Raw genomic sequence first — 71,711 nt, forward strand, 5'->3', positions numbered from 1 at the left:
GATAAAAATGATACCTCACTTGTGTGGGTAGGCTTAGCGCCCGCGACAGGAAACGCCCCAAAGCGCAAAGTGGACACATCCAAATTTTTTATAGAAAACAGGGGTGTTTTTTTGTGAAGGGCCTACCTGTAGATTTTGACCTCTAGCTCAGCCGGCACCTAGGGAAACCTACCAAACCTGTGCATTTCTGAAAACTAGAGACCTAGGGGAATCCAAGATGGGGTGACTTGCGGGGCTCGGACCAGGTTCTGTTACCCATAATCCTTTGCAAACCTCAAAATATGGCTAAAAAAACACATGTTCCTCACATTTCTGTGGCAGAAAGTTCTGGAATCTGAGAGGAGCCACAAATTTCCTTCCACCCAGTGTTCCCCAAGTCTCCCGATAAAAATGATACCACACTTGTGTGGGTAGGCCTAGTGCCCGCGACAGGAAACGCCCCAAAGCGCAACATGGACACATCCAAATTTTTGAAAGAAAACAGAGATGTTTTTTGCGAAGTGCCTACCTGTAGATTTTGGCCTCTAGCTCAGCCGCCACCTAGGGAAACCTACCAAACCTGTGCATTTCTGAAAACTAGAGACCTATGGGAATCCAAGGAGGGGTGACTTGCGGGGTTCGGACCAGGTTCTGTTACCCCGAATCCTTTGCAAACCTCAAAATTTGGCTAAAAAAACACATGTTCCTCAAATTTCTGTGGCAGAAAGTTCTGGAATCTGAGAGGAGCCACAGATTTTCTTCCACCCAGCGTTCCCACAAGTCTCCCGATAAAAACGATACCTCACTTGTGTGGGTAGGCCTAGCGCCCGCGACAGGAAACGCCCCAAAGCGCAACGTGGACACATCCAAATTTTTTAAAGAAAACAGAGGTGTTTTTTGCGAAGTGCCTACCTGTAGATTTTGGGCTCTAGCTCAGCCGGCACCTAGGGAAGCCTACCAAACCTGTGCATTTCTGAAAACTAGAGACCTAGGGGAATCCAAGGAGGGGTGACTTGCGGGGCTCGGACCAGGTTCTGTTACCCAGAATCCTTTGCAAACCTCAAAATTTGGCTAAAAAAACACATGTTCCTCACATTTCTGTGGCAGAAAGTTCTGGAATCTGAGAGGAGCCACAAATTTCCTTCCACCCAGCGTTCCCCCAAGTCTCCTGATAAAAATGATACCTCACTTGTGTGGGTAGGCCTAGCGCCCGCGACAGGAAACGCCCCAAAGCGCAAAGTGGACACATCCAAATTTTTTATAGAAAACAGGGGTGTTTTTTTGTGAAGGGCCTACCTGTAGATTTTGACCTCTAGCTCAGCCGGCACCTAGGGAAACCTACCAAACCTGTGCATTTCTGAAAACTAGAGACCTAGGGGAATCCAAGATGGGGTGACTTGCGGGGCTCGGACCAGGTTCTGTTACCCAGAATCCTTTGCAAACCTCAAAATATGGCTAAAAAAACACATGTTCCTCACATTTCTGTGGCAGAAAGTTCTGGAATCTGAGAGGAGCCACAAATTTCCTTCCACCCAGTGTTCCCCAAGTCTCCCGATAAAAATGATACCACACTTGTGTGGGTAGGCCTAGCGCCCGCGACAGGAAACGCCCCAAAGCGCAACATGGACACATCCAAATTTTTGAAAGAAAACAGAGATGTTTTTTGCGAAGTGCCTACCTGTAGATTTTGGCCTCTAGCTCAGCCGCCACCTAGGGAAACCTACCAAACCTGTGCATTTCTGAAAACTAGAGACCTATGGGAATCCAAGGAGGGGTGACTTGCGGGGTTCGGACCAGGTTCTGTTACCCCGAATCCTTTGCAAACCTCAAAATTTGGCTAAAAAAACACATGTTCCTCAAATTTCTGTGGCAGAAAGTTCTGGAATCTGAGAGGAGCCACAGATTTTCTTCCACCCAGCGTTTCCCCAAGTCTCCCGATAAAAACGTTACATCACTTGTGTGGGTAGGCCTAGCGCCCGCGACAGGAAACGCCCCAAAACGCAACGTGGACACATCCACATTTTTGAAAGAAAACAGAGGTGTTTTTTGCGTAGTGCCTACCTGTAGATTTTGGCCTCTAGCTCAGCCGGAACCTAGGGAAACCTTCCAAACCTGTGCATTTTTTAAAACTAGAGACCTAGGGGAATCCAAGGAGGGGTGACGTGCGGAGCTCGGACCATGTTCTGTTACCCAGAATCCTTTGCAAACCTCAAAATTTGGCTAAAAAAACACATGTTCCTCACATTTCTGTGGCAGAAAGTTCTGGAATCTGAGAGGAGCCACAAATTTCCTTCCACCCAGCGTTCCCCCAAGTCTCCTGATAAAAATGATACCTCACTTGTGTGGGTAGGCCTAGCGCCCGCGACAGGAAACGCCCCAAAGCGCAAAGTGGACACATCCAAATTTTTTATAGAAAACAGGGGTGTTTTTTTGTGAAGGGCCTACCTGTAGATTTTGACCTCTAGCTCAGCCGGCACCTAGGGAAACCTACCAAACCTGTGCATTTCTGAAAACTAGAGACCTAGGGGAATCCAAGATGGGGTGACTTGCGGGGCTCGGACCAGGTTCTGTTACCCATAATCCTTTGCAAACCTCAAAATATGGCTAAAAAAACACATGTTCCTCACATTTCTGTGGCAGAAAGTTCTGGAATCTGAGAGGAGCCACAAATTTCCTTCCACCCAGTGTTCCCCAAGTCTCCCGATAAAAATGATACCTCACTTGTATGGGTAGGCCTAGCGCCCGCGACAGGAAACGCCCCAAAGCGCAACGTGGACACATCCAACTTTGTGAAAGAAAACAGAGGTGTTTTTTGCGAAGTGCCTACCTGTAGATTTTGGGCTCTAGCTCAGCCGGCACCTAGGGAAGCCTACCAAACCTGTGCATTTCTGAAAACTAGAGACCTAGGGGAATCCAAGGAGGGGTGACTTGCGGGGCTCGGACCAGGTTCTGTTACCCAGAATCCTTTGCAAACCTTAAAAGTTGGCTAAAAAACACATGTTCCTCACATTTCTGTGGCAGAAAGTTCTGGAATCTGAGAGGAGCCAAAAATGTCCTTCCACCCAGCGTTCCCCCAAGTCTTCTGATAAAAATGATACCTCACTTGTGAGGGTAGGCCTAGCGCCCGCGACAGGAAACGCCCCAAAGCGCAACGTGGACACATCCAAATTTTTGAAAGAAAACAGAGGTGTTTTTTGCGAAGTGCCTACCTGTAGATTTTGGCCTCTAGCTCAGCCGGCACCTAGGGAAACCTACCAAACCTGTGCATTTCTGAAAACTAGAGACCTAGGGGAATCCAAGGAGGGGTGACTTGCGGGGCTCGGGCCAGGTTCTGTTACCCAGAATCTTTTGCAAACCTCAAAAGTTGGCTAAAAAAACACATGTTCCTCAAATTTCTGTGGCAGAAAGTTCTGGAATCTGAGAGGAGCCACAGATTTTCTTCCACCCAGCGTTCCCCCAAGTCTCCCGATAAAAACGATACCTCACTTGTGTGGGTAGGCCTAGCGCCCGCGACAGGAAACGCCCCAAAGCGCAAAGTGGACACATCCAAATTTTTGAAAGAAAACAGAGGAGTTTTTTTGTGAAGTGCCTACCTGTAGATTTTGGCCTCTAGCTCAGCCGGCACCTAGGGAAACCTACCAAACCTGTGCATTTCTGAAAACTAGAGACCTAGGGGAATCCAAGATGGGGTGACTTGCGGGGCTCGGACCAGGTTCTATTACCCAGAATCCTTTGCAAACCTCAAAATAGGGCTAAAAAAACACATGTTCCTCACATTTCTGTGGCAGAAAGTTCTGGAATCTGAGAGGAGCCACAAATTTCCTTCCACCCAGTGTTCCCCAAGTCTCCCGATAAAAATGATACCTCACTTGTATGGGTAGGCCTAGCGCCCGCGACAGGAAACGCCCCAAAGCGCAACGTGGACACATCCAACTTTGTGAAAGAAAACAGAGGTGTTTTTTGCGAAATGCCTACCTGTAGATTTTGGGCTCTAGCTCAGCCGGCACCTAGGGAAGCCTACCAAACCTGTGCATTTCTGAAAACTAGAGACCTAGGGGAATCCAAGGAGGGTCGACTTGCGGGGCTCGGACCAGGTTCTGTTACCCAGAATCCTTTGCAAACCTTAAAAGTTGGCTAAAAAAACACATGTTCCTCACATTTCTGTGGCAGAAAGTTCTGGAATCTGAGAGGAGCCAAAAATGTCCTTCCACCCAGCGTTCCCCCAAGTCTTCTGATAAAAATGATACCTCACTTGTGAGGGTAGGCCTAGCGCCCGCGACAGGAAACGCCCCAAAGCGCAACGTGGACACATCCAAATTTTTGAAAGAAAACAGAGGTGTTTTTTGCGAAGTGCCTACCTGTAGATTTTGGCCTCTAGCTCAGCCGGCACCTAGGGAAACCTACCAAACCTGTGCATTTATTAAAACTAGAGACCTAGGGGAATCCAAGGAGGGGTGACTTGCGGGGCTCGGGCCAGGTTCTGTTACCCAGAATCTTTTGCAAACCTCAAAAGTTGGCTAAAAAAACACATGTTCCTCAAATTTCTGTGGCAGAAAGTTCTGGAATCTGAGAGGAGCCACAGATTTTCTTCCACCCAGCGTTCCCCCAAGTCTCCCGATAAAAACGATACCTCACTTGTGTGGGTAGGCCTAGCGCCCGCGACAGGAAACGCCCCAAAGCGCAAAGTGGACACATCCAAATTTTTGAAAGAAAACAGAGGAGTTTTTTTGTGAAGTGCCTACCTGTAGATTTTGGCCTCTAGCTCAGCCGGCACCTAGGGAAACCTACCAAACCTGTGCATTTCTGAAAACTAGAGACCCAGGGGAATCCAAGGAGGGGTGACTTGCGGGGCTCGGACCAGGTTCTGTTACCCAGAATCCTTTGCAAACCTTAAAATTTGGCTATAAAAACACAAGTTCCTCACATTTCTGTGGCAGAAAGTTCTGGAATCTGAGAGGAGCCACAAATTTCCTTCCACCCAGCGTTCCCCCAAGTCTCCCGATAAAAATGATACCTCACTTGTGTGGGTAGGCCTAGCGCCCGCGACAGGAAACGCCCCAAAGCGCAACGTGGACACATCCACATTTTTTAAAGAAAACAGAGGTGTTTTTTGCGAAGTGCCTACCTGTAGATTTTGGCCTCTAGCTCAGCCGGCACCTAGGGAAACCTACCAAACCTGTGCTTTTCTGAAAACTAGAGACCTAGGGGAATCCAAGATGGGGTGACTTGCGGGGCTCGGACCAGGTTCTGTTACCCAGAATCCTTTGCAAACCTCAAAATATGGCTAAAAAAAACACATGTTCCTCACATTTCTGTGGCAGAAAGTTCTGGAATCTGAGAGGAGCCACAAATTTTCTTCCACCCAGCGTTCCCCCAAGTCTCCCGATAAAAACGATACCTCACTTGTGTGGGTAGGCCTAGCGCCCGCGACAGGAAACGCCCCAAAGCGCAACGTGGACACATCCACATTTTTGAAAGAAAACAGAGGTGTTTTTTGCAAAGTGCCTACCTGTAGATTTTGGCCTGTAGCTCAGCCGCCACCTAGGGAAACCTACCAAACCTGTGCATTTCTGAAAACTAGAGACCTAGGGGAATCCAAGGAGGGGTGACTTGCGGGGCTTGGACCAGGTCCTGTTACCCAGAATCCTTTGCAAATCTCAAAATTTGGCTAAAAAAACACATGTTCCTCAAATTTCTGTGGCAGAAAGTTCTGGAATCTGAGAGGAGACAAAAATGTCCTTCCACCCAGCGTTCCCCCAAGTCTCCTGATAAAAATGATACCTCACTTGTGTGGGTAGGCCTAGCGCCCGCGACAGGAAACGCCCCAAAGCGCAACGTGGACTCATCCAAATTTTTGAAAGAAAACAGAGGTGTTTTACGCGAAGTGCCTACCTGTAGATTTTGGCCTCTAGCTCAGCCGGAACCTAGGGAAACCTACCAAACCTGTGCATTTTTGAAAACTAGAGACCTAGGGGAATCCAAGGAGGGGTGACGTGCGGAGCTCGGACCAGGTTCTGTTACCCAGAATCCTTTGCAAACCTCAAAATTTGGCTAAAAAAACACATGTTCCTCACATTTCTGTGGCAGAAAGTTCTGGAATCTGAGAGGAGCCACAAATTTCCTTACACCCAGCGTTCCCCTAAGTCTCCCGATAAAAATGATACCTCACTTGTATGGGTAGGCCTAGCGCCCGCGACAGGAAACGCCCCAAAGAGCAACGTGGACACATCCAAATTTTAAAAAGAAAACAGAGGTATTTTTTGCGAAGTGCCTACCTGTAGATTTTGGGCTCTAGCTCAGCCGGCACCTAGGGAAACCTACCAAACCTGTGCCTTTCTGAAAACTAGAGACCTAGGGGAATCCAAGGAGGGGTGACTTGCGGGGCTCGGACCAGGTTCTGTTACCCAGAATCCTTTGCAAACCTCAAAATTTGGCTAAAAAAACACATGTTCCTCACATTTCTGTAACAGAAAGTTCTGGAATCTGAGAGGAGCCACAAATTTCCTTCCACCCAGCGTTCCCCTAAGTCTCCCGATAAAAATGATCCCTCACTTGTGTGGGTAGGCCTAGCGCCCGCGACAGGAAACGCCCCAAAGCGCAACATGGACACCTCCAAATTTTTGAAAGAAAACAGAGGTGTTTTTTGCGAAATGCCTACCTGTAGATTTTGGCCTCTAGCTCAGCCGGCACCTAGGGAAACCTACCAAACCTTTGCATTTCTGAAAACTAGAGACCTAGGGGAATCCAAGATGGGGTGACTTGCGGGGTTCGGACCAGGTTCTGTTACCCAGAATGCTTTGCAAACCTCAAAATAGGGCTAAAAAAACACATGTTCCTCACATTTCTGTGGCAGAAAGTTCTGGAATCTGAGAGGAGCCACAAATTTCCTTCCACCCAGTGTTCCCCAAGTCTCCCGATAAAAATGATACCTCACTTGTATGGGTAGGCCTAGCGCCCGCGACAGGAAACGCCCCAAAGCGCAACGTGGACACATCCAACTTTGTGAAAGAAAACAGAGGTGTTTTTTGCGAAGTGCCTACCTGTAGATTTTGGGCTCTAGCTCAGCCGGCACCTAGGGAAGCCTACCAAACCTGTGCATTTCTGAAAACTAGAGACCTAGGGGAATCCAAGGAGGGGTGACTTGCGGGGCTCGGACCAGGTTCTGTTACCCAGAATCCTTTGCAAACCTTAAAAGTTGGCTAAAAAACACATGTTCCTCACATTTCTGTGGCAGAAAGTTCTGGAATCTGAGAGGAGCCAAAAATGTCCTTCCACCCAGCGTTCCCCCAAGTCTTCTGATAAAAATGATACCTCACTTGTGAGGGTAGGCCTAGCGCCCGCGACAGGAAACGCCCCAAAGCGCAACGTGGACACATCCAAATTTTTGAAAGAAAACAGAGGTGTTTTTTGCGAAGTGCCTACCTGTAGATTTTGGCCTCTAGCTCAGCCGGCACCTAGGGAAACCTACCAAACCTGTGCATTTCTGAAAACTAGAGACCTAGGGGAATCCAAGGAGGGGTGACTTGCGGGGCTCGGGCCAGGTTCTGTTACCCAGAATCTTTTGCAAACCTCAAAAGTTGGCTAAAAAAACACATGTTCCTCAAATTCCTGTGGCAGAAAGTTCTGGAATCTGAGAGGAGCCACAGATTTTCTTCCACCCAGCGTTCCCCCAAGTCTCCCGATAAAAACGATACCTCACTTGTGTGGGTAGGCCTAGCGCCCGCGACAGGAAACGCCCCAAAGCGCAAAGTGGACACATCCAAATTTTTGAAAGAAAACAGAGGAGTTTTTTTGTGAAGTGCCTACCTGTAGATTTTGGCCTCTAGCTCAGCCGGCACCTAGGGAAACCTACCAAACCTGTGCATTTCTGAAAACTAGAGACCTAGGGGAATCCAAGATGGGGTGACTTGCGGGGCTCGGACCAGGTTCTATTACCCAGAATCCTTTGCAAACCTCAAAATAGGGCTAAAAAAACACATGTTCCTCACATTTCTGTGGCAGAAAGTTCTGGAATCTGAGAGGAGCCACAAATTTCCTTCCACCCAGTGTTCCCCAAGTCTCCCGATAAAAATGATACCTCACTTGTATGGGTAGGCCTAGCGCCCGCGACAGGAAACGCCCCAAAGCGCAACGTGGACACATCCAACTTTGTGAAAGAAAACAGAGGTGTTTTTTGCGAAATGCCTACCTGTAGATTTTGGGCTCTAGCTCAGCCGGCACCTAGGGAAGCCTACCAAACCTGTGCATTTCTGAAAACTAGAGACCTAGGGGAATCCAAGGAGGGTCGACTTGCGGGGCTCGGACCAGGTTCTGTTACCCAGAATCCTTTGCAAACCTTAAAAGTTGGCTAAAAAAACACATGTTCCTCACATTTCTGTGGCAGAAAGTTCTGGAATCTGAGAGGAGCCAAAAATGTCCTTCCACCCAGCGTTCCCCCAAGTCTTCTGATAAAAATGATACCTCACTTGTGAGGGTAGGCCTAGCGCCCGCGACAGGAAACGCCCCAAAGCGCAACGTGGACACATCCAAATTTTTGAAAGAAAACAGAGGTGTTTTTTGCGAAGTGCCTACCTGTAGATTTTGGCCTCTAGCTCAGCCGGCACCTAGGGAAACCTACCAAACCTGTGCATTTATTAAAACTAGAGACCTAGGGGAATCCAAGGAGGGGTGACTTGCGGGGCTCGGGCCAGGTTCTGTTACCCAGAATCTTTTGCAAACCTCAAAAGTTGGCTAAAAAAACACATGTTCCTCAAATTTCTGTGGCAGAAAGTTCTGGAATCTGAGAGGAGCCACAGATTTTCTTCCACCCAGCGTTCCCCCAAGTCTCCCGATAAAAACGATACCTCACTTGTGTGGGTAGGCCTAGCGCCCGCGACAGGAAACGCCCCAAAGCGCAAAGTGGACACATCCAAATTTTTGAAAGAAAACAGAGGAGTTTTTTTGTGAAGTGCCTACCTGTAGATTTTGGCCTCTAGCTCAGCCGGCACCTAGGGAAACCTACCAAACCTGTGCATTTCTGAAAACTAGAGACCCAGGGGAATCCAAGGAGGGGTGACTTGCGGGGCTCGGACCAGGTTCTGTTACCCAGAATCCTTTGCAAACCTTAAAATTTGGCTATAAAAACACAAGTTCCTCACATTTCTGTGGCAGAAAGTTCTGGAATCTGAGAGGAGCCACAAATTTCCTTCCACCCAGCGTTCCCCCAAGTCTCCCGATAAAAATGATACCTCACTTGTGTGGGTAGGCCTAGCGCCCGCGACAGGAAACGCCCCAAAGCGCAACGTGGACACATCCACATTTTTTAAAGAAAACAGAGGTGTTTTTTGCGAAGTGCCTACCTGTAGATTTTGGCCTCTAGCTCAGCCGGCACCTAGGGAAACCTACCAAACCTGTGCTTTTCTGAAAACTAGAGACCTAGGGGAATCCAAGATGGGGTGACTTGCGGGGCTCGGACCAGGTTCTGTTACCCAGAATCCTTTGCAAACCTCAAAATATGGCTAAAAAAAACACATGTTCCTCACATTTCTGTGGCAGAAAGTTCTGGAATCTGAGAGGAGCCACAAATTTTCTTCCACCCAGCGTTCCCCCAAGTCTCCCGATAAAAACGATACCTCACTTGTGTGGGTAGGCCTAGCGCCCGCGACAGGAAACGCCCCAAAGCGCAACGTGGACACATCCACATTTTTGAAAGAAAACAGAGGTGTTTTTTGCAAAGTGCCTACCTGTAGATTTTGGCCTGTAGCTCAGCCGCCACCTAGGGAAACCTACCAAACCTGTGCATTTCTGAAAACTAGAGACCTAGGGGAATCCAAGGAGGGGTGACTTGCGGGGCTTGGACCAGGTCCTGTTACCCAGAATCCTTTGCAAATCTCAAAATTTGGCTAAAAAAACACATGTTCCTCAAATTTCTGTGGCAGAAAGTTCTGGAATCTGAGAGGAGACAAAAATGTCCTTCCACCCAGCGTTCCCCCAAGTCTCCTGATAAAAATGATACCTCACTTGTGTGGGTAGGCCTAGCGCCCGCGACAGGAAACGCCCCAAAGCGCAACGTGGACTCATCCAAATTTTTGAAAGAAAACAGAGGTGTTTTACGCGAAGTGCCTACCTGTAGATTTTGGCCTCTAGCTCAGCCGGAACCTAGGGAAACCTACCAAACCTGTGCATTTTTGAAAACTAGAGACCTAGGGGAATCCAAGGAGGGGTGACGTGCGGAGCTCGGACCAGGTTCTGTTACCCAGAATCCTTTGCAAACCTCAAAATTTGGCTAAAAAAACACATGTTCCTCACATTTCTGTGGCAGAAAGTTCTGGAATCTGAGAGGAGCCACAAATTTCCTTCCACCCAGCGTTCCCCTAAGTCTCCCGATAAAAATGATACCTCACTTGTATGGGTAGGCCTAGCGCCCGCGACAGGAAACGCCCCAAAGAGCAACGTGGACACATCCAAATTTTAAAAAGAAAACAGAGGTATTTTTTGCGAAGTGCCTACCTGTAGATTTTGGGCTCTAGCTCAGCCGGCACCTAGGGAAACCTACCAAACCTGTGCCTTTCTGAAAACTAGAGACCTAGGGGAATCCAAGGAGGGGTGACTTGCGGGGCTCGGACCAGGTTCTGTTACCCAGAATCCTTTGCAAACCTCAAAATTTGGCTAAAAAAACACATGTTCCTCACATTTCTGTAACAGAAAGTTCTGGAATCTGAGAGGAGCCACAAATTTCCTTCCACCCAGCGTTCCCCTAAGTCTCCCGATAAAAATGATCCCTCACTTGTGTGGGTAGGCCTAGCGCCCGCGACAGGAAACGCCCCAAAGCGCAACATGGACACCTCCAAATTTTTGAAAGAAAACAGAGGTGTTTTTTGCGAAATGCCTACCTGTAGATTTTGGCCTCTAGCTCAGCCGGCACCTAGGGAAACCTACCAAACCTTTGCATTTCTGAAAACTAGAGACCTAGGGGAATCCAAGATGGGGTGACTTGCGGGGTTCGGACCAGGTTCTGTTACCCAGAATGCTTTGCAAACCTCAAAATAGGGCTAAAAAAACACATGTTCCTCACATTTCTGTGGCAGAAAGTTCTGGAATCTGAGAGGAGCCACAAATTTCCTTCCACCCAGTGTTCCCCAAGTCTCCCGATAAAAATGATACCTCACTTGTATGGGTAGGCCTAGCGCCCGCGACAGGAAACGCCCCAAAGCGCAACGTGGACACATCCAACTTTGTGAAAGAAAACAGAGGTGTTTTTTGCGAAATGCCTACCTGTAGATTTTGGGCTCTAGCTCAGCCGGCACCTAGGGAAGCCTACCAAACCTGTGCATTTCTGAAAACTAGAGACCTAGGGGAATCCAAGGAGGGTCGACTTGCGGGGCTCGGACCAGGTTCTGTTACCCAGAATCCTTTGCAAACCTTAAAAGTTGGCTAAAAAAACACATGTTCCTCACATTTCTGTGGCAGAAAGTTCTGGAATCTGAGAGGAGCCAAAAATGTCCTTCCACCCAGCGTTCCCCCAAGTCTTCTGATAAAAATGATACCTCACTTGTGAGGGTAGGCCTAGCGCCCGCGACAGGAAACGCCCCAAAGCGCAACGTGGACACATCCAAATTTTTGAAAGAAAACAGAGGTGTTTTTTGCGAAGTGCCTACCTGTAGATTTTGGCCTCTAGCTCAGCCGGCACCTAGGGAAACCTACCAAACCTGTGCATTTATTAAAACTAGAGACCTAGGGGAATCCAAGGAGGGGTGACTTGCGGGGCTCGGGCCAGGTTCTGTTACCCAGAATCTTTTGCAAACCTCAAAAGTTGGCTAAAAAAACACATGTTCCTCAAATTTCTGTGGCAGAAAGTTCTGGAATCTGAGAGGAGCCACAGATTTTCTTCCACCCAGCGTTCCCCCAAGTCTCCCGATAAAAACGATACCTCACTTGTGTGGGTAGGCCTAGCGCCCGCGACAGGAAACGCCCCAAAGCGCAAAGTGGACACATCCAAATTTTTGAAAGAAAACAGAGGAGTTTTTTTGTGAAGTGCCTACCTGTAGATTTTGGCCTCTAGCTCAGCCGGCACCTAGGGAAACCTACCAAACCTGTGCATTTCTGAAAACTAGAGACCCAGGGGAATCCAAGGAGGGGTGACTTGCGGGGCTCGGACCAGGTTCTGTTACCCAGAATCCTTTGCAAACCTTAAAATTTGGCTATAAAAACACAAGTTCCTCACATTTCTGTGGCAGAAAGTTCTGGAATCTGAGAGGAGCCACAAATTTCCTTCCACCCAGCGTTCCCCCAAGTCTCCCGATAAAAATGATACCTCACTTGTGTGGGTAGGCCTAGCGCCCGCGACAGGAAACGCCCCAAAGCGCAACGTGGACACATCCACATTTTTTAAAGAAAACAGAGGTGTTTTTTGCGAAGTGCCTACCTGTAGATTTTGGCCTCTAGCTCAGCCGGCACCTAGGGAAACCTACCAAACCTGTGCTTTTCTGAAAACTAGAGACCTAGGGGAATCCAAGATGGGGTGACTTGCGGGGCTCGGACCAGGTTCTGTTACCCAGAATCCTTTGCAAACCTCAAAATATGGCTAAAAAAAACACATGTTCCTCACATTTCTGTGGCAGAAAGTTCTGGAATCTGAGAGGAGCCACAAATTTTCTTCCACCCAGCGTTCCCCCAAGTCTCCCGATAAAAACGATACCTCACTTGTGTGGGTAGGCCTAGCGCCCGCGACAGGAAACGCCCCAAAGCGCAACGTGGACACATCCACATTTTTGAAAGAAAACAGAGGTGTTTTTTGCAAAGTGCCTACCTGTAGATTTTGGCCTGTAGCTCAGCCGCCACCTAGGGAAACCTACCAAACCTGTGCATTTCTGAAAACTAGAGACCTAGGGGAATCCAAGGAGGGGTGACTTGCGGGGCTTGGACCAGGTCCTGTTACCCAGAATCCTTTGCAAATCTCAAAATTTGGCTAAAAAAACACATGTTCCTCAAATTTCTGTGGCAGAAAGTTCTGGAATCTGAGAGGAGACAAAAATGTCCTTCCACCCAGCGTACCCCCAAGTCTCCTGATAAAAATGATACCTCACTTGTGTGGGTAGGCCTAGCGCCCGCGACAGGAAACGCCCCAAAGCGCAACGTGGACTCATCCAAATTTTTGAAAGAAAACAGAGGTGTTTTACGCGAAGTGCCTACCTGTAGATTTTGGCCTCTAGCTCAGCCGGAACCTAGGGAAACCTACCAAACCTGTGCATTTTTGAAAACTAGAGACCTAGGGGAATCCAAGGAGGGGTGACGTGCGGAGCTCGGACCAGGTTCTGTTACCCAGAATCCTTTGCAAACCTCAAAATTTGGCTAAAAAAACACATGTTCCTCACATTTCTGTGGCAGAAAGTTCTGGAATCTGAGAGGAGCCACAAATTTCCTTCCACCCAGCGTTCCCCTAAGTCTCCCGATAAAAATGATACCTCACTTGTATGGGTAGGCCTAGCGCCCGCGACAGGAAACGCCCCAAAGAGCAACGTGGACACATCCAAATTTTAAAAAGAAAACAGAGGTATTTTTTGCGAAGTGCCTACCTGTAGATTTTGGGCTCTAGCTCAGCCGGCACCTAGGGAAACCTACCAAACCTGTGCCTTTCTGAAAACTAGAGACCTAGGGGAATCCAAGGAGGGGTGACTTGCGGGGCTCGGACCAGGTTCTGTTACCCAGAATCCTTTGCAAACCTCAAAATTTGGCTAAAAAAACACATGTTCCTCACATTTCTGTAACAGAAAGTTCTGGAATCTGAGAGGAGCCACAAATTTCCTTCCACCCAGCGTTCCCCTAAGTCTCCCGATAAAAATGATCCCTCACTTGTGTGGGTAGGCCTAGCGCCCGCGACAGGAAACGCCCCAAAGCGCAACATGGACACCTCCAAATTTTTGAAAGAAAACAGAGGTGTTTTTTGCGAAATGCCTACCTGTAGATTTTGGCCTCTAGCTCAGCCGGCACCTAGGGAAACCTACCAAACCTTTGCATTTCTGAAAACTAGAGACCTAGGGGAATCCAAGATGGGGTGACTTGCGGGGTTCGGACCAGGTTCTGTTACCCAGAATGCTTTGCAAACCTCAAAATATGGCTAAAAAAACACATGTTCCTCACATTTCTGTGGCAGAAAGTTCTGGAATCTGAGAGGAGCCACAAATTTCCTTCCACCCAGTGTTGCCCAAGTCTCCCGATAAAAATGATACCTCACTTGTATGGGTAGGCCTAGCGCCCGCGACAGGAAACGCCCCAAAGCGCAACGTGGACACATCCAACTTTGTGAAAGAAAACAGAGGTGTTTTTTGCGAAGTGCCTACCTGTAGATTTTGGGCTCTAGCTCAGCCGGCACCTAGGGAAACCTACCAAACCTGTGCATTTCTGAAAACTAGAGACCCAGGGGAATCCTAGGAGGGGTGACTTGCGGGGCTCGGACCAGGTTCTGTTACCCAGAATCCTTTGCAAACCTTAAAATTTGGCTATAAAAACACAAGTTCCTCACATTTCTGTGGCAGAAAGTTCTGGAATCTGAGAGGAGCCACAAATTTCCTTCCACCCAGCGTTCCCCCAAGTCTCCCGATAAAAATGATACCTCACTTGTGTGGGTAGGCCTAGCGCCCGCGACAGGAAACGCCCCAAAGCGCAACGTGGACACATCCACATTTTTTAAAGAAAACAGAGGTGTTTTTTGCGAAGTGCCTACCTGTAGATTTTGGCCTCTAGCTCATCCGGCACCTAGGGAAACCTACCAAACCTGTGCATTTCTGAAAACTAGAGACCTAATGGAATCCAAGGAGGGGTGACTTGCGGGGCTCGGGCCAGGTTCTGTTACCCAGAATCTTTTGCAAACCTCAAAAGTTGGCTAAAAAAACACATGTTCCTCAAATACCTCACTTGTATGGGTAGGCCTAGCGCCCGCGACAGGAAACGCCCCAAAGCGCAACGTGGACACATCCAACTTTGTGAAAGAAAACAGAGGTGTTTTTTGCGAAATGCCTACCTGTAGATTTTGGGCTCTAGCTCAGCCGGCACCTAGGGAAGCCTACCAAACCTGTGCATTTCTGAAAACTAGAGACCTAGGGGAATCCAAGGAGGGTCGACTTGCGGGGCTCGGACCAGGTTCTGTTACCCAGAATCCTTTGCAAACCTTAAAAGTTGGCTAAAAAAACACATGTTCCTCACATTTCTGTGGCAGAAAGTTCTGGAATCTGAGAGGAGCCAAAAATGTCCTTCCACCCAGCGTTCCCCCAAGTCTTCTGATAAAAATGATACCTCACTTGTGAGGGTAGGCCTAGCGCCCGCGACAGGAAACGCCCCAAAGCGCAACGTGGACACATCCAAATTTTTGAAAGAAAACAGAGGTGTTTTTTGCGAAGTGCCTACCTGTAGATTTTGGCCTCTAGCTCAGCCGGCACCTAGGGAAACCTACCAAACCTGTGCATTTCTGAAAACTAGAGACCTAATGGAATCCAAGGAGGGGTGACTTGCGGGGCTCGGGCCAGGTTCTGTTACCCAGAATCTTTTGCAAACCTCAAAAGTTGGCTAAAAAAACACATGTTCCTCAAATTTCTGTGGCAGAAAGTTCTGGAATCTGAGAGGAGCCACAGATTTTCTTCCACCCAGCGTTCCCCCAAGTCTCCCGATAAAAACGATACCTCACTTGTGTGGGTAGGCCTAGCGCCCGCGACAGGAAACGCCCCAAAACGCAACGTGGACACATCCACATTTTTGAAAGAAAACAGAGGTGTTTTTTGCGAAGTGCCTACCTGTAGATTTTGGCCTCTAGCTCAGCCGGCACCTACGGAAACCTACCAAACTTGTGCATTTCTGAAAACTAGAGACCTAGGGGAATCCAAGGAGGGGTGACTTGCGGGGCTCGGACCAGGATCTGTTACCCAGAATCCTTTGCAAACCTCAAAATTTGGCTAAAAAAACACATGTTCCTCACATTTCTGTGGCAGAAAGTTCTGGAATCTGAGAGGAGCCACAAATTTCCTTCCACCCAGCGTTCCCCCAAGTCTCCCGATAAAAATGATACCACACTTGTGTGGGTAGGCCTAGCGCCCGCGACAGGAAACGCCCCAAAGCGCAACATGGACACATCCAAATTTTTGAAAGAAAACAGAGATGTTTTTTGCGAAATGCCTACCTGTAGATTTTGGCCTCTAGCTCAGCCGCCACCTAGGGAAACCTACCAAACCTGTGCATTTCTGAAAACTAGAGACCTATGGGAATCCAAGGAGGGGTGACTTGCGGGGTTCGGACCAGGTTCTGTTACCCCGAATCCTTTGCAAACCTCAAAATTTGGCTAAAAAAACACATGTTCCTCAAATTTCTGTGGCAGAAAGTTCTGGAATCTGAGAGGAGCCACAGATTTTCTTCCACCCAGCGTTCCCACAAGACTCCCGATAAAAACGATACCTCACTTGTGTGGGTAAGCCTAGCGCCCGCGACAGGAAACGCCCCAAAGCGCAACGTGGACACATCCACATTTTTTAAAGAAAACAGAGGTGTTTTTTGCGAAGTGCCTACCTGTAGATTTTGGCCTCTAGCTCAGCCGGCACCTAGGGAAACCTACCAAACCTGTGCATTTCTGAAAACTAGAGACCTAGGGGAATCCAAGGAGGGGTGACTTGCGGGGCTCGGGCCAGGTTCTGTTACCCAGAATCCTTTGCAAACCACAAAAGTTGGCTAAAAAAATACATGTTCCTCAAATTTCTGTGGCAGAAAGTTCTGGAATCTGAGAGGAGCCACAGATTTTCTTCCACCCATCGTTTCCCCAAGTCTCCCGATAAAAACGTTACCTCACTTGTGTGGGTAGGCCTAGCGCCCGTGACAGGAAACGCCCCAAAACGCAACGTGGACACATCCACATTTTTTAAAGAAAACAGAGGTGTTTTTTGCGAAGTGCCTACCTGTAGATTTTGGCCTCTAGCTCAGCCGGAACCTAGGGAAACCTTCCAAACCTGTGCATTTTTGAAAACTAGAGACCTAGGGGAATCCAAGGAGGGGTGACGTGCGGAGCTCGGACCAGGTTCTGTTACCCAGAATCCTTTGCAAACCTCAAAATTTGGCTAAAAAAACACATGTTCCTCACATTTCTGTGGCAGAAAGTTCTGGAATCAGAGAGGAGCCACAAATTTCCTTCCACCCAGCATTCCCCCAAGTCTCCCGATAAAAATGATACCTCACTTGTGTGGGTAGGCCTAGCGCCCGCGACAGGAAACGCCCCAAAGTGCAAAGTGGACACATCCAAATTTTTTATAGAAAACAGGGGTGTTTTTTTGTGAAGTGCCTACCTGTAGATTTTGACCTCTAGCTCAGCCGGCACCTAGGGAAACCTACCAAACCTGTGCATTTCTGAAAACTAGAGACCTAGGGGAATCCAAGATGGGGTGACTTGCGGGGCTCGGACCAGGTTCTGTTACCCAGAATCCTTTGCAAACCTCAAAATTTGGCTAAAAAAACACATGTTCCTCACATTTCTGTGGCAGAAAGTTCTGGAATCTGAGAGGAGCCACAAATTTCCTTCCACCCAGTGTTCCAACAAGTCTCCCGATAAAAATTATACCTCACTTGTGTGGGTAGGCCTAGCGCCCGCGACAGGAAACGCCCCAAAGCGCAACGTGGACACATCCAACTTTGTGAAAGAAAACAGAGGTGTTTTTTGCGAAGTGCCTACCTGTAGATTTTGGGCTCTAGCTCAGCCGGCACCTAGGGAAGCCTACCAAACCTGTGCATTTCTGAAAACTAGAGACCTAGGGGAATCCAAGGAGGGGTGACTTGCGGGGCTCGGACCAGGTTCTGTTACCCAGAATCCTTTGCAAACCTTAAAAGTTGGCTAAAAAAACACATGTTCCTCACATTTCTGTGGCAGAAAGTTCTGGAATCTGAGAGGAGCCAAAAATGTCCTTCCACCCAGCGTTCCCCCAAGTCTTCTGATAAAAATGATACCTCACTTGTGAGGGAAGGCCTAGCGCCCGCGACAGGAAATGCCCCAAAGCGCAACGTGGACACATCCAAATTTTTGAAAGAAAACAGAGGTGTTTTTTGCGAAGTGCCTACCTGTAGATTTTGGCCTCTAGCTCAGCCGGCACCTAGGGAAACCTACCAAACCTGTGCATTTCTGAAAACTAGAGACCTAATGGAATCCAAGGAGGGGTGACTTGCGGGGCTCGGGCCAGGTTCTGTTACCCAGAATCATTTGCAAACCTCAAAAGTTGGCTAAAAAAACACATGTTCCTCAAATTTCTGTGGCAGAAAGTTCTGGAATCTGAGAGGAGCCACAGATTTTCTTCCACCCAGCGTTCCCCCAAGTCTCCCGATAAAAACGATACCTCACTTGTGTGGGTAGGCCTAGCGCCCGCGACAGGAAACGCCCCAAAATGCAACGTGGACACATCCACATTTTTGAAAGAAAACAGAGGTGTTTTTTGCGAAGTCCCTACCTGTAGATTTTGGCCTCTAGCTCAGCCGGCACCTATGGAAACCTACCAAACTTGTGCATTTCTGAAAACTAGAGACCTAGGGGAATCCAAGGAGGGGTGACTTGCGGGGCTCGGACCAGGATCTGTTACCCAGAATCCTTTGCAAACCTCAAAATTTGGCTAAAAAAACACATGTTCCTCAGATTTCTGTGGCAGAAAGTTCTGGAATCTGAGAGGAGCCACAAATTTCCTTCCACCCAGCGTTCCCCCAAGTCTCCTGATAAAAATGATACCTCACTTGTGTGGGTAGGCCTAGCGCCCGTGACAGGAAAAGCCCCAAAGCGCAACGTGGACACATCCAAATTTTTTAAAGAAAACAGAGGTGTTTTACGCGAAGTGCCTACCTGTAGATTTTGGCCTCTAGCTCAGCCGGAACCTAGGGAAACCTTCCAAACCTGTGCATTTTAAAAAACTAGAGACCTAGGGGAATCCAAGGAGGGGTGACGTGCGGAGCTCGGACCAGGTTCTGTTACCCAGAATCCTTTGCAAACCTCACAATTTGGCTAAAAAAACACATGTTCCTCACATTTCTGTGGCAGAAAGTTCTGGAATCTGAGAGGAGCCACAAATTTCCTTCCACCCATGGTTCCCCCAAGTCTCCTGATAAAAATGATACCTCACTTGTGTGGGTAGGCCTAGGGCCCGCGACAGGAAACGCCCCAAAGCGCAAAGTGGACACATCCAAATTTTTGAAAGAAAACAGAGGAGTTTTTTTGTGAAGTGCCTACCTGTAGATTTTGGCCTCTAGCTCAGCCGGCACCTAGGGAAACCTACCAAACCTGTGCATTTCTGAAAACTAGAGACCTAGGGGAATCCAAGATGGGGTGACTTGCGGGGCTCGGACCAGGTTCTGTTACCCAGAATCCTTTGCAAACCTCAAAATATGGCTAAAAAAACACAGGTTCCTCACATTTCTGTGGCAGAAAGTTCTGGAATCTGAGAGGAGCCACAAATTTCCTTCCACCCAGTGTTCCCCAATTCTCCCGATAAAAATGATACCTCACTTGTATGGGTAGGCCTAGCGCCCGCGACAGGAAACGCCCCAAAGCGCAACATGGACACATCCAACTTTTTGAAAGAAAACAGATGTGTTTTTTGCGAAGTGCCTACCTGTAGATTTTGGCCTCTAGCTCAGCTGGCACCTAGGGAAACCTACCAAACCTGTGCATTTCTGAAAACTAGAGACCTAGAGGAATCCAAGGAGGTGTGACTTGCGGGGCTCGGACCAGGTTCTGTTACCCAGAATCCTTTGTAAACCTTAAAATTTGGCTAAAAAAACACATGTTCCTCACATTTCTGTGGCAGAAAGTTCTGGAATCTGAGAGGAGCCAAAAATTTCGTTCCACCCAGCGTTCCCCCAAGTCTCCTGATAAAAATGATACCTCACTTGTCTGGGTAGGCCTAGCGCCCGCGACAGGAAACGCCCCAAAGCGCAACGTGGACACATCCAAATTTTTGAAAGAAAACAGAGGTGTTTTTTGCGAAGTGCCTACCTGTAGATTTTGGCCTCTAGCTCAGCCGGCACCTAGGGAAACCTACCAAACCTGTGCATTTCTGAAAACTAGAGACCTAGGGGATTCCAAGGAGGGGTGACTTGTGGGGCTTGGACCAGGTCCTGTTACCCAGAATCCTTTGCAAACCTCAAAATATGGCTAAAAAAAACACATGTTCCTCACATTTCTGTGGCAGAAAGTTCTGGAATCTGAGAGGAGCCACAAATTTTCTTCCACCCAGCGTTCCCCCAAGTCTCCCGATAAAAACGATACCTCACTTGTGTGGGTAGGCCTAGCGCCCGCGACAGGAAACGCCCCAAAGCGCAACGTGGACACATCCACATTTTTGAAACAAAACAGAGGTGTTTTTTGCGAAGTGCCTACCTGTAGATTTTGGCCTCTAGCTCAGCCGGCACCTAGGGAAACCTACCAAACCTGTGCATTTCTGAAAACTAGAGACCTAGGGGAATCCAAGGAGGGGTGACTTGCGGGGCTTGGACCAGGTCCTGTTACCCAGAATCCTTTGCAAATCTCAAAATTTGGCTAAAAAAACACATGTTCCTCAAATTTCTGTGGCAGAAAGTTCTGGAATCTGAGAGGAGACAAAAATTTCCTTCCACCCTGCGTTCCCCCAAGTCTCCTGATAAAAATGATACCTCACTTGTGTGGGTAAGCCTAGCGCCCGCGACAGGAAACGCCCCAAAGCGCAACGTGGACACATCCAAATTTTTGAAAGAAAACAGAGGTGTTTTACGCGAAGTGCCTACCTGTAGATTTTGGCCTCTAGCTCAGCCGGAACCTAGGGAAACCTACCAAACCTGTGCATTTTTGAAAACTAGAGACCTAGGGGAATCCAAGGAGGGGTGACGTGCGGAGCTCGGACCAGGTTCTGTTACCCAGAATCCTTTGCAAACCTCAAAATTTGGCTAAAAAAACACATGTTCCTTACATTTCTGTGGCAGAAAGTTCTGGAATCTGAGAGGAGCCACAAATAACCTTCCACCCAGCGTTCCCCCAAGTCTCCTGATAAAAATGATACCTCACTTGTGTGGGTAGGCCTAGCGCCCGCGACAGGAAACGCCCCAAACCGCAAAGTGGACACATCCAAATTTTTGAAAGAAAACAGAGGTGTTTTTTTGTGAAGTGCCTACCTGTAGATTTTGGGCTCTAGCTCAGCCGGCACCTAGGGAAACCTACCAAACCTGTGCATTTCTGAAAACTAGAGACCTAGGGAAATCCAAGGAGGGGTGACTTGCGGAGCTCGGACCAGGTTCTCTTACCCAGAATCCTTTGCAAACCTCAAAATTTGGCTAAAAAAACACATGTTCCTCACATTTCTGTGGCAGAAAGTTCTGGAATCTGAGAGGAGCCACAAATTTCCTTCCACCCAGCGTTCCTCAAAGTCTCCGAATAAAAATGATACCTCACTTGTGTGAGTAGGCCTAGCGCCCGCGACAGGAAACGCCCCAAAGCGCAACGTGGACTCCTCCAAATTTTTGAAAGAAAACAGGAGGTGTTTTTTGGGAAGTGCCTACCTGTAGATTTTGGCCTCTAGCTCAGCCGGCACCTAGGGAAACCTACCAAACCTGTGCATTTCTGAAAACTAGAGACCTAGGGGAATCCAAGGAGGGGTGACTTGCGGGGCTCGGACCAGGTTCTCTTACCCAGAATCCTTTGCAAACCTCAAAATTTGGCTAAAAAAACACATGTTCCTCACATTTCTGTGGCAGAAAGTTCTGGAATCTGAGAGGAGCCACAAATTTCCTTCCACCCAGTGTTCCCCCAAGTCTCCCGATAAAAACGATACCTCACTTGTGTGGGTAGGCCTAGCGCCCGCGACAGGAAACGCCCCAAAGCGCAACGTGGACACATCCACATTTTTGAAAGAAAACAGAGGTGTTTTTTGCGAAGTGCCTACCTGTAGATTTTGGCCTCTAGCTCAGCCGGCACCTAGGGAAACCTACCAAACCTGTGCATTTCTGAAAACTAGAGACCTAGGGGAATCCAAGGAGGGGTGACTTGCGGGGCTTGGACCAGGTCCTGTTACCCAGAATCCTTTGCAAATCTCAAAATTTGGCTAAAAAAACACATGTTCCTCAAATTTCTGTGGCAGAAAGTTCTGGAATCTGAGAGGAGACAAAAATTTCCTTCCACCCTGCGTTCCCCCAAGTCTCCTGATAAAAATGATACCTCACTTGTGTGGGTAAGCCTAGCGCCCGCAACAGGAAACGCCCCAAAGCGCAACGTGGACACATCCAAATTTTTGAAAGAAAACAGAGGTGTTTTACGCGAAGTGCCTACCTGTAGATTTTGGCCTCTAGCTCAGCCGGAACCTAGGGAAACCTACCAAACCTGTGCATTTTTGAAAACTAGAGACCTAGGGGAATCCAAGGAGGGGTGACGTGCGGAGCTCGGACCAGGTTCTGTTACCCAGAATCCTTTGCAAACCTCAAAATTTGGCTAAAAAAACACATGTTCCTTACATTTCTGTGGCAGAAAGTTCTGGAATCTGAGAGGAGCCACAAATAACCTTCCACCCAGCGTTCCCCCAAGTCTCCTGATAAAAATGATACCTCACTTGTGTGGGTAGGCCTAGCGCCCGCGACAGGAAACGCCCCAAACCGCAAAGTGGACACCTCCAAATTTTTGAAAGAAAACAGAGGTGTTTTTTTGTGAAGTGCCTACCTGTAGATTTTGGCCTCTAGCTCAGCCGGCACCTAGGGAAACCTACCAAACCTGTGCATTTCTGAAAACTAGAGACCTAGGGGAATCCAAGATGGGGTGACTTGCGGGGCTCGGACCAGGTTCTGTTACCCAGAATCCTTTGCAAACCTCAAAATATGGCTAAAAAAACAAATGTTCCTCACATTTCTGTGGCAGAAAGTTCTGGAATCTGAGAGGAGCCACAAATTTCCTTCCACCCAGTGTTCCCCAAGTCTCCCGATAAAAATGATACCTCACTTGTGTGGGTAGGCCTAGCACCCGCGACAGGAAACGCCCCAAAGCGCAACGTGGACACATCCACCTTTTTGAAAGAAAACAGAGGTGTTTTTTGCGAAGTGCCTACCTGTAGATTTTGGGCTCTAGCTCAGCCGGCACCTAGGGAAACCTACCAAACCTGTGCATTTCTGAAAACTAGAGACCTAGGGAAATCCAAGGAGGGGTGACTTGCGGAGCTCGGACCAGGTTCTCTTACCCAGAATCCTTTGCAAACCTCAAAATTTGGCTAAAAAAACACATGTTCCTCACATTTCTGTGGCAGAAAGTTCTGGAATCTGAGAGGAGCCACAAATTTCCTTCCACCCAGCGTTCCTCAAAGTCTCCGAATAAAAATGATACCTCACTTGTGTGAGTAGGCCTAGCGCCCGCGACAGGAAACGCCCCAAAGCGCAACGTGGACACCTCCAAATTTTTGAAAGAAAACAGGAGGTGTTTTTTGGGAAGTGCCTACCTGTAGATTTTGGCCTCTAGCTCAGCCGGCACCTAGGGAAACCTACCAAACCTGTGCATTTCTGAAAACTAGAGACCTAGGGGAATCCAAGGAGGGGTGACTTGCGGGGCTCGGACCAGGTTCTCTTACCCAGAATCCTTTGCAAACCTCAAAATTTGGCTAAAAAAACACATGTTCCTCACATTTCTGTGGCAGAAAGTTCTGGAATCTGAGAGGAGCCACAAATTTCCTTCCACCCAGTGTTCCCCCAAGTCTCCCGATAAAAATGATACCACACTTGTGTGGGTAGGCCTAGCGCCTGCGACAGGAAACGCCCCAAAGCGCAACATGGACACATCCAAATTTTTGAAAGAAAACAGAGATGTTTTTTGCGAAGTGCCTACCTGTAGATTTTGGCCTCTAGCTCAGCCGCCACCTAGGGAAACCTACCAAACCTGTGCATTTCTGAAATCTAGAGACCTATGGGAATCGAAGGAGGGGTGACTTGCGGGGTTCGGGCCAGGTTCTGTTACCCAGAATCCTTTGCAAACCTCAAAAGTTGGCTAAAAAAATACATGTTCCTCAAATTTCTGTGGCAGAAAGTTCTGGAATCTGAGAGGAGCCACAGATTTTCTTCCACCCAGCGTTTCCCCAAGTCTCCCGATAAAAACGTTACCTCACTTGTGTGGGTAGGCCTAGCGCCCGCGACAGAAAACGCCCCAAAACGCAACGTGGACACATCCACATTTTTGAAAGAAAACAGAGGTGTTTTTTGCGAAGTGCCTACCTGTAGATTTTGGCCTCTAGCTCAGCCGGAACCTAGGGAAACCTTCCAAACCTGTGCATTTTTGAAAACTAGAGACCTAGGGGAATCCAAGGAGGGGTGACGTGCGGAGCTTGGACCAGGTTCTGTTACCCAGAATCCTTTGCAAACCTCAAAATTTGGCTAAAAAAACACATGTTCCTCACATTTCTGTGGCAGAAAGTTCTGGAATCTGAGAGGAGCCACAAATTTCCTTCCACCCAGCGTTCCCCCAAGTCTCCTGATAAAAATGATACCTCACTTGTGTGGGTAAGCATAGCGCCCGCGACAGGAAACGCCCCAAAGCGCAAAGTGGACACATCCAAATTTTTTATAGAAAACAGGGGTGTTTTTTTGTGAAGTGCCTACCTGTAGATTTTGACCTCTAGCTCAGCCGGCACCTAGGGAAACCTACCAAACCTGTGCATTTCTGAAAACTAGAGACCTAGGGGAATCCAAGATGGGGTGACTTGCGGGGCTCGGACCAGGTTCTGTTACCCAGAATCCTTTGCAAACCTCAAAATATGGCTAAAAAAACACATGTTCCTCACATTTCTGTGGCAGAAAGTTCTGGAATCTGAGAAGAGCCACAAATTTCCTTCCACCCAGTGTTCCCCAAGTCTCCCGATAAAAATGATACCTCACTTGTATGGGTAGGCCTAGCGCCCGCGACAGGAAACGCCCCAAAGCGCAACGTGGACACATCCAACTTTGTGAAAGAAAACAGAGGTGTTTTTTGCGAAGTGCCTACCTGTAGATTTTGGGCTCTAGCTCAGCCGGCACCTAGGGAAGCCTACCAAAACTGTGCATTTCTGAAAACTAGAGACCTAGGGGAATCCAAGGAGGGGTGACTTGCGGGGCTCGGGCCAGGTTCTGTTACCCAGAATCTTTTGCAAACCTCAAAAGTTGGCTAAAAAAACACATGTTCCTCAAATTTCTGTGGCAGAAAGTTCTGGAATCTGAGAGGAGCCAAAAATGTCCTTCCACCCAGCGTTCCCCCAAGTCTTCTGATAAAAATGATACCTCACTTGTGAGGGTAGGCCTAGCGCCCGCGACAGGAAACGCCCCAAAGCGCAACGTGGACACATCCACATTTTTGAAAGAAAACAGAGGTGTTTTTTGCAAAGTGCCTACCTGTAGATTTTGGCCTCTAGCTCAGCCGGCACCTAGGGAAACCTACCAAACCTGTGCATTTCTGAAAACTAGAGACCTAGGGGAATCCAAGGAGGGGTGACTTGCGGGGCTCGGGCCAGGTTCTGTTACCCAGAATCTTTTGCAAACCTCAAAAGTTGGCTAAAAAAACACATGTTCCTCAAATTTCTGTGGCAGAAAGTTCTGGAATCTGAGAGGAGCCACAGATTTTCTTCCACCCAGCGTTCCCCCAAGTCTCCCGATAAAAACGATACCTCACTTGTGTGGGTAGGCCTAGCGCCCGCGACAGGAAACGCCCCAAAACGCAACGTGGACACATCCACATTTTTGAAAGAAAACAGAGGTGTTTTTTGCGACGTGCCTACCTGTAGATTTTGGCCTCTAGCTCAGCCGGTACCTATGGAAACCTACCAAACTTGTGCATTTCTGAAAACTAGAGACCTAGGGGAATCCAAGGAGGGGTGACTTGCGGGGCTCGGACCAGGATCTGTTACCCAGAATCCTTTGCAAACCTCAAAATTTGGCTAAAAAAACACATGTTCCTCAGATTTCTGTGGCAGAAAGTTCTGGAATCTGAGAGGAGCCACAAATTTCCTACCACCCAGCGTTCCCCCAAGTCTCCTGATAAAAATGATACCTCACTTGTGTGGGTAGGACTAGCGCCCGTGACAGGAAAAGCCCCAAAGCGCAAGGTGGACATATCCAAATTTTTTAAAGAAAACAGAGTTGTTTTACGCGAAGTGCCTACCTGTAGATTTTGGCCTCTAGCTCAGCCGGAACCTAGGGAAACCTTCCAAACCTGTGCATTTTTAAAAACTAGAGACCTAGGGGAATCCAAGGAGGGGTGACGTGCGGAGCTCGGACCAGGTTCTGTTACCCAGAATCTTTTGCAAACCTCAAAAGTTGGCTAAAAAAACACATGTTCCTCAAATTTCTGTGGCAGAAAGTTCTGGAATCTGAGAGGAGCCACAGATTTTCTTCCACCCAGCGTTCCCCCAAGTCTCCCGATAAAAACGATACCTCACTTGTGTGGGTAGGCCTAGCGCCCGCGACAGGAAACGCCCCAAAACGCAACGTGGACACATCCACATTTTTGAAAGAAAACAGAGGTGTTTTTTGCGAAGTGCCTACCTGTAGATTTTGGCCTCTAGCTCAGCCGGCACCTATGGAAACCTACCAAACTTGTGCATTTCTGAAAACTAGAGACCTAGGGGAATCCAAGGAGGGGTGACTTGCGGGGCTCGGACCAGGATCTGTTACCCAGAATCCTTTGCAAACCTCAAAAGTTGGCTAAAAAAACACATGTTCCTCAGATTTCTGTGGCAGAAAGTTCTGGAATCTGAGAGGAGCCACATATTTCCTTCCTCCCAGCGTTCCCCCAAGTCTCCTGATAAAAATGATACCTCACTTGTGTGGGTAGGACTAGCGCCCGTGACAGGAAAAGCCCCAAAGCGCAAGGTGGACATATCCAAATTTTTTAAAGAAAACAGAGTTGTTTTACGCGAAGTGCCTACCTGTAGATTTTGGCCTCTAGCTCAGCCGGAACCTAGGGAAACCTTCCAAACCTGTGCATTTTTAAAAACTAGAGACCTAGGGGAATCCAAGGAGGGGTGACGTGCGGAGCTCGGACCAGGTTCTGTTACCCAGAATCTTTTGCAAACCTCAAAAGTTGGCTAAAAAAGCACATGTTCCTCAAATTTCTGTGGCAGAAAGTTCTGGAATCTGAGAGGAGCCACAGATTTTCTTCCACCCAGCGTTCCCCCAAGTCTCCCGATAAAAACGATACCTCACTTGTGTGGGTAGGCCTAGCGCCCGCGACAGGAAACGCCCCAAAACGCAACGTGGACACATCCACATTTTTGAAAGAAAACAGAGGTGTTTTTTGCGAAGTGCCTACCTGTAGATTTTGGCCTCTAGCTCAGCCGGCACCTATGGAAACCTACCAAACTTGTGCATTTCTGAAAACTAGAGACCTAGGGGAATCCAAGGAGGGGTGACTTGCGGGGCTCGGACCAGGATCTGTTACCCAGAATCCTTTGCAAACCTCAAAAGTTGGCTAAAAAAACACATGTTCCTCAGATTTCTGTGGCAGAAAGTTCTGGAATCTGAGAGGAGCCACAAATTTCCTTCCACCCAGCGTTCCCCCAAGTCTCCTGATAAAAATGATACCTCACTTGTGTGGGTAGGACTAGCGCCCGTGACAGGAAAAGCCCCAAAGCGCAAGGTGGACATATCCAAATTTTTTAAAGAAAACAGAGTTGTTTTTTGCGAAGTGCCTACCTGTAGATTTTGGGCTCTAGCTCAGCCGGAACCTAGGGAAACCTACCAAACCTGTGCATTTTTAAAAACTAAAGACCTAGGGGAATCCAAGGAGGGGTGACGTGCGGAGCTCGGACCAGGTTCTGTTACCCAGAATCCTTTGCAAACCTCAAAATTTGGCTAAAAAAACACATGTTCCTCACATTTCTGTGGCAGAAAGTTCTGGAATCTGAGAGGAGCCACAAATATCCTTCCACTCAGCGTTCCCCCAAGTCTCCTGATAAAAATGATACCTCACTTGTGTGGGTAGGCCTAGCGCCCGCGACAGGAAACGCCCCAAAGCGCAACGTGGACACATCCAAATTTTTGAAAGAAAACAGAGGTGTTTTTTGCGAAGTGCCTACCTGTAGATTTTGGCCTCTAGCTCAGCCGGCACCTAGGGAAACCTACCAAACCTGTGCATTTCTGAAAACTAGAGACCTAGGGGAATCCAAGGAGGGGTGACTTGTGGGGCTTGGACCAGGTCCTGTTACCCAGAATCCTTTGCAAACCTCAAAATATGGCTAAAAAAAACACATGCTCCTCACATTTCTGTGGCAGAAAGTTCTGGAATCTGAGAGGAGCCACAAATTTTCTTCCACCCAGCGTTCCCCCAAGTCTCCCGATAAAAACGATACCTCACTTGTGTGGGTAGGCCTAGCGCCCGCGACAGGAAACGCCCCAAAGCGCAACGTGGACACATCCACATTTTTGAAAGAAAACAGAGGTGTTTTTTGCGAAGTGCCTACCTGTAGATTTTGGCCTATAACTCAGCCGGCACCTAGGGAAACCTACCAAACCTGTGCATTTCTGAAAACTAGAGACCTAGGGGAATCCAAGGAGGGGTGACGTGCGGAGCTTGGACCAGGTTCTGTTACCCAGAATCCTTTGCAAACCTCAAAATTTGGCTAAAAAAACACATGTTCCTCACATTTCTGTGGCAGAAAGTTCTGGAATCTGAGAGGAGCCACAAATTTCCTTCCACCCAGCGTTCCCCCAAGTCTCCTGATAAAAATTATACCTCACTTGTGTGGGTAGGCCTAGCGCCCGCGACAGGAAACGCCCCAAAGCGCAAAGTGGACACATCCAAATTTTTTATAGAAAACAGGGGTGTTTTTTTGTGAAGTGCCTACCTGTAGATTTTGACCTCTAGCTCAGCCGGCACCTAGGGAAACCTACCAAACCTGTGCATTTCTGAAAACTAGAGACCTAGGGGAATCCAAGATGGGGTGACTTGCGGGGCTCGGACCAGGTTCTGTTACCCAGAATCCTTTGCAAACCTCAAAATATGGCTAAAAAAACACATGTTCCTCACATTTCTGTGGCAGAAAGTTCTGGAATCTGAGAGGAGACACAAATTTCCTTCCACCCAGTGTTCCCCAAGTCTCCCGATAAAAATGATACCTCACTTGTATGGGTAGGCCTAGCGCCCGCGACAGGAAACGCCCCAAAGCGCAACGTGGACACATCCAACTTTGTGAAAGAAAACAGAGGTGTTTTTTGCGAAGTGCCTACCTGTAGATTTTGGGCTCTAGCTCAGCCGGCACCTAGGGAAGCCTACCAAACCTGTGCATTTCTGAAAACTAGAGACCTAGGGGAATCCAAGGAGGGGTGACTTGCGGGGCTCGGACCAGGTTCTGTTACCCAGAATCCTTTGCAAACCTTAAAAGTTGGCTAAAAAAACACATGTTCCTCACATTTCTGTGGCAGAAAGTTCTGGAATCTGAGAGGAGCCAAAAATGTCCTTCCACCCAGCGTTCCCCCAAGTCTTCTGATAAAAATGATACCTCACTTGTGAGGGTAGGCCTAGCGCCGGCGACAGGAAACGCCCCAAAACGCAACATGGACACATCCACATTTTTGAAAGAAAACAGAGGTGTTTTTTGCGAAGTGCCTACCTGTAGATTTTGGCCTCTAGCGCAGCCGGCACCTATGGAAACCTACCAAACTTGTGCATTTCTGAAAACTAGAGACCTAGGGGAATCCAAGGAGGGGTGACTTGCGGGGCTCGGACCAGGATCTGTTACCCAGAATCCTTTGCAAACCTCAAAAGTTGGCTAAAAAAACACATGTTCCTCAGATTTCTGTGGCAGAAAGTTCTGGAATCTGAGAGGAGCCACAAATTTCCTTCCACCCAGCGTTCCCCCAAGTCTCCTGATAAAAATGATACCTCACTTGTGTGGGTAGGACTAGCGCCCGTGACAGGAAAATCCCCAAAGCGCAAGGTGGACATATCCAAATTTTTTAAAGAAAACAGAGTTGTTTTTTGCGAAGTGCCTACCTGTAGATTTTGGGCTCTAGCTCAGCCGGAACCTAGGGAAACCTACCAAACCTGTGCATTTTTAAAAACTAGAGACCTAGGGGAATCCAAGGAGGGGTGACGTGCGGAGCTCGGACCAGGTTCTGTTACCCAGAATCCTTTGCAAACCTCAAAATTTGGCTAAAAAAACACATGTTCCTCACATTTCTGTGGCAGAAAGTTCTGGAATCTGAGAGGAGCCACAAATATCCTTCCACTCAGCGTTCCCCCAAGTCTCCTGATAAAAATGATACCTCACTTGTGTGGGTAGGCCTAGCGCCCGCGACAGGAAACGCCCCAAAGCGCAACGTGGACACATCCAAATTTTTGAAAGAAAACAGAGGTGTTTTTTGCGAAGTGCCTACCTGTAGATTTTGGCCTCTAGCTCAGCCGGCACCTAGGGAAACCTACCAAACCTGTGCATTTCTGAAAACTAGAGACCTAGGGGAATCCAAGGAGGGGTGACTTGTGGGGCTTGGACCAGGTCCTGTTACCCAGAATCCTTTGCAAACCTCAAAATATGGCTAAAAAAAACACATGCTCCTCACATTTCTGTGGCAGAAAGTTCTGGAATCTGAGAGGAGCCACAAATTTTCTTCCACCCAGCGTTCCCCCAAGTCTCCCGATAAAAACGATACCTCACTTGTGTGGGTAGGCCTAGCGCCCGCGACAGGAAACGCCCCAAAGCGCAACGTGGACACATCCACATTTTTGAAAGAAAACAGAGGTGTTTTTTGCGAAGTGCCTACCTGTAGATTTTGGCCTCTAGCTCAGCCGGCACCTAGGGAAACCTACCAAACCTGTGCATTTCTGAAAACTAGAGACCTAGGGGAATCCAAGGAGGGGTGACGTGCGGAGCTTGGACCAGGTTCTGTTACCCAGAATCCTTTGCAAACCTCAAAATTTGGCTAAAAAAACACATGTTCCTCACATTTCTGTGGCAGAAAGTTCTGGAATCTGAGAGGAGCCACAAATTTCCTTACACCCAGCGTTCCCCCAAGTCTCCTGATAAAAATTATACCTCACTTGTGTGGGTAGGCCTAGCGCCCGCGACAGGAAACGCCCCAAAGCGCAAAGTGGACACATCCAACTTTGTGAAAGAAAACAGAGGTGTTTTTTGCGAAGTGCCTACCTGTAGATTTTGGGCTCTAGCTCAGCCGGCACCTAGGGAAGCCTACCAAACCTGTGCATTTCTGAAAACTAGAGACCTAGGGGAATCCAAGGAGGGGTGACTTGCGGGGCTCGGACCAGGTTCTGTTACCCAGAATCCTTTGCAAACCTTAAAAGTTGGCTAAAAAAACACATGTTCCTCACATTTCTGTGGCAGAAAGTTCTGGAATCTGAGAGGAGCCAAAAATGTCCTTCCACCCAGCGTTCCCCCAAGTCTTCTGATAAAAATGATACCTCATTTGTGAGGGTAGGCCTAGCGCCGGCGACAGGAAACGCCCCAAAACGCAACATGGACACATCCACATTTTTGAAAGAAAACAGAGGTGTTTTTTGCGAAGTGCCTACCTGTAGATTTTGGCCTCTAGCGCAGCCGGCACCTATGGAAACCTACCAAACTTGTGCATTTCTGAAAACTAGAGACCTAGGGGAATCCAAGGAGGGGTGACTTGCGGGGCTCGGACCAGGATCTGTTACCCAGAATCCTTTGCAAACCTCAAAAGTTGGCTAAAAAAACACATGTTCCTCAGATTTCTGTGGCAGAAAGTTCTGGAATCTGAGAGGAGCCACAAATTTCCTTCCACCCAGCGTTCCCCCAAGTCTCCTGATAAAAATGATACCTCACTTGTGTGGGTAGGACTAGCGCCCGTGACAGGAAAAGCCCCAAAGCGCAAGGTGGACATATCCAAATTTTTTAAAGAAAACAGAGTTGTTTTTTGCGAAGTGCCTACCTGTAGATTTTGGGCTCTAGCTCAGCCGGAACCTAGGGAAACCTACCAAACCTGTGCATTTTTAAAAACTAGAGACCTAGGGGAATCCAAGGAGGGGTGACGTGCGGAGCTCGGACCAGGTTCTGTTACCCAGAATCCTTTGCAAACCTCAAAATTTGGCTAAAAAAACACATGTTCCTCACATTTCTGTGGCAGAAAGTTCTGGAATCTGAGAGGAGCCACAAATATCCTTCCACTCAGCGTTCCCCCAAGTCTCCTGATAAAAATGATACCTCACTTGTGTGGGTAGGCCTAGCGCCCGCGACAGGAAACGCCCCAAAGCGCAACGTGGACACATCCAAATTTTTGAAAGAAAACAGAGGTGTTTTTTGCGAAGTGCCTACCTGAAGATTTTGGCCTCTAGCTCAGCCGGCACCTAGGGAAACCTACCAAACCTGTGCATTTCTGAAAACTAGAGACCTAGGGGAATCCAAGGAGGGGTGACTTGTGGGGCTTGGACCAGGTCCTGTTACCCAGAATCCTTTGCAAACCTCAAAATATGGCTAAAAAAAACACATGCTCCTCACATTTCTGTGGCAGAAAGTTCTGGAATCTGAGAGGAGCCACAAATTTTCTTCCACCCAGCGTTCCCCCAAGTCTCCCGATAAAAACGATACCTCACTTGTGTGGGTAGGCCTAGCGCCCGCGACAGGAAACGCCCCAAAGCGCAACGTGGACACATCCACATTTTTGAAAGAAAACAGAGGTGTTTTTTGCGAAGTGCCTACCTGTAGATTTTGGCCTCTAGCTCAGCCGGCACCTAGGGAAACCTACCAAACCTGTGCATTTCTGAAAACTAGAGACCTAGGGGAATCCAAGGAGGGGTGACGTGCGGAGCTTGGACCAGGTTCTGTTACCCAGAATCCTTTGCAAACCTCAAAATTTGGCTAAAAAAACACATGTTCCTCACATTTCTGTGGCAGAAAGTTCTGGAATCTGAGAGGAGCCACAAATTTCCTTCCACCCAGCGTTCCCCCAAGTCTCCTGATAAAAATTATACCTCACTTATGTGGGTAGGCCTAGCGCCCGCGACAGGAAACGCCCCAAAGCGCAAAGTGGACACATCCAAATTTTTTATAGAAAACAGGGGTGTTTTTTTGTGAAGTGCCTACCTGTAGATTTTGACCTCTAGCTCAGCCGGCACCTAGGGAAACCTACCAAACCTGTGCATTTCTGAAAACTAGAGACCTAGGGGAATCCAAGATGGGGTGACTTGCGGGGCTCGGACCAGGTTCTGTTACCCAGAATCCTTTGCAAACCTCAAAATATGGCTAAAAAAACACATGTTCCTCACATTTCTGTGGCAGAAAGTTCTGGAATCTGAGAGGAGCCACAAATTTCCTTCCACCCAGTGTTCCCCAAGTCTCCCGATAAAAATGATACCTCACTTGTATGGGTAGGCCTAGCGCCCGCGACAGGAAACGCCCCAAAGTGCAACGTGGACACATCCAACTTTGTGAAAGAAAACAGAGGTGTTTTTTGCGAAGTGCCTACCTGTAGATTTTGGGCTCTAGCTCAGCCGGCACCTAGGGAAGCCTACCAAACCTGTGCATTTCTGAAAACTAGAGACCTAGGGGAATCCAAGGAGGGGTGACTTGCGGGGCTCGGACCAGGTTCTGTTACCCAGAATCCTTTGCAAACCTTAAAAGTTGGCTAAAAAAACACATGTTCCTCACATTTCTGTGGCAGAAAGTTCTGGAATCTGAGAGGAGCCAAAAATGTCCTTCCACCCAGCGTTCCCCCAAGTCTTCTGATAAAAATGATACCTCACTTGTGAGGGTAGGCCTAGCGCCCGTGACAGGAAACGCCCCAAAGCGCAACGTGGACACATCCAAATTTTTGAAAGAAAACAGAGGTGTTTTTTGCGAAGTGCCTACCTGTAGATTTTGGCCTCTAGCTCAGCCGGCACCTAGGGAAACCTACCAAACCTGTGCATTTCTGAAAACTAGAGACCTAGGGGAATCCAAGGAGGGGTGACTTGCGGGGCTCGGGCCAGGTTCTGTTACCCAGAATCTATTGCAAACCTCAAAAGTTGGCTAAAAAAACACATGTTCCTCAAATTTCTGTGGCAGAAAGTTCTGGAATCTGAGAGGAGCCACAGATTTTCTTCCACCCAGCGTTCCCCCAAGTCTCCCGATAAAAACGATACCTCACTTGTGTGGGTAGGCCTAGCGCCCGCGACAGGAAACGCCCCAAAACGCAACGTGGACACATCCACATTTTTGAAAGAAAACAGAGGTGTTTTTTGCGAAGTGCCTACCTGTAGATTTTGGCCTCTAGCTCAGCCGGCACCTATGGAAACCTACCAAACTTGTGCATTTCTGAAAACTAGAGACCTAGGGGAATCCAAGGAGGGGTGACTTGCGGGGCTCGGACCAGGATCTGTTACCCAGAATCCTTTGCAAACCTCAAAATTTGGCTAAAAAAACACATGTTCCTCAGATTTCTGTGGCAGAAAGTTCTGGAATCTGAGAGGAGCCACAAATTTCCTTCCACCCAGCGTTCCCCCAAGTCTCCTGATAAAAATGATACCTCACTTGTGTGGGTAGGCCTAGCGCCCGTGACAGGAAAAGCCCCAAAGCGCAAGGAGGACATATCCAAATTTTTTAAAGAAAACAGAGTTGTTTTACGCGAAGTGCCTACCTGTAGATTTTGGCCTCTAGCTCAGCCGGAACCTAGGGAAACCTTCCAAACCTGTGTATTTTTAAAAACTAGAGACCTAGGGGAATCCAAGGAGGGGTGACGTGCGGAGCTCGGACCAGGTTCTGTTACCCAGAATCCTTTGCAAACCTCAAAATTTGGCTAAAAAAACACATGTTCCTCACATTTCTGTGGCAGAAAGTTCTGGAATCTGAGAGGAGCCACAAATTTCCTTCCACCCAGGGTTCCCCCAAGTCTCCTGATAAAAATGATACCTCACTTGTGTGGGTAGGCCAGCGCCCGCGACAGGAAACGTCCCAAAGCGCAAAGTGGACACATCCACATTTTTTAAAGAAAACAGAGGAGTTTTTTTGTGAAGTGCCTACCTGTAGATTTTGGCCTCTAGCTCAGCCGGCACCTAGGGAAACCTACCAAACCTGTGCATTTCTGAAAACTAGAGACCTAGGGGAATCGAAGGAGGTGTGACTTGCGGGGCTCGGACCAGGTTCTGTTACCCAGAATCCTTTGTAAACCTTAAAATTTGGCTAAAAAAACACATGTTCCTCACATTTCTGTGGCAGAAAGTTCTGGAATCTGAGAGGAGCCAAAAATGTCCTTCCACCCAGCGTTCCCCCAAGTCTTCTGATAAAAATGATACCTCACTTGTGAGGGTAGGCCTAGCGCCCGCGACAGGAAACGCCCCAAAGCGCAACGTGGACACATCCAAATTTTTGAAAGAAAACAGGGGTGTTTTTTTGTGAAGTGCCTACCTGTAGATTTTGACCTCTAGCTCAGCCGGCACCTAGGGAAACCTTCCAAACCTGTGCATTTTTAAAAACTAGAGACCTAGGGGAATCCAAGGAGGGGTGACGTGCGGAGCTCGGACCAGGTTCTGTTACCCAGAATCCTTTGCAAACCTCAAAATTTGGCTAAAAAAACACATGTTCCTCACATTTCTGTGGCAGAAAGTTCTGGAATCTGAGAGGAGCCACAAATTTCCTTCCACCCAGGGTTCCCCCAAGTCTCCTGATAAAAATGATACCTCACTTGTGTGGGTAGGCCTAGCGCCCGCGACAGGAAACGCCCCAAAGCGCAAAGTGGACACATCCAAATTTTTGAAAGAAAACAGAGGAGTTTTTTTGTGAAGTGCCTACCTGTAGATTTTGGCCTCTAGCTCAGCCGGCACCTAGGGAAACCTACCAAACCTGTGCATTTCTGAAAACTAGAGACCTAGGGGAATCCAAGATGGGGTGACTTGCGGGGCTCGGACCAGGTTCTGTTACCCAGAATCCTTTGCAAACCTCAAAATATGGCTAAAAAAACACATGTTCCTCACATTTCTGTGGCAGAAAGTTCTGGTATCTGAGAGGAGCCACAAATTTCCTTCCAACCAGTGTTCCCCAATTCTCCCGATAAAAATGATACCTCACTTGTATGGGTAGGCCTAGCGCCCGCGACAGGAAACGCTCCAAAGCGCAACATGGACACATCCAACTTTTTGAAAGAAAACAGAGGTGTTTTTTGCGAAGTGCCTACCTGTAGATTTTGGGCTCTAGCTCAGCTGGCACCTAGGGAAACCTACCAAACCTGTGCATTTCTGAAAACTAGAGACCTAGAGGAATCCAAGGAGGTGTGACTTGCGGGGCTCGGACCAGGTTCTGTTACCCAGAATCCTTTGTAAACCTTAAAATTTGGCTAAAAAAACACATGTTCCTCACATTTCTGTGGCAGAAAGTTCTGGAATCTGAGAGGAGCCAAAAATTTCGTTCCACCCAGCGTTCCCCCAAGTCTCCTGATAAAAATGATACCTCACTTGTGTGGGTAGGCCTAGCGCCCGCGACAGGAAACGCCCCAAAGCGCAACGTGGACACATCCACATTTTTGAAAGAAAACAGAGGTGTTTTTTGCGAAGTGCCTACCTGTAGATTTTGGCCTCTAGCTCAGCCGGCACCTAGGGAAACCTACCAAACCTGTGCATTTCTGAAAACTAGAGACCTAGGGGAATCCAAGGAGGGGTGACTTGTGGGGCTTGGACCAGGTCCTGTTACCCAGAATCCTTTGCAAACCTCAAAATATGGCTAAAAAAAACACATGCTCCTCACATTTCTGTGGCAGAAAGTTCTGGAATCTGAGAGGAGCCACAAATTTTCTTCCACCCAGCGTTCCCCCAAGTCTCCCGATAAAAACAATACCTCACTTGTGTGGGTAGGCCTAGCGCCCGCGACAGGAAACGCCCCAAAGCGCAACGTGGACACATCCACATTTTTGAAAGAAAACAGAGGTGTTTTTTGCGAAGTAGCTACCTGTAGATTTTGGCCTCTAGCTCAGCCGGCACCTAGGGAAACCTACCAAACCTGTGCATTTCTGAAAACTAGAGACCTAGGGGAATCCAAGGAGGGGTGACGTGCGGAGCTTGGACCAGGTTCTGTTACCCAGAATCCTTTGCAAACCTCAAAATTTGGCTAAAAAAACACATGTTCCTCACATTTCTGTGGCAGAAAGTTCTGGAATCTGAGAGGAGCCACAAATTTCCTTCCACCCAGCGTTCCCCCAAGTCTCCTGATAAAAATGATACCTCACTTGTGTGGGTAGGCCTAGCGCCCGCGACAGGAAACGCCCCAAAGCGCAAAGTGGACACATCCAAATTTTTTATAGAAAACAGGGGTGTTTTTTTGTGAAGTGCCTACCTGTAGATTTTGACCTCTAGCTCAGCCGGCACCTAGGGAAACCTACCAAACCTGTGCATTTCTGAAAACTAGAGACCTAGGGGAATCCAAGATGGGGTGACTTGCGGGGCTCGGACCAGGTTCTGTTACCCAGAATCCTTTGCAAACCTCAAAATATGGCTAAAAAAACACATGTTCCTCACATTTCTGTGGCAGAAAGTTCTGGAATCTGAGAGGAGCCACAAATTTCCTTCCACCCAGTGTTCCCCAAGTCTCCCGATAAAAATGATACCTCACTTGTATGGGTAGGCCTAGCGCCCGCGACAGGAAACGCCCCAAAGCGCAACGTGGACACATCCAACTTTGTGAAAGAAAACAGAGGTGTTTTTTGCGAAGTGCCTACCTGTAGATTTTGGGCTCTAGCTCAGCCGGCACCTAGGGAAGCCTACCAAACCTGTGCATTTCTGAAAACTAGAGACCTAGGGGAATCCAAGGAGGGGTGACTTGCGGGGCTCGGACCAGGTTCTGTTACCCAGAATCTTTTGCAAACCTCAAAAGTTGGCTAAAAAAACACATGTTCCTCAAATTTCTGTTGCAGAAAGTTCTGGAATCTGAGAGGAGCCACAGATTTTCTTCCACCCAGCGTTCCCCCAAGTCTCCCGATAAAAACGATACCTCACTTGTGTGGGTAGGCCTAGCGCCGGCGACAGGAAACGCCCCAAAACGCAATGTGGACACATCCACATTTTTGAAAGAAAACAGAGGTGTTTTTTGCGAAGTGCCTACCTGTAGATTTTGGCCTCTAGCTCAGCCGGCACCTATGGAAACCTACCAAACTTGTGCATTTCTGAAAACTAGAGACCTAGGGGAATCCAAGGAGGGGTGACTTGTGTGGCTCGGACCAGGATCTGTTACCCAGAATCCTTTGCAAACCTCAAAATTTGGCTAAAAAAACACATGTTCCTCAGATTTCTGTGGCAGAAAGTTCTGGAATCTGAGAGGAGCCACAAATTTCCTTCCACCCAGCGTTCCCCCAAGTCTCCTGATAAAAATGATACCTCACTTGTGTGGGTAGGCCTAGCGCCCGCGACAGGAAACGCCCCAAAGCGCAACGTGGACACATCCACATTTTTGAAAGAAAACAGAGGTGTTTTTTGCGAAGTGCCTACCTGTAGATTTTGGCCTCTAGCTCAGCCGGCACCTAGGGAAACCTACCAAACCTGTGCATTTCTGAAAACTAGAGACCTAGGGGAATCCAAGGAGGGGTGACTTGTGGGGCTTGGACCAGGTCCTGTTACCCAGAATCCTTTGCAAACCTCAAAATATGGCTAAAAAAAACACATGCTCCTCACATTTCTGTGGCAGAAAGTTCTGGAATCTGAGAGGAGCCACAAATTTTCTTCCACCCAGCGTTCCCCCAAGTCTCCCGATAAAAACAATACCTCACTTGTGTGGGTAGGCCTAGCGCCCGCGACAGGAAACGCCCCAAAGCGCAACGTGGACACATCCACATTTTTGAAAGAAAACAGAGGTGTTTTTTGCGAAGTAGCTACCTGTAGATTTTGGCCTCTAGCTCAGCCGGCACCTAGGGAAACCTACCAAACCTGTGCATTTCTGAAAACTAGAGACCTAGGGGAATCCAAGGAGGGGTGACGTGCGGAGCTTGGACCAGGTTCTGTTACCCAGAATCCTTTGCAAACCTCAAAATTTGGCTAAAAAAACACATGTTCCTCACATTTCTGTGGCAGAAAGTTCTGGAATCTGAGAGGAGCCACAAATTTCCTTCCACCCAGCGTTCCCCCAAGTCTCCTGATAAAAATTAAACCTCACTTGTGTGGGTAGGCCTAGCGCCCGCGACAGGAAACGCCCCAAAGCGCAAAGTGGACACATCCAAATTTTTTATAGAAAACAGGGGAGTTTTTTTGTGAAGTGCCTACCTGTAGATTTTGACCTCTAGCTCAGCCGGCACCTAGGGAAACCTACCAAACCTGTGCATTTCTGAAAACTAGAGACCTAGGGGAATCCAAGATGGGGTGACTTGCGGGGCTCGGACCAGGTTCTGTTACCCAGAATCCTTTGCAAACCTCAAAATATGGCTAAAAAAACACATGTTCCTCACATTTCTGTGGCAGAAAGTTCTGGAATCTGAGAGGAGCCACAAATTTCCTTCCACCCAGTGTTCCCCAAGTCTCCCGATAAAAATGATACCTCACTTGTATGGGTAGGCCTAGCGCCCGCGACAGGAAACGCCCCAAAGCGCAACGTGGACACATCCAACTTTGTGAAAGAAAACAGAGGTGTTTTTTGCGAAGTGCCTACCTGTAGATTTTGGGCTCTAGCTCAGCCGGCACCTAGGGAAGCCTACCAAACCTGTGCATTTCTGAAAACTAGAGACCTAGGGGAATCCAAGGAGGGGTGACTTGCGGGGCTCGGACCAGGTTCTGTTACCCAGAATCTTTTGCAAACCTCAAAAGTTGGCTAAAAAAACACATGTTCCTCAAATTTCTGTTGCAGAAAGTTCTGGAATCTGAGAGGAGCCACAGATTTTCTTCCACCCAGCGTTCCCCCACGTCTCCCGATAAAAACGATACCTCACTTGTGTGGGTAGGCCTAGCGCCGGCGACAGGAAACGCCCCAAAACGCAACGTGGACACATCCACATTTTTGAAAGAAAACAGAGGTGTTTTTTGCGAAGTGCCTACCTGTAGATTTTGGCCTCTAGCTCAGCCGGCACCTATGGAAACCTACCAAACTTGTGCATTTCTGAAAACTAGAGACCTAGGGGAATCCAAGGAGGGGTGACTTGCGTGGCTCGGACCAGGATCTGTTACCCAGAATCCTTTGCAAACCTCAAAATTTGGCTAAAAAAACACATGTTCCTCAGATTTCTGTGGCAGAAAGTTCTGGAATCTGAGAGGAGCCACAAATTTCCTTCCACCCAGCGTTCCCCCAAGTCTCCTGATAAAAATGATACCTCACTTGTGTGGGTAGGCCTAGCGCCCGTGACAGGAAAAGCCCCAAAGCGCAAGGTGGACATATCCAAATTTTTTAAAGAAAACAGAGTTGTTTTACGCGAAGTGCCTACCTGTAGATTTTGGCCTCTAGCTCAGCCGGAACCTAGGGAAACCTTCCAAACCTGTGCATTTTTAAAAACTAGAGACCTAGGGGAATCCAAGGAGGGGTGACGTGCGGAGCTCGGACCAGGTTCTGTTACCCAGAATCCTTTGCAAACCTCAAAATTTGGCTAAAAAAACACATGTTCCTCACATTTCTGTGGCAGAAAGTTCTAGAATCTGAGAGGAGCCACAAATTTCCTTCCACCCAGGGTTCCCCCAAGTCTCCTGATAAAAATGATACCTCACTTGTGTGGGTAGGCCTAGCGCCCGCGACAGGAAACGCCCCAAAGCGCAAAGTGGACACATCCAAATTTTTGAAAGAAAACAGAGGAGTTTTTTTGTGAAGTGCCTACCTGTAGATTTTGGCCTCTAGCTCAGCTGGCACCTAGGGAAACCTACCAAACCTGTGCATTTCTGAAAACTAGAGACCTAGGGGAATCCAAGATGGGGTGACTTGCGGGGCTCGGACCAGGTTCTGTTACCCAGAATCCTTTGCAAACCTCAAAATATGGCTAAAAAAACACATGTTCCTCACATTTCTGTGGCAGAAAGTTCTGGAATCTGAGAGGAGCCACAAATTTCCTTCCACCCAGTGTTCCCCAAGTCTCCCGATAAAAATGATACCTCACTTGTATGGGTAGGCCTAGCGCCCGCGACAGGAAACGCCCCAAAGCGCAACGTGGACACATCCAACTTTGTGAAAGAAAACAGAGGTGTTTTTTGCGAAGTGCCTACCTGTAGATTTTGGGCTCTAGCTCAGCCGGCACCTAGGGAAGCCTACCAAACCTGTGCATTTCTGAAAACTAGAGACCTAGGGGAATCCAAGGAGGGGTGACTTGCGGGGCTCGGACCAGGTTCTGTTACCCAGAATCCTTTGCAAACCTTAAATGTTGGCTAAAAAAACACATGTTCCTCACATTTCTGTGGCAGAAAGTTCTGGAATCTGAGAGGAGCCAAAAATGTCCTTCCACCCAGCGTTCCCCCAAGTCTTCTGATAAAAATGATACCTCACTTGTGAGGGTAGGCCTAGCGCCCGCGACAGGAAACGCCCCAAAGCGCAACGTGGACACATCCAAATTTTTGAAAGAAAACAGAGGTGTTTTTTGCGAAGTGCCTACCTGTAGATTTTGGCCTCTAGCTCAGCCGGCACCTAGGGAAACCTACCAAACCTGTGCATTTCTGAAAACTAGAGACCTAGGGGAATCCAAGGAGGGGTGACTTGCGGGGCTCGGGCCAGGTTCTGTTACCCAGAATCTTTTGCAAACCTCAAAAGTTGGCTAAAAAAACACATGTTCCTCAAATTTCTGTGGCAGAAAGTTCTGGAATCTGAGAGGAGCCACAGATTTTCTTCCACCCAGCGTTCCCCCAAGTCTCCCGATAAAAACGATACCTCACTTGTGTGGGTAGGCCTAGCGCCCGCGACAGGAAACGCCCCAAAACGCAACGTGGACACATCCACATTTTTGAAAGAAAACAGAGGTGTTTTTTGCGACGTGCCTACCTGTAGATTTTGGCCTCTAGCTCAGCCGGCACCTATGGAAACCTACCAAACCTGTGCATTTCTGAAAACTAGAGACCTAGGGGAATCCAAGGAGGGGTGACTTGCGGGGCTCGGACCAGGATCTGTTACCCAGAATCCTTTGCAAACCTCAAAATTTGGCTAAAAAAACACATGTTCCTCAGATTTCTGTGGCAGAAAGTTCTGGAATCTGAGAGGAGCCACAAATTTCCTTCCACCCAGCGTTCCCCCAAGTCTCCTGATAAAAATGATACCTCACTTGTGTGGGTAGGACTAGCGCCCGTGACAGGAAAAGCCCCAAAGCGCAAGGTGGACATATCCAAATTTTTTAAAGAAAACAGAGTTGTTTTACGCGAAGTGCCTACCTGTAGATTTTGGCCTCTAGCTCAGCCGGAACCTAGGGAAACCTTCCAAACCTGTGCATTTTTAAAAACTAGAGACCTAGGGGAATCCAAGGAGGGGTGACGTGCGGAGCTCGGACCAGGTTCTGTTACCCAGAATCTTTTGCAAACCTCAAAAGTTGGCTAAAAAAACACATGTTCCTCAAATTTCTGTGGCAGAAAGTTCTGGAATCTGAGAGGAGCCACAGATTTTCTTCCACCCAGCGTTCCCCCAAGTCTCCCGATAAAAACGATACCTCACTTGTGTGGGTAGGCCTAGCGCCCGTGACAGGAAACGCCCCAAAACGCAACGTGGACACATCCACATTTTTGAAAGAAAACAGAGGTGTTTTTTGCGAAGTGCCTACCTGTAGATTTTGGCCTCTAGCTCAGCCGGCACCTATGGAAACCTACCAAACTTGTGCATTTCTGAAAACTAGAGACCTAGGGGAATCCAAGGAGGGGTGACTTGCGGGGCTCGGACCAGGATCTGTTACTCAGAATCCTTTGCAAACCTCAAAAGTTGGCTAAAAAAACACATGTTCCTCAGATTTCTGTGGCAGAAAGTTCTGGAATCTGAGAGGAGCCACAAATTTCCTTCCACCCAGCGTTCCCCCAAGTCTCCTGATAAAAATGATACCTCACTTGTGTGGGTAGGACTAGCGCCCGTGACAGGAAAAGCCCCAAAGCGCAAGGTGGACATATCCAAATTTTTTAAAGAAAACAGAGTTGTTTTACGCGAAGTGCCTACCTGTAGATTTTGGGCTCTAGCTCAGCCGGAACCTAGGGAAACCTTCCAAACCTGTGCATTTTTAAAAACTAGAGACCTAGGGGAATCCAAGGAGGGGTGACGTGCGGAGCTCGGACCAGGTTCTGTTACCCAGAATCTTTTGCAAACCTCAAAAGTTGGCTAAAAAAACACATGTTCCTCAAATTTCTGTGGCAGAAAGTTCTGGAATCTGAGAGGAGCCACAGATTTTCTTCCACCCAGCGTTCCCCCAAGTCTCCCGATAAAAACGATACCTCACTTGTGTGGGTAGGCCTAGTGCCCGCGACAGGAAACGCCCCAAAACGCAACGTGGACACATCCACATTTTTGAAAGAAAACAGAGGTGTTTTTTGCGAAGTGCCTACCTGTAGATTTTGGCCTCTAGCTCAGCCGGCACCTATGGAAACCTACCAAACTTGTGCATTTCTGAAAACTAGAGACCTAGGGGAATCCAAGGAGGGGTGACTTGCGGGGCTCGGACCAGGATCTGTTACCCAGAATCCTTTGCAAACCTCAAAAGTTGGCTATAAAAACACATGTTCCTCAGATTTCTGTGGCAGAAAGTTCTGGAATCTGAGAGGAGCCACAAATTTCCTTCCACCCAGCGTTCCCCCAAGTCTCCTGATAAAAATGATACCTCACTTGTGTGGGTAGGACTAGCGCCCGTGACAGGAAAAGCCCCAAAGCGCAAGGTGGACATATCCAAATTTTTTAAAGAAAACAGAGTTGTTTTTTGCGAAGTGCCTACCTGTAGATTTTGGGCTCTAGCTCAGCCGGAACCTAGGGAAACCTACCAAACCTGTGCATTTTTAAAAACTAGAGACCTAGGGGAATCCAAGGAGGGGTGACGTGCGGAGCTCGGACCAGGTTCTGTTACCCAGAATCCTTTGCAAACCTCAAAATTTGGCTAAAAAAACACATGTTCCTCACATTTCTGTGGCAGAAAGTTCTGGATACTGAGAGGAGCCACAAATTTCCTTCCACCCAGGGTTCCCCCAAGTCTCCTGATAAAAATGATACCTCACTTGTGTGGGTAGGCCTAGCGCCCGCGACAGGAAACGCCCCAAAGCGCAAAGTGGACATATCCAAATTTTTGAAAGAAAACAGAGGAGTTTTTTTGTGAAGTGCCTACCTGTAGATTTTGGCCTCTAGCTCAGCCGGCACCTAGGGAAACCTACCAAACCTGTGCATTTCTGAAAACTAGAGACCTAGGGGAATCCAAGATGGGGTGACTTGCGGGGCTCGGACCAGGTTCTGTTACCCAGAATCCTTTGCAAACCTCAAAATATGGCTAAAAAAACACATGTTCCTCACATTTCTGTGGCAGAAAGTTCTGGAATCTGAGAGGAGCCACAAATTTCCTTCCACCCAGTGTTCCCCAAGTCTCCCGATAAAAATGATACCTCACTTGTATGGGTAGGCCTAGCGCCCGCGACAGGAAACGCCCCAAAGCGCAACATGGACACATCCAACTTTTTGAAAGAAAACAGAGGTGTTTTTTGCGAAGTGCCTACCTGTAGATTTTGGGCTCTAGCTCAGCTGGCACCTAGGGAAACCTACCAAACCTGTGCATTTCTGAAAACTAGAGACCTAGAGGAATCCAAGGAGGTGTGACTTGCGGGGCTCGGACCAGGTTCTGTTACCCAGAATCCTTTGTAAACCTTAAAATTTGGCTAAAAAAACACATGTTCCTCACATTTCTGTGGCAGAAAGTTCTGGAATCTGAGAGGAGCCAAAAATTTCGTTCCACCCAGCGTTCCCCAAAGTCTCCTGATAAAAATGTTACCTCACTTGTGTGGGTAGGCCTAGCGCCCGTGACAGGAAACGCCCCAAAGCGCAACGTGGACACATCCAAATTTTTGAAAGAAAACAGAGGTGTTTTTTGCGAAGTGCCTACCTGTAGATTTTGGCCTCTAGCTCAGCCGGCACCTAGGGAAACCTACCAAACCTGTGCATTTCTGAAAACTAGAGACCTAGGGGATTCCAAGGAGGGGTGACTTGTGGGGCTTGGACCAGGTCCTGTTACCCAGAATGCTTTGCAAACCTCAAAATATGGCTAAAAAAAACACATGTTCCTCACATTTCTGTGGCAGAAAGTTCTGGAATCTGAGAGGAGCCACAAATTTTCTTCCACCCAGCGTTCCCCCAAGTCTCCCGATAAAAACGATACCTCACTTGTGTGGGTAGGCCTAGCGCCCGCGACAGGAAACACCCCAAAGCGCAACGTGGACACATCCAAATTTTTTAAAGAAAACAGAGATGTTTTTTGCGAAGTGCCTACCTGTAGATTTTGGCCTCTAGCTCAGCCACCACCTAGGGAAACCTACCAAACCTGTGCATTTCTGAAAACTAGAGACCTATGGGAATCCAAGGAGGGGTGACTTGCGGGGTTCGGACCAGGTTCTGTTACCCCGAATCCTTTGCAAACCTCAAAATTTGGCTGAAAAAACACATGTTCCTCAAATTTCTGTGGCAGAAAGTTCTGTAATCTGAGAGGAGCCACAGATTTTCTTCCACCCAGCGTTCCCACAAGTCTCCCGATAAAAACGATACCTCACTTGTGTGGGTAGGCCTAGCGCCCGCGACAGGAAACGCCCCAAAGCGCAACGTGGACACATCCACATTTTTTAAAGAAAACAGAGGTGTTTTTTGCGAAGTGCCTACCTGTAGATTTTGGCCTCTAGCTCAGCCGGCACCTAGGGAAACCTACCAAACCTGTGCATTTCTGAAAACTAGAGACCTAGGGGAATCCAAGGAGGGGTGACTTGCGGGGCTCGGATCAGGATCTGTTACCCAGAATCCTTTGCAAATCTCAAAATTTGGCTAAAAAAACACATGTTCCTCAAATTTCTGTGGCAGAAAGTTCTGGAATCTGAGAGGAGCCAAAAATTTCCTTCCACCCAGCGTTCCCCCAAGTCTCCTGATAAAAATGATACCTCATTTGTGAGGGTAGGCCTAGCGCCCGCGACAGGAAACGCCCCAAAGCGCAACGTGGACACATCCAAATTTTTGAAAGAAAACAGAGGTGTTTTTTGCGAAGTGCCTACCTGTAGATTTTGGCCTCTAGCTCAGCCGGCACCTAGGGAAACCTACCAAACCTGTGCATTTCTGAAAACTAGAGACCTAGGGGAATCCAAGGAGGGGTGACTTGCGGGGCTCGGGCCAGGTTCTGTTACCCAGAATCCTTTGCAAACCTCAAAATATGGCTAAAAAAACACATGTTCCTCACATTTCTGTGGCAGAAAGTTCTGGAATCTGAGAGGAGCCACAAATTTCCTTCCACCCAGTGTTCCCCAAGTCTCCCGATAAAAATGATACCTCACTTGTATGGGTAGGCCTAGCGCCCGCGACAGGAAGCGCCCCAAAGCGCAACGTGGACACATCCAACTTTGTGAAAGAAAACAGAGGTGTTTTTTGCGAAGTGCCTACCTGTAGATTTTGGGCTCTAGCTCAGCCGGCACCTAGGGAAGCCTACCAAACCTGTGCATTTCTGAAAACTAGAGACCTAGGGGAATCCAAGGAGGGGTGACTTGCGGGGCTCGGACCAGGTTCTGTTACCCAGAATCCTTTGCAAACCTTAAATGTTGGCTAAAAAAACACATGTTCCTCACATTTCTGTGGCAGAAAGTTCTGGAATCTGAGAGGAGCCAAAAATGTCCTTCCACCCAGCGTTCCCCCAAGTCTTCTGATAAAAATGATACCTCACTTGTGAGGGTAGGCCTAGCGCCCGCGACAGGAAACGCCCCAAAGCGCAACGTGGACACATCCAAATTTTTGAAAGAAAACAGAGGTGTTTTTTGCAAAGTGCCTACCTGTAGATTTTGGCCTCTAGCTCAGCCGGCACCTAGGGAAACCTACCAAACCTGTGCATTTCTGAAAACTAGAGACCTAGGGGAATCCAAGGAGGGGTGACTTGCGGGGCTCGGGCCAGGTTCTGTTACCCAGAATCCTTTGCAAACCTCAAAAGTTGGCTAAAAAAATACATGTTCCTCAAATTTCTGTGGCAGAAAGTTCTGGAATCTGAGAGGAGCCACAAATTTTCTTCCACCCAGCGTTTCCCCAAGTCTCCCGATAAAAACGTTACCTCACTTGTGTGGGTAGGCCTAGCGCCCGCGACAGAAAACGCCCCAAAACGCAACGTGGACACATCCACATTTTTGAAAGAAAACAGAGGTGTTTTTTGCGAAGTGCCTACCTGTAGATTTTGGCCTCTAGCTCAGCCGGAACCTAGGGAAACCTTCCAAACCTGTGCATTTTTGAAAACTAGAGACCTAGGGGAATCCAAGGAGGGGTGACGTGCGGAGCTTGGACCAGGTTCTGTTACCCAGAATCCTTTGCAAACCTCAAAATTTGGCTAAAAAAACACATGTTCCTCACATTTCTGTGGCAGAAAGTTCTGGAATCTGAGAGGAGCCACAAATTTCCTTCCACCCAGCGTTCCCCCAAGTCTCCTGATAAAAATGATACCTCACTTGTGTGGGTAGGCCTAGCGCCCGCGACAGGAAACGCCCCAAAACGCAAAGTGGACACATCCAAATTTTTTATAGAAAACAGGGGTGTTTTTTTGTGAAGTGCCTACCTGTAGATTTTGACCTCTAGCTCAGCCGGCACCTAGGGAAACCTACCAAACCTGTGCATTTCTGAAAACTAGAGACCTAGGGGAATCCAAGATGGGGTGACTTGCGGGGCTCGGACCAGGTTCTGTTACCCAGAATCCTTTGCAAACCTCAAAATATGGCTAAAAAAACACATGTTCCTCACATTTCTGTGGCAGAAAGTTCTGGAATCTGAGAGGAGCCACAAATTTCCTTCCACCCAGTGTTCCCCAAGTCTCCCGATAAAAATGATACCTCACTTGTATGGGTAGGCCTAGCGCCCGCGACAGGAAGCGCCCCAAAGTTCAACGTGGACACATCCAACTTTGTGAAAGAAAACAGAGGTGTTTTTTGCGAAGTGCCTACCTGTAGATTTTGGGCTCTAGCTCAACCGGCACCTAGGGAAGCATACCAAACCTGTGCATTTCTGAAAACTAGAGACCTAGGGGAATCCAAGGAGGGCTGACTTGCGGGGCTCGGACCAGGTTCTGTTACCCAGAATCCTTTGCAAACCTTAAATGTTGGCTAAAAAAACACATGTTCCTCACATTTCTGTGGCAGAAAGTTCTGGAATCTGAGAGGAGCCAAAAATGTCCTTCCACCCAGCGTTCCCCCAAGTCTTCTGATAAAAATGATACCTCACTTGTGAGGGTAGGCCTAGCGCCCGCGACAGGAAACGCCCCAAAGCGCAACGTGGACACATCCAAATTTTTGAAAGAAAACAGAGGTGTTTTTTGCGAAGTGCCTACCTGTAGATTTTGGCCTCTAGCTCAGCCGGCACCTAGGGAAACCTACCAAACCTGTGCATTTCTGAAAACTAGAGACCTAGGGGAATCCAAGGAGGGGTGACTTGCGGGGCTCGGGCCAGGTTCTGTTACCCAGAATCTATTGCAAACCTCAAAAGTTGGCTAAAAAAACACATGTTCCTCAAATTTCTGTGGCAGAAAGTTCTGGAATCTGAGAGGAGCCACAGATTTTCTTCCACAAAGCGTTCCCCCAAGTCTCCCGATAAAAACGATACCTCACTTGTGTGGGTAGGCCTAGCGCCCGCGACAGGAAACGCCCCAAAACGCAACGTGGACACATCCACATTTTTGAAAGAAAACAGAGGTGTTTTTTGCGAAGTGCCTACCTGTAGATTTTGGCCTCTAGCTCAGCCGGCACCTATGGAAACCTACCAAACTTGTGCATTTCTGAAAACTAGAGACCTAGGGGAATTCAAGGAGGGGTGACTTGCGGGGCTCGGACCAGGATCTGTTACCCAGAATCCTTTGCAAACCTCAAGATTTGGCTAAAAAAACACATGTTCCTCAGATTTCTGTGGCAGAAAGTTCTGGAATCTGAGAGGAGCCACAAATTTCCTTCCACCCAGCGTTCCCCCAAGTCTCCTGATAAAAATGATACCTCACTTGTGTGGGTAGGCCTAGCGCCCGTGACAGGAAAAGCCCCAAAGCGCAAGGAGGACATATCCAAATTTTTTAAAGAAAACAGAGTTGTTTTACGCGAAGTGCCTACCTGTAGATTTTGGCCTCTAGCTCAGCCGGAACCTAGGGAAACCTTCCAAACCTGTGCATTTTTAAAAACTAGAGACCTAGGGGAATCCAAGGAGGGGTGACGTGCGGAGCTCGGACCAGGTTCTGTTACCCAGAATCCTTTGCAAACCTCAAAATTTGGCTAAAAAAACACATGTTCCTCACATTTCTGTGGCAGAAAGTTCTGGAATCTGAGAGGAGCCACAAATTTCCTTCCACCCAGGGTTCCCCCAAGTCTCCTGATAAAAATGATACCTCACTTGTGTGGGTAGGCCTAGCGCCCGCGACAGGAAACGCCCCAAAGCGCAAAGTGGACACATCCAAATTTTTGAAAGAAAACAGAGGAGTTTTTTTGTGAAGTGCCTACCTGTAGATTTTGGCCTCTAGCTCAGCCGGCACCTAGGGAAACCTACCAAACCTGTGCATTTCTGAAAACTAGAGACCTAGGGGAATCCAAGGAGGTGAGACTTGCGGGGCTCGGACCAGGTTCTGTTACCCAGAATCCTTTGCAAACCTTAAAATTTGGCTAAAAAAACAAATGTTCCTCACATTTCTGTGGCAGAAAGTTCTGGAATCTGAGAGGAGCCAAAAATTTCGTTCCACCCAGCGTTCCCCCAAGTCTCCTGATAAAAATGATACCTCACTTGTGTGGGTAGGCCTAGCGCCCGCGACAGGAAACGCCCCAAAGCGCAACGTGGACACATCCAAATTTTTGAAAGAAAACAGAGGTGTTTTTTGCGAAGTGCCTACCTGTAGATTTTGGCCTCTAGCTCAGCCGGCACCTAGGGAAACCTACCAAACCTGTGCATTTCTACAAACTAGAGACCTAGGGGAATCCAAGGAGGGGTGACTTGTGGGGCTTGGACCAGGTCCTGTTACCCAAAATCCTTTGCAAACCTCAAAATATGGCTAAAAAAACCACATGCTCCTCACATTTCTTTGGCAGAAAGTTCTGGAATCTGAGAGGAGCCACAAATTTTCTTCCACCCAGCGTTCCCCCAAGTCTCCCGATAAAAACGATACCTCACTTGTGTGGGTAGGCCTAGCGCCCGCGACAGGAAACGCCCCAAAGCGCAACGTGGACACATCCACATTTTTGAAAGAAAACAGAGGTGTTTTTTGCGAAGTGCCTACCTGTAGATTTTGGCCTCGAGCTCAGCCGGCACCTAGGGAAACCTACCAAACCTGTGCATTTCTGAAAACTAGAGACCTAGGGGAATCCAAGGAGGGGTGACGTGCGGAGCTTGGACCAGGTTCTGTTACCCAGAATCCTTTGCAAACCTCAAAATTTGGCTAAAAAAACACATGTTCCTCACATTTCTGTGGCAGAAAGTTCTGGAATCTGAGAGGAGCCACAAATTTCCTTCCACCCAGCGTTCCCCCAAGTCTCCTGATAAAAATGATACCTCACTTGTGTGGGTAGGCCTAGCGCCCGCGACAGTAAACGTCCCAAAACTCAAAGTGGACACATCCAAATTTTTTATAGAAAACAGGGGTGTTTTTTTGTGAAGTGCCTACCTGTAGATTTTGACCTCTAGCTCAGCCGGCACCTAGGGAAACCTACCAAACCTGTGCATTTCTGAAAACTAGAGACCTAGGGGAATCCAAGATGGGGTGACTTGCGGGGCTCGGACCAGGTTCTGTTACCCAGAATCCTTTGCAAACCTCAAAATATGGCTAAAAAAACACATGTTCCTCACATTTCTGTGGCAGAAAGTTCTGGAATCTGAGAGGAGCCACAAATTTCCTTCCACCCAGTGTTCCCCAAGTCTCCCGATAAAAATGATACCTCACTTGTATGGGTAGGCCTAGCGCCCGCGACAGGAAGCGCCCCAAAGCGCAACGTGGACACATCCAACTTTGTGAAAGAAAACAGAGGTGTTTTTTGCGAAGTGCCTACCTGTAGATTTTGGGCTCTAGCTCAGCCGGCACCTAGGGAAGCCTACCAAACCTGTGCATTTCTGAAAACTAGAGACCTAGGGGAATCCAAGGAGGGGTGACTTGCGGGGCTCGGACCAGGTTCTGTTACCCAGAATCCTTTGCAAACCTTAAATGTTGGCTAAAAAAACACATGTTCCTCACATTTCTGTGGCAGAAAGTTCTGGAATCTGAGAGGAGCCAAAAATGTCCTTCCACCCAGCGTTCCCCCAAGTCTTCTGATAAAAATGATACCTCACTTGTGAGGGTAGGCCTAGCGCCCGCGACAGGAAACGCCCCAAAGCGCAACGTGGACACATCCAAATTTTTGAAAGAAAACAGAGGTGTTTTTTGCGAAGTGCCTACCTGTAGATTTTGGCCTCTAGCTCAGCCGGCACCTAGGGAAACCTACCAAACCTGTGCATTTCTGAAAACTAGAGACCTAGGGGAATCCAAGGAGGGGTGACTTGCGGGGCTCGGGCCAGGTTCTGTTACCCAGAATCCTTTGCAAACCTCAAAAGTTGGCTAAAAAAATACATGTTCCTCAAATTTCTGTGGCAGAAAGTTCTGGAATCTGAGAGGAGCCAAAGATTTTCTTCCACCCAGCGTTTCCCCAAGTCTCCCGATAAAAACGTTACCTCACTTGTGTGGGTAGGCCTAGCGCCCGCGACAGAAAACGCCCCAAAACGCAACGTGGACACATCCACATTTTTGAAAGAAAACAGAGGTGTTTTTTGCGAAGTGCCTACCTGTAGATTTTGGCCTCTAGCTCAGCCGGAACCTAGGGAAACCTTCCAAACCTGTGCATTTTTGAAAACTAGAGACCTAGGGGAATCCAAGGAGGGGTGACGTGCGGAGCTTGGACCAGGTTCTGTTACCCAGAATCCTTTGCAAACCTCAAAATTTGGCTAAAAAAACACATGTTCCTCACATTTCTGTGGCAGAAAGTTCTGGAATCTGAGAGGAGCCACAAATTTCCTTCCACCCAGCGTTCCCCCAAGTCTCCTGATAAAAATGATATCTCACTTGTGTGGGTAGGCCTAGCGCCCGCGACAGTAAACGTCCCAAAACTCAAAGTGGACACATCCAAATTTTTTATAGAAAACAGGGGTGTTTTTTTGTGAAGTGCCTACCTGTAGATTTTGACCTCTAGCTCAGCCGGCACCTAGGGAAACCTACCAAACCTGTGCATTTCTGAAAACTAGAGACCTAGGGGAATCCAAGATGGGGTGACTTGCGGGGCTCGGACCAGGTTCTGTTACCCAGAATCCTTTGCAAACCTCAAAATATGGCTAAAAAAACACATGTTCCTCACATTTCTGTGGCAGAAAGTTCTGGAATCTGAGAGGAGCCACAAATTTCCTTACACCCAGTGTTCCCCAAGTCTCCCGATAAAAATGATACCTCACTTGTATGGGTAGGCCTAGCGCCCGCGACAGGAAGCGCCCCAAAGCGCAACGTGGACACATCCAACTTTGTGAAAGAAAACAGAGGTGTTTTTTGCGAAGTGCCTACCTGTAGATTTTGGGCTCTAGCTCAGCCGGCACCTAGGGAAGCATACCAAACCTGTGCATTTCTGAAAACTAGAGACCTAGGGGAATCCAAGGAGGGGTGACTTGCGGGGCTCGGACCAGGTTCTGTTACCCAGAATCCTTTGCAAACCTTAAATGTTGGCTAAAAAAACACATGTTCCTCACATTTCTGTGGCAGAAAGTTCTGGAATCTGAGAGGAGCCAAAAATGTCCTTCCACCCAGCGTTCCCCCAAGTCTTCTGATAAAAATGATACCTCACTTGTGAGGGTAGGCCTAGCGCCCGCGACAGGAAACGCCCCAAAGCTCAACGTGGACACATCCAAATTTTTGAAAGAAAACAGAGGTGTTTTTTGCGAAGTGCCTACCTGTAGATTTTGGCCTCTAGCTCAGCCGGCACCTAGGGAAACCTACCAAACCTGTGCATTTCTGAAAACTAGAGACCTAGGGGAATCCAAGGAGGGGTGACTTGCGGGGCTCGGGCCAGGTTCTGTTACCCAGAATCTATTGCAAACCTCAAAAGTTGGCTAAAAAAACACATGTTCCTCAAATTTCTGTGGCAGAAAGTTCTGGAATCTGAGAGGAGCCACAGATTTTCTTCCACCCAGCGTTCCCCCAAGTCTCCCGATAAAAACGATACCTCACTTGTGTGGGTAGGCCTAGCGCCCGCGACAGGAAACGCCCCAAAACGCAACGTGGACACATCCACATTTTTGAAAGAAAACAGAGGTGTTTTTTGCGAAGTGCCTACCTGTAGATTTTGGCCTCTAGCTCAGCCGGCACCTATGGAAACCTACCAAACTTGTGCATTTCTGAAAACTAGAGACCTAGGGGAATCCAAGGAGGGGTGACTTGCGGGGCTCGGACCAGGATCTGTTACCCAGAATCCTTTGCAAACCTCAAAATTTGGCTAAAAAAACACATGTTCCTCAGATTTCTGTGGCAGAAAGTTCTGGAATCTGAGAGGAGCCACAAATTTCCTTCCACCCAGCGTTCCCCCAAGTCTCCTGATAAAAATGATACCTCACTTGTGTGGGTAGGCCTAGCGCCCGTGACAGGAAAAGCCCCAAAGCGCAAGGAGGACATATCCAAATTTTTTAAAGAAAACAGAGTTATTTTACGCGAAGTGCCTACCTGTAGATTTTGGCCTCTAGCTCAGCCGGAACCTAGGGAAACCTTCCAAACCTGTGCATTTTTAAAAACTAGAGACCTAGGGGAATCCAAGGAGGGGTGACGTGCGGAGCTCGGACCAGGTTCTGTTACCCAGAATCCTTTGCAAACCTCAAAATTTGGCTAAAAAAACACATGTTCCTCACATTTCTGTGGCAGAAAGTTCTGGAATCTGAGAGGAGCCACAAATTTCCTTCCACCCAGGGTTCCCCCAAGTCTCCTGATAAAAATGATACCTCACTTGTGTGGGTAGGCCTAGCGCCCGCGACAGGAAACGCCCCAAAGCGCAAAGTGGACACATCCAAATTTTTGAAAGAAAACAGAGGAGTTTTTTTGTGAAGTGCCTACCTGTAGATTTTGGCCTCTAGCTCAGCCGGCACCTAGGGAAACCTACCAAACCTGTGCATTTCTGAAAACTAGAGACCTAGGGGAATCCAAGGAGGTGAGACTTGCGGGGCTCGGACCAGGTTCTGTTACCCAGAATCCTTTGTAAACCTTAAAATTTGGCTAAAAAAACACATGTTCCTCACATTTCTGTGGCAGAAAGTTCTGGAATCTGAGAGGAGCCAAAAATTTCGTTCCACCCAGCGTTCCCCCAAGTCTCCTGATAAAAATGATACCTCACTTGTGTGGGTAGGCCTAGCGCCCGCGACAGGAAACGCCCCAAAGCGCAACGTGGACACATCCAAATTTTGGAAAGAAAACAGAGGTGTTTTTTGCGAAGTGCCTACCTGTAGATTTTGGCCTCTAGCTCAGCCGGCACCTAGGGAAACCTACCAAACCTGTGCATTTCTAAAAACTAGAGACCTAGGGGAATCCAAGGAGGGGTGACTTGTGGGGCTTGGACCAGGTCCTGTTACCCAAAATCCTTTGCAAACCTCAAAATATGGCTAAAAAAAACACATGCTCCTCACATTTCTGTGGCAGAAAGTTCTGGAATCTGAGAGGAGCCACAAATTTTCTTCCACCCAGCGTTCCCCCAAGTCTCCCGATAAAAACGATACCTCACTTGTGTGGGTAGGCCTAGCGCCCGCGACAGGAAACGCCCCAAAGCGCAACGTGGACACATCCACATTTTTGAAAGAAAACAGAGGTGTTTTTTGCGAAGTGCCTACCTGTAGATTTTGGCCTCGAGCTCAGCCGGCACCTAGGGAAACCTACCAAACCTGTGCATTTCTGAAAACTAGAGACCTAGGGGAATCCAAGGAGGGGTGACGTGCGGAGCTTGGACCAGGTTCTGTTACCCAGAATCCTTTGCAAACCTCAAAATTTGGCTAAAAAAACACATGTTCCTCACATTTCTGTGGCAGAAAGTTCTGGAATCTGAGAGGAGCCAAAAATTTCGTTCCACCCAGCGTTCCCACAAGTCTCCCGATAAAAACGATACCTCACTTGTGTGGGTAGGCCTAGCGCCCGCGACAGGAACCGCCCCAAAGCGCAACGTGGACACATCCACATTTTTTAAAGAAAACAGGGGTGTTTTTTTGTGAAGTGCCTACCTGTAGATTTTGACCTCTAGCTCAGCCGGCACCTAGGGAAACCTACCAAACCTGTGCATTTCTGAAAACTAGAGACCTAGGGGAATCCAAGATGGGGTGACTTGCGGGGCTCGGACCAGGTTCTGTTACCCAGAATCCTTTGCAAACCTCAAAATATGGCTAAAAAAACACATGTTCCTCACATTTCTGTGGCAGAAAGTTCTGGAATCTGAGAGGAGCCACAAATTTCCTTCCACCCAGTGTTCCCCAAGTCTCCCGATAAAAATGATACCTCACTTGTATGGGTAGGCCTAGCGCCCGCGACAGGAAACGCCCCAAAGCGCAACGTGGACACATCCAACTTTGTGAAAGAAAACAGAGGTGTTTTTTGCGAAGTGCCTACCTGTAGATTTTGGGCTCTAGCTCAGCCGGCACCTAGGGAAGCCTACCAAACCTGTGCATTTCTGAAAACTAGAGACCTAGGGGAATCCAAGGAGGGGTGACTTGCGGGGCTCGGACCAGGTTCTGTTACCCAGAATCCTTTGCAAACCTTAAAAGTTGGCTCAAAAAACACATGTTCCTCACATTTCTGTGGCAGAAAGTTCTGGAATCTGAGAGGAGCCAAAAATGTCCTTCCACCCAGCGTTCCCCCAAGTCTTCTGATAAAAATGATACCTCACTTGTGAGGGTAGGCCTAGCGCCCGCGACAGGAAACGCCCCAAAGCGCAACGTGGACACATCCAAATTTTTGAAAGAAAACAGAGGTGTTTTTTGCGAAGTGCCTACCTGTAGATTTTGGCCTCTAGCTCAGCCGGCACCTAGGGAAACCTACCAAACCTGTGCATTTCTGAAAACTAGAGACCTAGGGGAATCCAAGGAGGTGTGACTTGCGGGGCTCGGACCAGGTTCTGTTACCCAGAATCCTTTGTAAACCTTAAAATTTGGCTAAAAAAACACATGTTCCTCACATTTCTGTGGCAGAAAGTTCTGGAATCTGAGAGGAGCCAAAAATTTTGTTCCACCCAGCGTTCCCCCAAGTCTCCTGATAAAAATGATACCTCACTTGTGTGGGTAGGCCTAGCGCCCGCGACAGGAAACGCCCCAAAGCGCAAAGTGGACACATCCAAATTTTTTAAAGAAAACAGAGGTGTTTTTTGCGAAGTGCCTACCTGTAGATTTTGGCCTCTAGCTCAGCCGGCACCTAGGGAAACCTACCAAACCTGTGCATTTCTGAAAACTAGAGACCTAGGGGAATCCAAGGAGGGGTGACGTGCGGAGCTTGGACCAGGTTCTGTTACCCAGAATCCTTTGCAAACCTCAAAATTTGGCTAAAAAAACACATGTTCCTCACATTTCTGTGGCAGAAAGTTCTGGAATCTGAGAGGAGCCACAAATTTCCTTCCACCCAGGGTTCCCCCAAGTCTCCTGATAAAAATGATACCTCACTTGTGTGGGTAGGCCTAGCGCCCGCGACAGGAAACGCCCCAAAGCGCAAAGTGGACACATCCAAATTTTTGATAGAAAACAGAGGAGTTTTTTTGTGAAGTGCCTACCTGTAGATTTTGGCCTCTAGCTCAGCCGGCACCTAGGGAAACCTACCAAACCTGTGCATTTCTGAAAACTAGAGACCTAGGGGAATCCAAGGAGGTGAGACTTGCGGGGCTCGGACCAGGTTCTGTTACCCAGAATCCTTTGCAAACCTTAAAATTTGGCTAAAAAAACACATGTTCCTCACATTTCTGTGGCAGAAAGTTCTGGAATCTGAGAGGAGCCAAAAATTTCGTTCCACCCAGCGTTCCCCCAAGTCTCCTGATAAAAATGATACCTCACTTGTGTGGGTAGGCCTAGCGCCCGCGACAGGAAACGCCCCAAAGCGCAACGTGGACACATCCAAATTTTTGAAAGAAAACAGAGGTGTTTTTTGCGAAGTGCCTACCTGTAGATTTTGGCCTCTAGCTCAGCCGGCACCTAGGGAAACCTACCAAACCTGTGCATTTCTAAAAACTAGAGACCTAGGGGAATCTAAGGAGGGGTGACTTGTGGGGCTTGGACCAGGTCCTGTTACCCAAAATCCTTTGCAAACCTCAAAATATGGCTAAAAAAACCACATGCTCCTCACATTTCTGTGGCAGAAAGTTCTGGAATCTGAGAGGAGCCACAAATTTTCTTCCACCCAGCGTTCCCCCAAGTCTCCCGATAAAACCGATACCTCACTTGTGTGGGTAGGCCTAGCGCCCGCGACAGGAAACGCCCCAAAGCGCAACGTGGACACATCCACATTTTTGAAAGAAAACAGAGGTGTTTTTTGCGAAGTGCCTACCTGTAGATTTTGGCCTCGAGCTCAGCCGGCACCTAGGGAAACCTACCAAACCTGTGCATTTCTGAAAACTAGAGACCTAGGGGAATCCAAGGAGGGGTGACGTGCGGAGCTTGGACCAGGTTCTGTTACCCAGAATCCTTTGCAAACCTCAAAATTTGGCTAAAAAAACACATGTTCCTCACATTTCTGTGGCAGAAAGTTCTGGAATCTGAGAGGAGCCACAAATTTCCTTCCACCCAGCGTTCCCCCAAGTCTCCTGATAAAAATGATACCTCACTTGTGTGGGTAGGCCTAGCGCCCGCGACAGTAAACGTCCCAAAACTCAAAGTGGACACATCCAAATTTTTTATAGAAAACAGGGGTGTTTTTTTGTGAAGTGCCTACCTGTAGATTTTGACCTCTAGCTCAGCCGGCACCTAGGGAAACCTACCAAACCTGTGCATTTCTGAAAACTAGAGACCTAGGGGAATCCAAGATGGGGTGACTTGCGGGGCTCGGTCCAGGTTCTGTTACCCAGAATCCTTTGCAAACCTCAAAATATGGCTAAAAAAACACATGTTCCTCACATTTCTGTGGCAGAAAGTTCTGGAATCTGAGAGGAGCCACAAATTTCCTTCCACCCAGTGTTCCCCAAGTCTCCCGATAAAAATGATACCTCACTTGTATGGGTAGGCCTAGCGCCCGCGACAGGAAGCGCCCCAAAGCGCAACGTGGACACATCCAACTTTGTGAAAGAAAACAGAGGTGTTTTTTGCGAAGTGCCTACCTGTAGATTTTGGGCTCTAGCTCAGCCGGCACCTAGGGAAGCCTACCAAACCTGTGCATTTCTGAAAACTAGAGACCTAGGGGAATCCAAGGAGGGGTGACTTGCGGGGCTCGGACCAGGTTCTGTTACCCAGAATCCTTTGCAAACCTTAAATGTTGGCTAAAAAAACACATGTTCCTCACATTTCTGTGGCAGAAAGTTCTGGAATCTGAGAGGAGCCAAAAATGTCCTTCCACCCAGCGTTCCCCCAAGTCTTCTGATAAAAATGATACCTCACTTGTGAGGGTAGGCCTAGCGCCCGCGACAGGAAACGCCCCAAAGCGCAACGTGGACACATCCAAATTTTTTAAAGAAAACAGAGGTGTTTTTTGCGAAGTGCCTACCTGTAGATTTTGGCCTCTAGCTCAGCCGGCACCTAGGGAAACCTACCAAACCTGTGCATTTCTGAAAACTAGAGACCTAGGGGAATCCAAGGAGGGGTGACTTGCGGGGCTCGGGCCAGGTTCTGTTACCCAGAATCCTTTGCAAACCTCAAAAGTTGGCTAAAAAAATACATGTTCCTCAAATTTCTGTGGCAGAAAGTTCTGGAATCTGAGAGGAGCCAAAGATTTTCTTCCACCCAGCGTTTCCCCAAGTCTCCCGATAAAAACGTTACCTCACTTGTGTGGGTAGGCCTAGCGCCCGCGACAGAAAACGCCCCAAAACGCAACGTGGACACATCCACATTTTTGAAAGAAAACAGAGGTGTTTTTTGCGAAGTGCCTACCTGTAGATTTTGGCCTCTAGCTCAGCCGGAACCTAGGGAAACCTTCCAAACCTGTGCATTTTTGAAAACTAGAGACCTAGGGGAATCCAAGGAGGGGTGACGTGCGGAGCTTGGACCAGGTTCTGTTACCCAGAATCCTTTGCAAACCTCAAAATTTGGCTAAAAAAACACATGTTCCTCACATTTCTGTGGCAGAAAGTTCTGGAATCTGAGAGGAGCCACAAATTTCCTTCCACCCAGCGTTCCCCCAAGTCTCCTGATAAAAATGATACCTCACTTGTGTGGGTAGGCCTAGCGCCCGCGACAGTAAACGTCCCAAAACTCAAAGTGGACACATCCAAATTTTTTATAGAAAACAGGGGTGTTTTTTTGTGAAGTGCCTACCTGTAGATTTTGACCTCTAGCTCAGCCGGCACCTAGGGAAACCTACCAAACCTGTGCATTTCTGAAAACTAGAGACCTAGGGGAATCCAAGATGGGGTGACTTGCGGGGCTCGGACCAGGTTCTGTTACCCAGAATCCTTTGCAAACCTCAAAATATGGCTAAAAAAACACATGTTCCTCACATTTCTGTGGCAGAAAGTTCTGGAATCTGAGAGGAGCCACAAATTTCCTTCCACCCAGTGTTCCCCAAGTCTCCCGATAAAAATGATACCTCACTTGTATGGGTAGGCCTAGCGCCCGCGACAGGAAGCGCCCCAAAGCGCAACGTGGACACATCCAACTTTGTGAAAGAAAACAGAGGTGTTTTTTGCGAAGTGCCTACCTGTAGATTTTGGGCTCTAGCTCAGCCGGCACCTAGGGAAGCATACCAAACCTGTGCATTTCTGAAAACTAGAGACCTAGGGGAATCCAAGGAGAGGTGACTTGCGGGGCTCGGACCAGGTTCTGTTACCCAGAATCCTTTGCAAACCTTAAATGTTGGCTAAAAAAACACATGTTCCTCACATTTCTGTGGCAGAAAGTTCTGGAATCTGAGAGGAGCCAAAAATGTCCTTCCACCCAGCGTTCCCCCAAGTCTTCTGATAAAAATGATACCTCACTTGTGAGGGTAGGCCTAGCGCCCGCGACAGGAAACGCCCCAAAGCTCAACGTGGACACATCCAAATTTTTGAAAGAAAACAGAGGTGTTTTTTGCGAAGTGCCTACCTGTAGATTTTGGCCTCTAGCTCAGCCGGCACCTAGGGAAACCTACCAAACCTGTGCATTTCTGAAAACTAGAGACCTAGGGGAATCCAAGGAGGGGTGACTTGCGGGGCTCGGGCCAGGTTCTGTTACCCAGAATCTATTGCAAACCTCAAAAGTTGGCTAAAAAAACACATGTTCCTCAAATTTCTGTGGCAGAAAGTTCTGGAATCTGAGAGGAGCCACAGATTTTCTTCCACCCAGCGTTCCCCCAAGTCTCCCGATAAAAACGATACCTCACTTGTGTGGGTAGGCCTAGCGCCCGCGACAGGAAACGCCCCAAAACGCAACGTGGACACATCCACATTTTTGAAAGAAAACAGAGGTGTTTTTTGCGAAGTGCCTACCTGTAGATTTTGGCCTCTAGCTCAGCCGGCACCTATGGAAACCTACCAAACTTGTGCATTTCTGAAAACTAGAGACCTAGGGGAATCCAAGGAGGGGTGACTTGCGGGGCTAGGACCAGGATCTGTTACCCAGAATCCTTTGCAAACCTCAAAATTTGGCTAAAAAAACACATGTTCCTCAGATTTCTGTGGCAGAAAGTTCTGGAATCTGAGAGGAGCCACAAATTTCCTTCCACCCAGCGTTCCCCCAAGTCTCCTGATAAAAATGATACCTCACTTGTGTGGGTAGGCCTAGCGCCCGTGACAGGAAAAGCCCCAAAGCGCAAGGAGGACATATCCAAATTTTTTAAAGAAAACAGAGTTATTTTACGCGAAGTGCCTACCTGTAGATTTTGGCCTCTAGCTCAGCCGGAACCTAGGGAAACCTTCCAAACCTGTGCATTTTTAAAAACTAGAGACCTAGGGGAATCCAAGGAGGGGTGACGTGCCGAGCTCGGACCAGGTTCTGTTACCCAGAATCCTTTGCAAACCTCAAAATTTGGCTAAAAAAACACATGTTCCTCACATTTCTGTGGCAGAAAGTTCTGGAATCTGAGAGGAGCCACAAATTTCCTTCCACCCAGGGTTCCCCCAAGTCTCCTGATAAAAATGATACCTCACTTGTGTGGGTAGGCCTAGCGCCCGCGACAGGAAACGCCCCAAAGCGCAAAGTGGACACATCCAAATTTTTGAAAGAAAACAGAGGAGTTTTTTTGTGAAGTGCCTACCTGTAGATTTTGGCCTCTAGCTCAGCCGGCACCTAGGGAAACCTACCAAACCTGTGCATTTCTGAAAACTAGAGACCTAGGGGAATCCAAGGAGGTGAGACTTGCGGGGCTCGGACCAGGTTCTGTTACCCAGAATCCTTTGTAAACCTTAAAATTTGGCTAAAAAAACACATGTTCCTCACATTTCTGTGGCAGAAAGTTCTGGAATCTGAGAGGAGCCAAAAATTTCGTTCCACCCAGCGTTCCCCCAAGTCTCCTGATAAAAATGATACCTCACTTGTGTGGGTAGGCCTAGCGCCCGCGACAGGAAACGCCCCAAAGCGCAACGTGGACACATCCAAATTTTGGAAAGAAAACAGAGGTGTTTTTTGCGAAGTGCCTACCTGTAGATTTTGGCCTCTAGCTCAGCCGGCACCTAGGGAAACCTACCAAACCTGTGCATTTCTAAAAACTAGAGACCTAGGGGAATCCAAGGAGGGGTGACTTGTGGGGCTTGGACCAGGTCCTGTTACCCAAAATCCTTTGCAAACCTCAAAATATGGCTAAAAAAAACACATGCTCCTCACATTTCTGTGGCAGAAAGTTCTGGAATCTGAGAGGAGCCACAAATTTTCTTCCACCCAGCGTTCCCCCAAGTCTCCCGATAAAAACGATACCTCACTTGTGTGGGTAGGCCTAGCGCCCGCGACAGGAAACGCCCCAAAGCGCAACGTGGACACATCCACATTTTTGAAAGAAAACAGAGGTGTTTTTTGCGAAGTGCCTACCTGTAGATTTTGGCCTCGAGCTCAGCCGGCACCTAGGGAAACCTACCAAACCTGTGCATTTCTGAAAACTAGAGACCTAGGGGAATCCAAGGAGGGGTGACGTGCGGAGCTTGGACCAGGTTCTGTTACCCAGAATCCTTTGCAAACCTCAAAATTTGGCTAAAAAAACACATGTTCCTCACATTTCTGTGGCAGAAAGTTCTGGAATCTGAGAGGAGCCACAAATTTCCTTCCACCCAGCGTTCCCCCAAGTCTCCTGATAAAAATTATACCTCACTTGTGTGGGTAGGCCTAGCGCCCGCGACAGGAAACGCCCCAAAGCGCAAAGTGGACACATCCAAATTTTTTATAGAAAACAGGGGTGTTTTTTTGTGAAGTGCCTACCTGTAGATTTTGACCTCTAGCTCAGCCGGCACCTAGGGAAACCTACCAAACCTGTGCATTTCTGAAAACTAGAGACCTAGGGGAATCCAAGATGGGGTGACTTGCGGGGCTCGGACCAGGTTCTGTTACCCAGAATCCTTTGCAAACCTCAAAATATGGCTAAAAAAACACATGTTCCTCACATTTCTGTGGCAGAAAGTTCTGGAATCTGAGAGGAGCCACAAATTTCCTTCCACCCAGTGTTCCCCAAGTCTCCCGATAAAAATGATACCTCACTTGTATGGGTAGGCCTAGCGCCCGCGACAGGAAACGCCCCAAAGCGCAACGTGGACACATCCAACTTTGTGAAAGAAAACAGAGGTGTTTTTTGCGAAGTGCCTACCTGTAGATTTTGGGCTCTAGCTCAGCCGGCACCTAGGGAAGCCTACCAAACCTGTGCATTTCTGAAAACTAGAGACCTAGGGGAATCCAAGGAGGGGTGACTTGCGGGGCTCGGACCAGGTTCTGTTACCCAGAATCCTTTGCAAACCTTAAAAGTTGGCTCAAAAAACACATGTTCCTCACATTTCTGTGGCAGAAAGTTCTGGAATCTGAGAGGAGCCAAAAATGTCCTTCCACCCAGCGTTCCCCCAAGTCTTCTGATAAAAATGATACCTCACTTGTGAGGGTAGGCCTAGCGCCCGCGACAGGAAACGCCCCAAAGCGCAACGTGGACACATCCAAATTTTTGAAAGAAAACAGAGGTGTTTTTTGCGAAGTGCCTACCTGTAGATTTTGGCCTCTAGCTCAGCCGGCACCTAGGGAAACCTACCAAACCTGTGCATTTCTGAAAACTAGAGACCTAGGGGAATCCAAGGAGGTGTGACTTGCGGGGCTCGGACCAGGTTCTGTTACCCAGAATCCTTTGTAAACCTTAAAATTTGGCTAAAAAAACACATGTTCCTCACATTTCTGTGGCAGAAAGTTCTGGAATCTGAGAGGAGCCAAAAATTTTGTTCCACCCAGCGTTCCCCCAAGTCTCCTGATAAAAATGATACCTCACTTGTGTGGGTAGGCCTAGCGCCCGCGACAGGAAACGCCCCAAAGCGCAACGTGGACACATCCAAATTTTTTAAAGAAAACAGAGGTGTTTTTTGCGAAGTGCCTACCTGTAGATTTTGGCCTCTAGCTCAGCCGGCACCTAGGGAAACCTACCAAACCTGTGCATTTCTGAAAACTAGAGACCTAGGGGAATCCAAGGAGGGGTGACTTGTGGGGCTTGGACCAGGTCCTGTTAACCAGAATCCTTTGCAAACCTCAAAATATGGCTAAAAAAAACACATGCTCCTCACATTTCTGTGGCAGAAAGTTCTGGAATCTGAGAGGAGCCACAAATTTTCTTCCACCCAGCGTTCCCCCAAGTCTCCCGATAAAAACGATACCTCACTTGTGTGGGTAGGCCTAGCGCCCGTGACAGGAAACGCCCCAAAGCGCAACGTGGACACATCCACATTTTTGAAAGAAAACAAAGGTGTTTTTTGCGAAGTGCCTACCTGTAGATTTTGGCCTCTAGCTCAGCCGGCACCTAGGGAAACCTACCAAACCTGTGCATTTCTGAAAACTAGAGACCTAGGGGAATCCAAGGAGGGGTGACGTGCGGAGCTTGGACCAGGTTCTGTTACCCAGAATCCTTTGCAAACCTCAAAATTTGGCTAAAAAAACACATGTTCCTCACATTTCTGTGGCAGAAAGTTCTGGAATCTGAGAGGAGCCACAAATTTCCTTCCACCCAGTGTTCCCCAAGTCTCCCGATAAAAATGATACCTCACTTGTATGGGTAGGCCTAGCGCCCGCGACAGGAAACGCCCCAAAGCGCAACGTGGACACATCCAACTTTGTGAAAGAAAACAGAGGTGTTTTTTGCGAAGTGCCTACCTGTAGATTTTGGGCTCTAGCTCAGCCGGCACCTAGGGAAGCCTACCAAACCTGTGCATTTCTGAAAACTAGAGACCTAGGGGAATCCAAGGAGGGGTGACTTGCGGGGCTCGGACCAGGTTCTGTTACCCAGAATCCTTTGCAAACCTTAAAAGTTGGCTAAAAAAACACATGTTCCTCACATTTCTGTGGCAGAAAGTTCTGGAATCTGAGAGGAGCCAAAAATGTCCTTCCACCCAGCGTTCCCCCAAGTCTTCTGATAAAAATGATACCTCACTTGTGAGGGTAGGCCTAGCGCCCGCGACAGGAAACGCCCCAAAGCGCAACGTGGACACATCCAAATTTTTGAAAGAAAACAGAGGTGTTTTTTGCGAAGTGCCTACCTGTAGATTTTGGCCTCTAGCTCAGCCGGCACCTAGGGAAACCTACCAAACCTGTGCATTTCTGAAAACTAGAGACCTAGGGGAATCCAAGGAGTGGTGACTTGCGGGGCTCGGGCCAGGTTCTGTTACCCAGAATCTTTTGCAAACCTCAAAAGTTGGCTAAAAAAACACATGTTCCTCAAATTTCTGTTGCAGAAAGTTCTGGAATCTGAGAGGAGCCACAGATTTTCTTCCACCCAGCGTTCCCCCAAGTCTCCCGATAAAAACGATACCTCACTTGTGTGGGTAGGCCTAGCGCCCGCGACAGGAAACGCCCCAAAACGCAACGTGGACACATCCACATTTTTGAAAGAAAACAGAGGTGTTTTTTGCGAAGTGCCTACCTGTAGATTTTGGCCTCTAGCTCAGCCGGCACCTATGGAAACCTACCAAACTTGTGCATTTCTGAAAACTAGAGACCTAGGGGAATCCAAGGAGGGGTGACTTGCGGGGCTCGGACCAGGATCTGTTACCCAGAATCCTTTGCAAACCTCAAAATTTGGCTAAAAAAACACATGTTCCTCAGATTTCTGTGGCAGAAAGTTCTGGAATCTGAGAGGAGCCACAAATTTCCTTCCACCCAGCGTTCCCCCAAGTCTCCTGATAAAAATGATACCTCACTTGTGTGGGTAGGCCTAGCGCCCGTGACAGGAAAAGCCCCAAAGCGCAAGGTTTACATATCCAAATTTTTTAAAGAAAACAGAGTTGTTTTACGCGAAGTGCCTACCTGTAGATTTTGGCCTCTAGCTCAGCCGGAACCTAGGGAAACCTTCCAAACCTGTGCATTTTTAAAAACTAGAGACCTAGGGGAATCCAAGGAGGGGTGACGTGCGGAGCTCGGACCAGGTTCTGTTACCCAGAATCCTTTGCAAACCTCAAAATTTGGCTAAAAAAACACATGTTCCTCACATTTCTGTGGCAGAAAGTTCTGGAATCTGAGAGGAGCCACAAATTTCCTTCCACCCAGGGTTCCCCCAAGTCTCCTGATAAAAATGATACCTCACTTGTGTGGGTAGGCCTAGCGCCCGCGACAGGAAACGCCCCAAAGCGCAAAGTGGACACATCCAAATTTTTGAAAGAAAACAGAGGAGTTTTTTTGTGAAGTGCCTACCTGTAGATTTTGGCCTCTAGCTCAGCCGGCACCTAGGGAAACCTACCAAACCTGTGCATTTCTGAAAACTAGAGACCTAGGGGAATCCAAGATGGGGTGACTTGCGGGGCTCGGACCAGGTTCTGTTACCCAGAATCCTTTGTAAACCTTAAAATTTGGCTAAAAAAACACATGTTCCTCACATTTCTGTGGCAGAAAGTTCTGGAATCTGAGAGGAGCCAAAAATTTCGTTCCACCCAGCGTTCCCCCAAGTCTCCTGATAAAAATGATACCTCACTTGTGTGGGTAGGCCTAGCGCCCGCGACAGGAAACGCCCCAAAGCGCAACGTGGACACATCCACATTTTTGAAAGAAAACAGAGGTGTTTTTTGCGAAGTGCCTACCTGTAGATTTTGGCCTCTAGCTCAGCCGGCACCTAGGGAAACCTACCAAACCTGTGCATTTCTGAAAACTAGAGACCTAGGGGAATCCAAGGAGGGGTGACTTGTGGGGCTTGGACCAGGTCCTGTTACCCAGAATCCTTTGCAAACCTCAAAATATGGCTAAAAAAAACACATGCTCCTCACATTTCTGTGGCAGAAAGTTCTGGAATCTGAGAGGAGCCACAAATTTTCTTCCACCCAGCGTTCCCCCAAGTCTCCCGATAAAAACGATACCTCGCTTGTGTGGGTAGGCCTAGCGCCCGCGACAGGAAACGCCCCAAAGCGCAACGTGGACACATCCACATTTTTTAAAGAAAACAGAGGTGTTTTTTGCGAAGTGCCTACCTGTAGATTTTGGCCTCTAGCTCAGCCGGCACCTAGGGAAACCTACCAAACCTGTGCATTTCTGAAAACTAGAGACCTAGGGGAATCCAAGGAGGGGTGACGTGCGGAGCTTGGACCAGGTTCTGTTACCCAGAATCCTTTGCAAACCTCAAAATTTGGCTAAAAAAACACATGTTCCTCACATTTCTGTGGCAGAAAGTTCTGGAATCTGAGAGGAGCCACAAATTTCCTTCCACCCAGCGTTCCCCCAAGTCTCCTGATAAAAATTATACCTCACTTGTGTGGGTAGGCCTAGCGCCCGCGACAGGAAACGCCCCAAAGCGCAAAGTGGACACATCCAAATTTTTTATAGAAAACAGGGGTGTTTTTTTGTGAAGTGCCTACCTGTAGATTTTGACCTCTAGCTCAGCCGGCACCTAGGGAAACCTACCAAACCTGTGCATTTCTGAAAACTAGAGACCTAGGGGAATCCAAGATGGGGTGACTTGCGGGGCTCGGACCAGGTTCTGTTACCCAGAATCCTTTGCAAACCTCAAAATATGGCTAAAAAAACACATGTTCCTCACATTTCTGTGGCAGAAAGTTCTGGAATCTGAGAGGAGCCACAAATTTCCTTCCACCCAGTGTTCCCCAAGTCTCCCGATAAAAATGATACCTCACTTGTATGGGTAGGCCTAGCGCCCGCGACAGGAAACGCCCCAAAGCGCAACGTGGACACATCCAACTTTGTGAAAGAAAACAGAGGTGTTTTTTGCGAAGTGCCTACCTGTAGATTTTGGGCTCTAGCTCAGCCGGCACCTAGGGAAGCCTACCAAACCTGTGCATTTCTGAAAACTAGAGACCTAGGGGAATCCAAGGAGGGGTGACTTGCGGGGCTCGGACCAGGATCTGTTACCCAGAATCCTTTGCAAACCTCAAAATTTGGCTAAAAAAACACATGTTCCTCAGATTTCTGTGGCAGAAAGTTCTGGAATCTGAGAGGAGCCACAAATTTCCTTCCACCCAGCGTTCCCCCAAGTCTCCTGATAAAAATGATACCTCACTTGTGTGGGTAGGCCTAGCGCCCGTGACAGGAAAAGCCCCAAAGCGCAAGGTGGACATATCCAAATTTTTTAAAGAAAACAGAGTTGTTTTACGCGAAGTGCCTACCTGTAGATTTTGGCCTCTAGCTCAGCCGGAACCTAGGGAAACCTTCCAAACCTGTGCATTTTTAAAAACTAGAGACCTAGGGGAATCCAAGGAGGGGTGACGTGCGGAGCTCGGACCAGGTTCTGTTACCCAGAATCCTTTGCAAACCTCAAAATTTGTCTAAAAAAACACATGTTCCTCACATTTCTGTGGCAGAAAGTTCTGGAATCTGAGAGGAGCCACAAATTTCCTTCCACCCAGGGTTCCCCCAAGTCTCCTGATAAAAATGATACCTCACTTGTGTGGGTAGGCCTAGCGCCCGCGACAGGAAACGCCCCAAAGCGCAAAGTGGACACATCCAAATTTTTGAAAGAAAACAGAGGAGTTTTTTTGTGAAGTGCCTACCTGTAGATTTTGGCCTCTAGCTCAGCCGGCACCTAGGGAAACCTACCAAACCTGTGCATTTCTGAAAACTAGAGACCTCGGGGAATCCAAGATGGGGTGACTTGCGGGGCTCGGACCAGGTTCTGTTACCCAGAATCCTTTGCAAACCTCAAAATATGGCTAAAAAAACACATGTTCCTCACATTTCTGTGGCAGAAAGTTCTGGAATCTGAGAGGAGCCACAAATTTCCTTCCACCCAGTGTTCCCCAAGTCTCCCGATAAAAATGATACCTCACTTGTATGGGTAGGCCTAGCGCCCGCGACAGGAAACGCCCCAAAGCGCAACGTGGACACATCCAACTTTGTGAAAGAAAACAGAGGTGTTTTTTGCGAAGTGCCTACCTGTAGATTTTGGGCTCTAGCTCAGCCGGCACCTAGGGAAGCCTACCAAACCTGTGCATTTCTGAAAACTAGAGACCTAGGGGAATCCAAGGAGGGGTGACTTGCGGGGCTCGGACCAGGTTCTGTTACCCAGAATCCTTTGCAAACCTTAAATGTTGGCTAAAAAAACACATGTTCCTCACATTTCTGTGGCAGAAAGTTCTGGAATCTGAGAGGAGCCAAACATGTCCTTCCACCCAGCGTTCCCCCAAGTCTTCTGATAAAAATGATACCTCACTTGTGAGGGTAGGCCTAGCGCCCGCGACAGGAAACGCCCCAAAGCGCAACGTGGACACATCCAAATTTTTGAAAGAAAACAGAGGTGTTTTTTGCGAAGTGCCTACCTGTAGATTTTGGCCTCTAGCTCAGCCGGCACCTAGGGAAACCTACCAAACCTGTGCATTTCTGAAAACTAGAGACCTAGGGGAATCCAAGGAGGGGTGACTTGCGGGGCTCGGGACAGGTTCTGTTACCCAGAATCTTTTGCAAACCTCAAAAGTTGGCTAAAAAAACACATGTTCCTCAAATTTCTGTGGCAGAAAGTTCTGGAATCTGAGAGGAGCTACAGATTTTCTTCCACCCAGCGTTCCCCCAAGTCTCCCGATAAAAACGATACCTCACTTGTGTGGGTAGGCCTAGCGCCCGCGACAGGAAACGCCCCAAAACGCAACGTGGACACATCCACATTTTTGAAAGAAAACAGAGGTGTTTTTTGCGACGTGTCTACCTGTAGATTTTGGCCTCTAGCTCAGCCGGCACCTAGGGAAACCTACCAATCTTGTGCATTTCTGAAAACTAGAGACCTAGGGGAATCCAAGGAGGGGTGACTTGCGTGGCTCGGACCAGGATCTGTTACCCAGAATCCTTTGCAAACCTCAAAATTTGGCTAAAAAAACACATGTTCCTCAGATTTCTGTGGCAGAAAGTTCTGGAATCTGAGAGGAGCCACAAATTTCCTTCCACCCAGCGTTCCCCCAAGTCTCCTGATAAAAATGATACCTCACTTGTGTGGGTAGGACTAGCGCCCGTGACAGGAAAAGCCCCAAAGCGCAAGGTGGACATATCCAAATTTTTTAAAGAAAACAGAGTTGTTTTACGCGAAGTGCCTACCTGTAGATTTTGGCCTCTAGCTCAGCCGGAACCTAGGGAAACCTTCCAAACCTGTGCATTTTTAAAAACTAGAGACCTAGGGGAATCCAAGGAGGGGTGACGTGCGGAGCTCGGACCAGGTTCTGTTACCCAGAATCTTTTGCAAACCTCAAAAGTTGGCTAAAAAAACACATGTTCCTCAAATTTCTGTGGCAGAAAGTTCTGGAATCTGAGAGGAGCCACAAATTTCCTTCCACCCAGGGTTCCCCCAAGTCTCCCGATAAAAATGATACCTCACTTGTGTGGGTAGGCCTAGCGCCCGCGACAGGAAACGCCCCAAAGCGCAAAGTGGACACATCCAAATTTTTGAAAGAAAACAGAGGAGTTTTTTTGTGAAGTGCCTACCTGTAGATTTTGGCCTCTAGCTCAGCCGGCACCTAGGGAAACCTACCAAACCTGTGCATTTCTGAAAACTAGAGACCTAGGGGAATCCAAGATGGGGTGACTTGCGGGGCTCGGACCAGGTTCTGTTACCCAGAATCCTTTGCAAACCTCAAAATATGGCTAAAAAAACACATGTTCCTCACATTTCTGTGGCAGAAAGTTCTGGAATCTGAGAGGAGCCACAAATTTCCTTCCACCCAGTGTTCCCCAAGTCTCCCGATAAAAATGATACCTCACTTGTATGGGTAGGCCTAGCGCCCGCGACAGGAAACGCCCCAAAGCGCAACATGGACACATCCAACTTTTTGAAAGAAAACAGAGGTGTTTTTTGCGAAGTGCCTACCTGTAGATTTTGGGCTCTAGCTCAGCTGGCACCTAGGGAAACCTACCAAACCTGTGCATTTCTGAAAACTAGAGACCTAGAGGAATCCAAGGAGGTGTGACTTGCGGGGCTCGGACCAGGTTCTGTTACCCAGAATCCTTTGTAAACCTTAAAATTTGGCTAAAAAAACACATGTTCCTCACATTTCTGTGGCAGAAAGTTCTGGAATCTGAGAGGAGCCAAAAATGTCGTTCCACCCAGCGTTCCCCCAAGTCTCCTGATAAAAATGATACCTCACTTGTGTGGGTAGGCCTAGCGCCCGCGACAGGAAACGCCCCAAAGCGCAACGTGGACACATCCAAATTTTTGAAAGAAAACAGAGGTGTTTTTTGCGAAGTGCCTACCTGTAGGTTTTGGCCTCTAGCTCAGCCGGCACCTAGGGAAACCTACCAAACCTGTGCATTTCTGAAAACTAGAGACCTAGGGGATTCCAAGGAGGGGTGACTTGTGGGGCTTGGACCAGGTCCTGTTACCCAGAATCCTTTGCAAACCTCAAAATATGGCTAAAAAAAACACATGTTCCTCACATTTCTGTGGCAGAAAGTTCTGGAATCTGAGAGGAGCCACAAATTGTCTTCCACCCAGCGTTCCCCCAAGTCTCCCGATAAAAACGATACCTCACTTGTGTGGGTAGGCCTAGCGCCCGCGACAGGAAACGCCCCAAAGCGCAACGTGGACACATCCAAATTTTTTAAAGAAAACAGAGATGTTTTTTGCGAAGTGCCTACCTGTAGATTTTGGCCTCTAGCTCAGCCGCCACCTAGGGAAACCTACCAAACCTGTGCATTTCTGAAAACTAGAGACCTATGGGAATCCAAGGAGGGGTGACTTGCGGGGTTCGGACCAGGTTCTGTTACCCCGAATCCTTTGCAAACCTCAAAATTTTGCTAAAAAAACACATGTTCCTCAAATTTCTGTGGCAGAAAGTTCTGGAATCTGAGAGGAGCCACAGATTTTCTTCCACCCAGCATTCCCACAAGTCTCCTGATAAAAATGATACCTCACTTGTGTGGGTAGGACTAGCGCCCGTGACAGGAAAAGCCCCAAAGCGCAAGGTGGACATATCCAAATTTTTTAAAGAAAACAGAGTTGTTTTTTGCGAAGTGCCTACCTGTAGATTTTGGGCTCTAGCTCAGCCG

Source organism: Pleurodeles waltl, chromosome 1_2, assembly GCF_031143425.1.
Source record: "Pleurodeles waltl isolate 20211129_DDA chromosome 1_2, aPleWal1.hap1.20221129, whole genome shotgun sequence".
Taxonomy (NCBI): Eukaryota; Metazoa; Chordata; class Amphibia; order Caudata; family Salamandridae; genus Pleurodeles; species Pleurodeles waltl.